Raw genomic sequence first — 54,508 nt, forward strand, 5'->3', positions numbered from 1 at the left:
GACAGATACTCCAATCTCAGCTGTGGAGCTTTGCAGCTCCTTCAGGGTAATCTTTGGTCTCTTTGTTGCCTCTCTGATTAATGCCCTCCTTGCCTGGTCTGTGAGTTTTGGTGGGCGGCCCTCTCTTGGCAGGTTTGTTGTTGTGCCATATTCTTTCCATTTTTTAATAATGGATTTAACGGTGCTCCGTGGTATGTTCAAATTTTCGGATATTGTTTTATAACCCAACCCTGATCTGTACTTCTCCACAACTTTGTCCCTGACCTGTTAGGAGAGCTCCTTGGTCTTCATGGTGCCGCTTGCTTGGTGGTGCCCCTTGCTTAGTGGTGTTGCAGACTCTGGGGCCTTTCAGAACAGGTGTATATATAGTGAGATCATGTGACAGATCATGTGACACTTAAATAAAGTCCACCTGTGTGCAATCTAACTAATTATGTGACTTCTGAAGATAATTGGTTGCAACAGATCTTATTTAGGGGCTTCATAGCAAAGGGGGTGAATACATATGCACGCAGCACTTTTCCGTTTTTTATTTTTTAGAATTTTTTGAAACAAGTTACTTTTTTCATTTCACTTCACCAATTTGGACTACTACAAAACTACATTTAAATTACAGGTTGTAATGCAACAAAATATGAAAAATGCCAAAGGGGATGAATACTTTTGCAAGGCAGTGTACAGTATGTGCTGCATTTAAAATTAGTTTAAAAATGACATTTATATTTATTGTAAGTGACCCTGCATCTCTCTGAGATGACGAAGTCATGATGTAATTGGGAAGGAAGAAAATAATACTTAAAATGTAAGACCCATGCATATACTGTATTGTACAAAATGTGTGACTTAACTTGTGTGACATACTGTAGTCAGTGGTGACTGTGAATGAAAAATGTGTGTCTACACTACATGGCCAAAAGTAAGTGGAACAATTCATTCCAAAATCATGGACATTAATATGGAGTTGGTCCCCCCTTTGGTGCTACAACAGCATCCACTCTTCTGGGAAGACTTCCCACTATATGTTGGAACATTGCTGCGGGGACTTGCTTACATTCAGCCACAAGAGCATTAGTGAGGTCGGGCACTGATGTTGGGCGATTAGGCCTGGCTCGCAGTCTGCGTTCCTATTCATCCCAAAGGTGTTCGATGGGGTTGAGGTCAGGGCTCTGTGCAGGCCAGTCAAGTTCTTCCACACAGATCTTGACAAACAATTTCTGTATGGACCTAGCTTTGTGCATGGCGGGCATCGTCATGCTGAAACAGGAAAGGGCCTTCACCAAACGGTTGCCACAAAGTTGTAAGAACAGAATAATCTAGAATGTCATTGAAAGCTGTAGCGTTAAGATTTCCCTTCACTGGAACTAAGGGTCCTAGCCTGAACTATGAAAAGCAGCCCCAGACCATTATTCCTCCTCCACCAAACTTTACAATTGGCACTATGCATTGGGGCAGGTAGCGTTCTCCTGGCATCCGCCAAACCCAGATTCGTCAGATGGTGAAGCGTGATTCATCACTCCAGAGAACAAGTTTCCACTGCTCCAGAGTCCAATGGCGGCGAGCTTTACACCACTCCAGCCGATGCTTGGCATTGCACATGGTGATCTTAGGCTTGTGTGCAGCTGCTCAGCCATGGAAACCATTCCATGAAGCTCCCGACAAACAGTTATTGTGTTGGCGTTGCTTCCAGAGGCAGTTTGGAACTCAGTAACCAAGGACAGACGATGTTTACGCGCTTCAGCACTCGGCGTTCCCATTCTGTGAGCTTATGTGGCCTACCACTTCGCAGCTAAGCCACTGTTGCTGCTAAATGTTTCCACTTCACAATAACAACACCCACAGTTGACCGGGGAAGCTCTAGCAGGGCAGAAATGTGACAAACTGACTTGTTGGAAAGGTGGCATCCTATGACGGTGCCACGTCAAAAGACACTGAGCTCATCAGAACAAGCCATTCTACTGCCAATGTGTGTCTATGGAGATTGCATGGCTGTGTGCTCGATTTTATACACCTGTCAGCAATGGGTATGGCTGAAATAGCCAAATCCACTAATTTGAAGGGGTGTTCACATATTTTTGGCCACGTAGTGTATGTATTTTTAATGTCTTATCATATTTGTATGGTATTTAAAATAAAACTTGATTGGCTTTGGTAATGTGTACAGTGTGTGTTTGATACGAGTGTGTTAAAAGGGGTATCCCAGGTAGTACATAACATTCTGAGAATCCTATGCTTGGTGAGTGTTGTCCTATGGTTATTTTGCATACAACCTTCCCACAACATTCTGGGAATGGTGCAGGATAGTTGCTTGGCTTTGGAACCTTCTCAGCACATTTAAGGAATTTGACAAAATAACAATTTTCTTGGTGTTTCATTACTTTAACAGAACGTTTCCTAAAAGTTCAAATTAATTAAGTTACAATTAATTGCATTTTTGGTAATGTTCCAGGAATGTTCTCCAACTTGTCTGACATTGGGAATATTCTCAAATAGTTCAGAGAATGTTAAGAAACAACTTTCTTCTGTGGGAATTTCAGTACATCAGCATAACATTTTCTGCAGGTTTCCTCATTCTTCCATTTAAAGTCATGTTCTCAGAACATTAAAACTTTCCATTAAAAACATTAGTAACGTTCAAAGAACGTTCTAAGAAAAACATATACATTCCGTTCTCAGCGTCAACAAAACTCTCTCTATCTTCTATCTTGGTAAGTGTGTTGGCCGCGCCCACTAATTGACCACACCTGATCTTAATGAGTGCATGTTTCCTTTGAAATGGGGTCTGTTTTAATATACAAAACTGTTCATTTTAGTCTGAGTTTAAAAAAAAAACATGGCCTGCTATTTCCATCCATGTGGCACAGTGGACTAAATCCATGTATAGAGAACAGAAGATCATAGGTTTGAATCTCACTGACGCTGTGCCACAATAAAAAAGAAATGTGTTTGCATGATTAATGCCTAAGGAAATGAATTTCCTTGTGTCCTATCTGTGCTTGGAGTTCAAAACAGTTAACCTAAGCTAGCAGTGTTAATACAAGTCTTATTGAAACATTCAGTGAAAGTTAAGGAAATTATTTAAAAAACTCAAAATAACCTATAATTTCCATTCTCAGAATGTTAATAAAACCTCCCAGGAAAACTTTCAGGAAACCATAGTAAAACGTTCTCAGAACCACTCAAAACCTTCAATTTTACTGGTAAGGAAACGTATGGCTTCGTTCCTAGAACCAATGGGAAACCAAAAACGTACGTTCCCACAACTTCCAAGGAACCATATGTGCTAGCTGGGTTGGTTGCATGTCAGGGAGTTTGGCAACAGACTATGGGAACCAGACCAGACTAGCACCATGGTGTGTGATGTGTTCACAACACCTTCTCCAATCACAAAAGAAAGGCAATGAAAACACACACCCCTGCAGTGGAAATGGATCCAGGACCTTTGTCTCAAATTCCTCATACCCGCCATATGTGTTCGGAACAATAAACACACTACATCGAGGTCAATTGCAGAGAGATCTAATTCCCTTCTGGCTTGTGTCTATAGAAACTGCCATCCAGATTTGGTACTCTAAACCAGCTCATTCCTCTGTACAGAAACGTGACCGCATAGCTAAACTGAGTGATAGTATCTTTTGTTTGTGATATTCAAAACAGTTTGGTATATACATACAGAGTAGAGACAGTACTTGAGACAGGAAGGTTGACTTGACTTTTTATCAAGGGTGATATGTTTTCTTAGAGGAGAGGTCACGTCGTTTTGTTTTTACAAGGTTAAATACTGTGAATGTCACTCCAAGGAAAAGCCATTCAATTTCAAGGCTGCACTTCAATCTTACATAAAGTGTCTATCGTCGTACGAAATGTAATTCTCTCTTCCTGCCTTGTGTTGTTCTTAAACCTGGAGCATTCATGAATCCGTCAACAGGTGCTATTATTGGGGGTGAGGAATGGATAGACACACAATTCTCTTGGCATAAATTGTGGTAAAGATACTATGTGTTGCCTGGCCAGGACACTCAAGTCTGAATCTGCAACGTGAAGTCTTAATAATCAGCACGAATTCATCTGAATAAACAACTGGCTGCAGCAACCTTTTGATTTTGATACACATTATGTGGAGCTGGACACGTTCATTCACTAGTTCTCACCTCATGAAAAACAACGGACGGAGTGAAGTAGAAAGGGGCAGTATAAGGGTGGATTTACATGATTAAAATGTGTCTAGTGAAATCTCGCTCTTCAACATCGGCCTTGGATGTGGCGTGGCCAAAGCTACATTCCTGCTTCATGTGTGCACCTATTAGCATACTGTAAATACAATAGAGACAAACAGAGTAAGGATAGCAATTCAAACTGCACAGGTGCCTCTCATCTAAACCATATTGCACAGTTGATTAATGCAATGACTGACAAATGTGTGGATATTTTAAAATCCTGCGTGCAGTTCTAAAGAAATTGCTAACTAGCGTTGCACAACGACTGGAAGTCTATGGGGTATCTGCAAGCACACTAGAAGATACCCATACACTTCCAGTCCTTGTGCTGACGCTAGTTAGCATTGGCTAGGGAAACTACCTCGAACTTCCTTCATACAGGACACAGAGACTTAAAAATGCTTCACCTGACTCTGGGGAAGTAAAGGGTCTCATTGCCAAAATCATGAAGTGTCCCTTTAAAGGTAATTAGGGTAATTATTGGGAAAGGTGGACACCTAGTCAGTTGTACAACTGAATGCACTCAACCCGAGACGTGTCTTCCACATTTAAACCAATCCCTCTGAATCAGAGCTAGTGTGGGAGACGTCGCTTAAAGTGTGATTTAAATCTAAATCTGTCTCTTTACCCAGGTATCTCTTCTTGACCTAGTTTGTGTCGTCAATGTAGCGTAGAGTAAAGAGACCCAAAGACTGCAACCAGCTGTCTACATTCAAAAGTGAGATGTAGCAATAAAACTATTGAAAGTGTATTAGGGCTGCTAGGGGTATGTATATGAGTGCTTATTGAGGTCTCAGCAGTCACCACCACAGAGACAGACAGAGACAGAGAGACAGAGAGAGAGAGAGAGAGAGAGAAAAGACTGTTGCTTTGCCACTCATGTCTGGAGAGAGGGAGTTTAATAGCCCAGCAGGATTACTGTGATTGGGTGTCGGTTCTCCTTTCAGTCAGTTCACAGCAGCAACAGCGTGAGACGATCAGTCTCACAGCATCTTTACATATACAACCAAATCGGGCTGAGGAGGAATAGAATGATGGCTTTCCTGTCAATTTCCTTTTCCTCCGCCACCTGTTCAAACACAGAGGTCTCTCGAGACAGACACCCCATGTTTTAGGAAATATTGTTGATTTCTGTGAAATTAGCCTGTGGAGCTCTGTCTGTTCCTCTCTAAGGAAATGTGGTATAGTACCTCTTCTGCTAGAAGCTATTTGTCAGTGAAGATACACTCCCACCATATGTATTTGGACAGTGAAGATACACTCACACCATACGTATTTGGACAGTGAAGGATGATTTATTTTTTGGGCTCTATACTCCAGCGTTTTGGATTTGAGATCAAATGTTTCATATGAGGCGACAACAGAATGTCGCCTTTTATTCAAGGGTATTTTCATACATATCCGTCTTACCATTTAGAAATTAAAGCCCCCCGTGTGAAGAAGTCAAGTATTTGGACAAAATCACTTATAGTCAAAAGTTTAGTATTTGGTCCCATATTCCTTGCACGCAATGATTACATCAAGCTTGTGACTCTACAAACTCGTTGACTGCATTTGCAGTCTGTTTTGCCTAGTAGTGACTGAATGGTAAATGATGACAGTATAGACCGGCTGTGAGGCTGATTGAGCTGTGTTGTGAATGCTGTAACACATTTGACACACTGCATCTCCCGCTACAAGAAACAGTGCAAAGAAAAAAAAACTGTTGATGAACACATTTAAAACACAGAGAACTGTTGAACAAATAACAAAGACTAGCATTTTCTAAAGAGATAAAAAGGGAACGTTTACAACAGTTGATCATATACTGTAGGTGGTAGACCTTAACAAAAAAGATCACGGCAAGATGCAAACAAATAGTGTCAGACCATGTTAATGCGTTCACAATTGCCAAGATTTTGGAATGTGTGACGCAAGCTAACTTTCTGGAATGAAAAACAGCCTCCCCCCCAGTAATCAGGAGAAGAATCAGGAAACGTAAGTGCTAATCCGAGGACGGCGTTTCACCTTTCAATACTCGATTGCTTGGGTGAGAAAACATCCGATACAACAGCCAATCGCAACTAGCTTCTCAGGACTTGAGTTGTGATGCACTGGTATGGTGTGATGTGTGCATTAAAGCGGCAATCCGCAGTTTGAACAATAACAAAGTGGCACCCCGCCACTGATTTGGTAAACAGCTGAGGGATGGGGCTGGAATAATGTAACCGCTCTCAAAATCCTTGTCAGAGCTTTGGATACAAGGACTGACCATCCATGATATCAAAATTATAGTTGCGGCTATACAGTGTTTGTTTAGATTTACATTGAGTTAAAACAAGCTTATATTTTGGGTTCTGATGGGGTAGGACAACTAAGCTCATAAGTCATTTTCTTCAAGAATCAAAAGGGTATACATTAATTTAAAAGTCTAAAAATGGATGTACCAACTACAGATTGCCCCTTAAATAACACAAGAGCATTTCTCAACTTCCACAGCAAGTGTCTGCTTGCACTGTAGACTATACAGTATTTGTTGAAATCAACACGGTAAATGCACATTCCTTTCATTAAATTCAAGTTCACTTCCCTGTATTTCTTATGTCAATGTTTTCACCAAATAAATACATAAATAAATGCAGGGAGTGAGTTTGGCATATGGCATTGTGACAACACTTGCTGCCAGAGCTGTTATACTGCCAGCCTTACATGATTAGTCAGAGTTTACTACAGTACGCAAAGCAGACACTATTGTTAATGTGAACACAGTACAGGTAATGTAGAGATGATATCAGTGAGAAGTGTTGGCCTGCAGCTCCCAGGAAGACAGGTAACATGATTATAGCCCTACCCCAGGCACCTGGCTCTTCAGTGCCAGAGAGATACAGTGTGGGAATAAGTAAACACAGATTCTACTGAAAAATCTCAACCCTGCAACATGCAATCCCGATCTCTCCCAATACACAACCCAAGCTCTCCCAGCCATACTGTATTATCCAATCAGCAGCTGTAAACCAGGCACAGGAGATCTGAACTATGCCATGATTAGAGAGGAAAAGCTCTCCTCATTTAAAACCCACTTTTCTACAACAATGATAAAGGAGAGGAGATTCAGATGGCTCCATGACTTAATTGAAACTTTACTCCAACATGATCTAATCTTTTATGGGCAGACTGGGACAATGTGATGATGACATTATCCATAATGAGTTCACATCAATTACTGTCTCACTTAGCAACAATAAAACAGTGTTGTTGTCACAGACCTCGGGCGATCAAAACAAAGCCATGCCTCTTTCATGGTGGCTAAGTCCTCTGGCGCTATAAACTTAAGACATAAAATCTTGTGTAACCCTTCATATAAAGTGCCCAAGTTTACTCTAGATGTCATAGCCACCACACGGTCGTCAGTGAAAAATAAAGCCCCAGACGCCACCTTCTGGTGGCTTCTCCTTGCATCTGTCTCCATGGAGGTAGACAAGTCAGAAAAGCTGGAAGAATGGAACTTCCTCATTGTCTAACTACAGAACCGATATAAATAACAGTTAATGACGTGAACCTACTGCTGCATAAAAATACAAGGAATACTTCCACCACAAATCAGATTTATTTGGTCTTATCGTGTACGATACACATGTAATGCAATGCCACCGTCAACAGAAGCAGACCACAGGCTTTAAAACATTCTTATTGCTCTTATGATTATGTACATAGGGGATGATAAGTCATTGAAAACTGTAGGCTAAACCAGGAATAATACATTGGACCTTGTGTACAATTAAAGCAATCTTAGCTCCAGTAAAATACTGTTTACAAGGCTGTCCAAGGGAGATTATACAGTATTTGGAAGAGAGAACGATCCAAATAAAAATGTTGTTACTGACACTTCTGATATAAGCCCTTTAACCAAACAAGACACAATAGGGAAAGGCTGTATCAAACGTAAACAATCGACATAAAACAGGGATAAAGGTATCTTTGTATTGTCAGAATTGGTAGAGCTCGGAAATAGCAATACACTGCAATCAAACGCAATTCATAATGCATAATTACAGGAAAAACATGTCAAAATGTGGAATCTCCACATACAAAAGCAAAAGAGAGAGTAAGCCTAAAAGTTGAATTTCAATGGCTTTCACATGGACGACCAAGAGTCCTCATGGTTCCACAACCTAATAGAAAAGTTCCAAAAGTGTCATTATTGATCTATTCAGAGTTAGCAGTGCTGCTGGTGTCTAGACACTGGTCTACTTCCTGTGTGTGCAGGAGGTCTGGGTTTAAGTTGCGTGTTTCAGCGATGAGACGTTTGACCCCCACCATCCACTGACTGACCTCGTTAACATGGTCCACTATCAGAGCCCGGTGGATCTCATCAGCAGCGTCCCAGTTACAATTCTTCAACTCTGACAGGAGCATAAAGACAGGAGCATCACAGACATGGTTAGGTCATTTGAACATTTGATTGACTCATTTGTTTCATATAAAAATGGTGGGTGACCCATTTAAATCAGAGATGCAAACTGCCGAGGGACCAAAAAGGTGACACTTTTTTTTGCACTGAAACATGCAAAACAAAATCCCTGCTAGGGGGAAATTCAGGTTAACTAATTAAACAACAAACAATATGATCTACATGATCAGTGTCTGTGTGTAAAATAAGTGGTTAATGTGAACCTCACTCACAGCTAAATAAAAATAAAAGAAAGCAATCCAATGTTATTTGTTGCCTAGACTTTACTGCAAATGACACTGAAGTCTTGAGGAAAAAAAACAATTCACTAATATTGCAGTTAGCCATGACAGCCATTCTGCTAACCACGGCCTGCTAGCTATCGAGAGCATATTGGACTGTTAGCTGATCAATCGGCCAGTTTCTCGGACCACTATACTGATTTTGCCAATTGGACTTGGACCCCTCTGCTACTTCGAACCCTACTAATTCCATGACTGGTCTATCGACGTCACCGCACGAGGAGGCAAAAACAGACTTTCCCCCATCGCGACGTCCTTCTAAGGCCTTTATGCTAGCCCCGGCCTGCTAACTGTCTGAATCGCCGTGTCCCCAGCCAGCCCAACCACTCACTGGACCCATACGATCCCTAATATCAATAAGCCTTGTCCATTACTGTCCTGGTTAGTGATTACTGTCAATTTCACTGTAGAGCCTATAGCCCTGCTCAATATACCTTAACCAACCATGTTGTTCCACCTCCCACATATGCGATGACATCACCTGGTTTAAACATCTCTAGAAACGATATCTATCTCATTATTACTCAATGCTTAGGTTTACCTCCAATGTACTCTCTTCCTACCATACCTTTGTCTGTACATTATGCCTTGAATCTATGCTATTGTGCCCAGAAACCTGCTCCCTTTACTTTCTGTTCCGAACGTACTAGACGACCAGTTCTTATAGCCTTTAGCCGTACCCTTATCCCACTCCTCCTCTGTTCCTCTGGTGATGTAGAGGTTAATCCAGGACCTGCAGTGCCTAGCTCCACTCCTATTCCCCAGGTGCTCTCATTTGTTGACTTCTGTAACCGTAATAGCCTTGGTTTCATGCATGTCAACATTAGAAGCCTACTCTCTAAGTTTGCTTTATTCACTGCTTTAGCACATTCTGCCAATCCTGGGCTCCTGGTTTCTCAAAAGGATGTCTTAGCCGTGTCTGAATCCTGGCTTAAGAAAACCACCAAAAACCCTGAAATTTCCAACCTTAACTATAACATTTTCCGCCAAGATAGAACTGCCAAAGGGGGCGGTGTTGCAATCTACTGCAGAGATAGCATGCAGAGTTCTATCTTACTATCCAGATCTGTACCAAAACAATTCAAGATTCTACTTCTAAAAATGCACCTTTCCAGAAACAAGTCTCTCACCGTTGCCGCTTGCTATAGACCACTCTCTGCCCCCAGCTGTGCCCTGGACACCATATGTGAATTGATTGCCCCCCATCCATCTTCTGAGCTCATGCTGCTAGGTGACCTAAACTGGGACATGCTTAACACCTCGGCCATCCTACAATCTAAGCTTGATGCTCTAAATCTCACACAAATGATCTATGAACCTACCAGGTACAACCCCAAATCCGTAAACACGGGCAACCTCATAGATATCATCCTAACTAACTCGCCCTCCAAATACACCTCTGCTGTTTTCAACCAAGATCTCAGCGATCACTGCCTGCATCCGTAATGGGTCTGCGGTCAAACGACCACCCCTCATCACTGTCAAACGCTCCCTAAAACACTTCAGCAAACAGGCCTTTCTAATCGACCTGGCCGGGGTATCCTGGAATGACATTGACCTTATCCCGTCAGTAGAGGATGTCTGGTTATTCTTTAAAAGTGCCTTCCTCACCATCTTAAATAAGCATGCTCCATTCAAAAAAATGTAGAACCAGGAAGAGATATAGCCCTTGGTTCACTCCAGACCTGTCTGCCCTTGACCAGCACAAAAACATCCTGTGGTGTTCTGTATTAGCATCGAATAGCCCCCGTGATATGCAACTTTTCAGGGAAGTTAGGAACCAATATACACAGGCACAAACATCTCCAATGAAAAATTAAATCTAGAATCGGCTTCCTATATCGCAACAAAGCATCCTTCACTCATGCTGCCAAACATACCCTCGTAAAACTGACCATCCTACCGATCTTCGACTTCGGCGATGTCATTTACAAAATAGCCTCCAACACTCTACTCAACAAATTGGATGCAGTCTATCACAGTGCCATCCGTTTTGTCACCAAAGCCCCATATTCTACCCACCACGGCGACCTGTATGCTCTGGCTGGCCCTCGCTTCATACTCGTCGCCAAACCCACTGGCTACAGGTTATCTACAAGTCTCTGCTAGGTAAAGCTCAGCTCACTGGTCACCATAGCAGCACGCGCTCCAGTAGGTATGTCTCACTGGTGTATTATTGATTGTATGTTTGTTTATTCCATGTGTAACTCTGTTGTTGTATGTGTCGAACTGCTTTGCTTTATCGTGGCCAGGTTGCAAATGAGAACTTGTTCTCAACTAGCCTACCTGGTTAAATAAAGGTGAAATATATATATTTTTTTAAAGTACACAAGGCTACGTATGTGCAAAAAAAACGTTTACTGAGTAAATTTTTTTTTTTACTAATCCCCCTAAAAATCACACACTCACACGCTGTCAAGTTCAACACAACAAAAACAATCCATTTGGGCTACACTGCACAGTATTACATTGTACACTTTCTGCAGAATACACCTGGCATACCCCTTTTCATACACTATTGAAAAAGTGAGAAAGAGGGAAAGTGTGTGGTGTTCCTTTCAACGCCATAGTGGCATCCAGTTTAAGCCAAGCCCAGCGACACTCGATCCCTGAATCCACTTGTTTAACAAGCAATGCCTCATTTTCACATAATTCTCTCATTCTGAAAATTAACCACATACTATAGAGGGAAAAACATTAGTTCACAGATAGCTAGTTAACTTTTTACACAGATTGCCAGGGTCCAGTAAGCAACTAACACGTTATAACTTGAGGAACGGCAAGGAGTCTTATACCAGTTAATACTATAATGAATTGGTTCGGTTACTAACGTTAGCTCATCTGATGTTGTAACGTTAGCTAGCTAACGTTAGCTGTCTGACTTTATTAGCCAGTTCATTTCCACAACATAAACTCAATTATTTGATCAGTTAGTAAGTCGTCTTATTTTGCTCAACATTTCTCTGGCCAGCTAACGGAGAATTCGATCCAGCTAGCAAGATACTTAACAATGTTAATACTTGTTCCACCACACTTTCTCCCTCATTTCAAACTTTCCAAATGCCGGTTGATTTTCAGTTACAGCTCATGAAGTACACTTCATCACCTTCTCACCCCCGTCTCCGTGGTCAGGCTTCTCATCTACCTCTTCGTTATCGTTCAGGGGACGCGCTGCTGTAAGATAACGGGAAAGCTGATGCTGTGACTAGCAAATGGGTTGTCTCTTCTCTCTTCAGTCACGTGCTGCATTCTGTTATGTGAACGATGGGCTGAGCTTTGGATACAGTCAGTATTGCTCCAAACGCGCATTACCCTATTGCATACAGCCAGTAGCGATCCAAAGCCCCCCCCCAAAAAAAAAACTTTTGTCATCGGATCTACACAAATCACGTAGGTCACTAGTTTGCATCCCTGATTTATTTTTCATCAGTAGAAATATGACCTCATCTATCAAACTACACAGGATCTCCTACCTTGCACCAGTCCATTCATTCTTCTCCTAACAGGAAGTGACAGCTTCCCAGACTTCCACATGTCCTCAAAGAGCTTCAGACGCTTCGCCACATTATTACACACCTGTTTCTGCAAGGGGCACAAGTAAAACATTCAGCAATTTGGTTAGCAATGCAGTGAGTGTCATTTCAAACAGTGCACTGCACCAAAACAGAGTTATATACAACATGCTTTTTGTAAATGGTTTGTCAACTGTGGCTGGGAATTAGAGCTATAGAAATCATTCTTACTTTGACTGAGTGTCTACAAGCTGTCAGTGCCCAGTTGAGAAGAGCGACTACATCGTCGACATCTGGCTCACTTTCTGATTGGCTACTGGCAGAGTCTGTGTGCTCTACCACAGGGAAAGGTGGTGGAGGTGTGGCCATCATCATCAGCCCACCAAGAGGAGGGGCTGCGACAGGACATGGACGAGGGGGTGTGTTCATACTACATGGAGGAGGGGCCAGTGGGTTGGTAGGAGGAGTCATTGGAGCTGTTAGGGAAGGAAAATCTCCGGGGACAGGACCTGTGGATAAATAGAACGAGGATGATTCATTATCTGCTCTGACAGTCTGGGTAAAGTACTGTCATCAGAAAGACAATCTCACACCCCTTGAGTAAACATCAAAAGTACTAAGGTACTCAAAAGATCAATGAATTTAAAACATGTTCAAGGCACAACATCCAATTCTCTGCCAAAGCCTAGAACGTACAAGGGGATCCTGTGAGTTGAGGTGGGGGCACTCTCTTGTTGAGAGGGGTCCTCTTGGGACCCCCTTGTGCTGCTGTCTGCAAACCATAGGAAAACTGTGGAGGGTCATTCCAGCCCCGCTCCTGATTACCTTAACAAAGGCAGAGAGGGTTTTATTTTAGAAGACCTACCATTTACTAACTACTCGTTAGCAGCTAGCACACACACAGTTGAAGTCAGAAGTTTACACACACCTTACCCAAATACGTTTAAACTCAGTTTCACAATTCCTGACATGTAATCCTAGTAAAAATTCCCTGTCTTAGGTCAGTTAGGATCACCACTTTATTTTAAGAATGTGAAATATCAGAATAATAGTAGAGGGAATGATTTATTTCAGTTATTATTTCTTTCATCACATTCCCAGTGGGTCAGAAGTTTACATACACTCAATTAGTATTTGGTAGCATTGCCTTTAAATTGCTTAACTTGGGTCAAACGTTTCAGGTAGCCTTCCACAAGCTTCCCACAATAAGTTGGGTGAATTTTGGCCCATTCCTCCTGACAGAGCTGGGGTAACTGAGTCAGGTTCATGTGCCTCCTTGCTCACGCACATCAGATCAGAGGACATTTCTCCAAAAAGTACAATCTTTGTCCCCATGTGCAATTGCAAACCGTAGTCTGGCTTTTTTTTATGGCGGTTTTGGAGCAGTGGCTTCTTCCTTGCTGAGCGGCCTTTCAGGTTATGTCAATATAGGACTCGTTTCACTGTGGATATAGATACTTTTGTACCCTTTTCCTCCAGCATCTTCACAAGGCCCTTTGCTGTTGCTCTGGGATTGATTTGCACTTTTCGCACCAAAGTATGTTCATCTCTAGGAGACGGAACGCGTCTCCTTCCTGAGCGGTATGACGACTGCGTGGTCCCATGGTGTTTATACTTGCGTACCAATTGTACAGATGAACGTGGTGTGCAGGCGGTACGTGCAGGCATTTGAAAATTGCTCCCAAGGATGAACCAGACTTGTGGAGGTCTACTTTTGTTTTCTGAGGTCTTGGCTGATTTCTTTTGATTTTCCCATGATGTCAATTAAAGAGACACTGAGTTTGAAGGTAGGCCTTGAAATACATCCACAGGTACACCTCCAATTGACTAAAATCAGAAGCTTCTAAAGCCATGACATCATTTTCTGGATTTTTCCAAGCTGTTTAAAGGCACAGTCATCTTAGTGTATGTAAACTTCTGACCCACTGGAATTGTGATACAGTGAATTATAAGTGAAATAATCTGTCTGTAAACAATTGTTTGAAAAATTATTTGTGTCATGCACAAAGTAGATGTCCTAACCGACTTGCCAAAACTATAGTTTGTTAACAAGACATTGGTGGAGTGGTTGAAAAACGAGTTTTAATGACTCCAACCTAAGTGTGTGTAAACTTCCGACTTCAACTGAACATGACGGTACTGACAGGTCAACAAAACTGATTATGTTCATAATCATGATCAACATCATGTGATAACGTTACCTGTAGTCACGCTCAAATTAGATGTCATAAAGCAGTGGGGAAATAACTCAAGTGAAGAGGTAGTATAAAGTCTATGCAAACGCATCTTCAAGATGTTTTGACAACTTTGTTAGCAAGATAGCAATGTAGTTTGATAGTTACTGCTAGCTAGCTTGTCTTCATACTAGCCTGCATTATCACCCTAGCAGTTGCAGTAAACTGATGTCTATCGTTAGCGAACTTTTATCGCTAAATAAACAAAGTCGAACTATTCAATTGGACAGAACATACCTGGTTTAATGTAAAGGTCCTCCGCCTCCATGGCTTCTTCTCTTCTTCCATATACAACAAATAAACCTGTTTTCCGGGACACGTGGACAGGATGTTGAACATTGACATTACGCATGTCCGGTTGGTCAATAGAATAGAATGGAATATAATGGAGGAAATTGGTTCATTTTTCTGGTCTAGTAAACAGTGGATGACTTAATGTAGAGCAAAGTGCCCAGATTCTGGGTAATGAGACTAGACTTCATGTTGAAATAAAAGGCTCTTTCTTTGTAAAAGAGGAGTTGAAGTTGAACTTTGATAAACATAACACACAAAAAACAGAGAACAGGATTTCCAAGCAATTTATTATTCCAGCATAGACCACCAGTGTGGACCTAGTGAGGTACAACTGCGCGAAATAATCACAATAGTTTGCATTTACATGACATCCTATTTTCAATTTTTGCTAAAATATTGCAAATATATATATAGACATATGTATTTACTAGTAGTATAAATAGCAAAAACCCAAAAAAATCTCAAGGTGCTACATTAGCAATTTTATGACATTACCTCTCCCAAGTTCCCCTGGATAAAATGGATATCACTTCTCCACCCATGTTATTTTATGCCAAAGCTCCAACTTTTCATTCTTCCAACTTTGACATGAACCTTCCACTAATATGGAGACCTGAGTTGTTTTCTCATATAATACCTATTTAGAATGGGGGAAGAGGAGCTGTTGCATATCGGTAATATATAGTATGACCTCTCTGAAGCGCCATTCCTTTTATGTGCCCAAGTGTTTCACAGCATACAGTGGGCCTACTGTCGCAAATGACTCTGAAAATCAGCATGCAATAAACCAAGTGCCTTTCTGTATTTTGGGGGAATCACAAAAGTGATATCAATTCAGTGTTTTGGTGTTTTCTCAAGTGAAAATGCTGTTTAGCATGTCCTCCAATAGGAACAACATAACACGGGCTTTCAGTGGTGGGGACTGGTTGCATTTAGAGTTTAGTCATTGACTTGATTTCTAAGTGTTTTCAGTTTTACTAGTGAGAGTCAGTCTTTTTTTTCCATTTCCAATAGCATGGAAAGTACCATTTCATTCCCAAGCGTGTGCGAAAGCATGCAGTGCTTCTGTAGAGCTTCAGGGGACTGCCTACATACCTTTCTAAATTTTTTTTTTTTTTTTTTACACTTTTATGCTTTTTGTGCTGCATGTACTAACACAAACCTTTTTCAGAACAGAACTAAAACACCTTCTCTTTCACTCTAATGTGAAGACCACTGTGGCACTGGCGCCACTCCTGAATCCTCCTTAAAGCGATTCTTTCTGAGTATGCTGCATCAAAATTGTACCAAAGCCCAGATCAGATTGGACTTCATTTGCTGTTGACAAACTGGGGTCTTGGATGTTCATCGGTCTGATTCTCGATTTTGCCACATCTAATTTGAATAATGGAGGAATATATAGTGTGATATCTTCTCTCCCATCTTTATGATGCCTAATCTCACATTTGAAATCTATTTGGTGTCAACTGTCAGAGGGACTATAGGCTATAAGTTGACACACTTATATGAATATATCTGAAGTTAAAGATCCCTTTACATTTATTAGAAAGAACAGTATAAGTATTTAACACAACCTACCTAGCTACATTGATTGTACAAGAATGAGGTCACTGTTACATTTTGCTGATGTTCCATATCAGAAAACTATATTAAAGAGTAGTCAATTACTGCACCATATTTTTTGCTACTGTATGTTTCACTTAGAACCAGGGAGCCATTGTTGTGTATTTGATGGTATTTTGCAATAAAAGTACAAGTCAAGATCCTAATGACTTAAACTCTTCCTTGACAAGAAAGGTGTGGAATGTGAGAGTACAGCACCTCAATGTTCTTTTCTAAATCTGTACCACAAACCAGCCTAGTTGAGATATGTTGTACACCCAAAGAAACACAGTAGAAGCAGAAATGCAGCACGTTTGTTTTGTTTAAGATAATGGTCATCCCTGCCTGGTCAAATAGAAACTCAGCTGGCCTTCAATCTTCACATTCTAATGGCTGGTTATACATCTGTTATACATTCTACCCTTCCACTAAAACTGATTTGCCGTACCTCCCTTTACCCAAGTCCCCTTCCCTCACTCGCTCTCTCACTTGCTCCCTCCCGCCTCCCTCCCTATCTGGTTGTTATGGTGTGGAAACTGCTGACTGTTTATTTCTGAAAGTCTCAAAAAACGCCAGCATGCCCTTTTTGGCTGTGGAGGAGCCAGTCATGGGTGGGGACAGTCCTTGGTGAAGGGGAGCTGGGAAAGTGAAGCCGTCCATGGAGTTGGCCCTCTTCACCTTGGAACCCGCCTGCCACATTTTGGACCTGGGTGGTGGAGTCTGGGCCACCAAGCACTTCTGGTACTGGACCTGCAGGGGGCACAATGGAGCCATGTTAAGCAGTGACCTTAGTTTCTCTTTCATTTTAGAAATATACCATACATGACTCATGGCTCTAGTACATTCTCTACCAGTACCTACTAATTCCATTAAAATATTCATCATTCAGCCATGATAGCATGTATAAATTCAAGTATTTTTCATGCTAGCTTCACCTCTGCGTCTACAGAAGCCATTTTGTACATTAGTTCTCCAGCCCTGTGTTTCATCCCTCAGGGTGACCCCTTAGTCACTCACCATGCACGCAGCCTGCACAGCCTCAGAGATGATCCCTGCGTCTGGCTCACACCAGAAAACATGACACTCAAACCGCTGTGTCCCGCCGTCCACTATCACTGCAAAGGTGTGTGTGTCATGGCCCACACCCAGAAAGGTCAGGTAACGCACTTGACATTCCCAGAAGGGATCATCTCCATCCTGAAAGAGAAATCCCAGAGAAGGTAAGAGAGAGAAAGGGAGAGAGAGAGAGAAAGAGAAAGAAAGTGAAAGAAGGAGAGAGAGAGAGAGAGAGAGAGAGAAAGGGACAAAGGGAGAGACAAAGGGAGAGAGAGTGTAAGAGAGAGAGAGAGAGAATCGGGTAGACAGAGAAATGTAATAATTTCATTGGTTGGTCTGACCACTGCATTTACAGGTTTCCTGAGCACTCCTCACCTCTCCTTTCCAGAGTGAAAGCACAGTGTCAGAGATGTGGATGACGATGGGCTCCCACTCGTCACTGTCTGAGGTGTTCATGATGCTCTCTATGGCCCGGTTCAGCACCTCCATACCTGCCAGAGGATCTCACATAAAGCCCCTTAATAAAGCTGCCTCAGTAACAGCACAGTGACTTCTAAAGGTACTGCAAAACCAAGGTTACGGTTAGATCACCTGTTTTGAGAGGAAATGCTCCTCGAGTCAACTCTTCTTCATTGTACCACACAGTATGATCAAACGACCTTCCAGTGATTGCGAACCTATGCGATCATCACCTCGGGTGTGTAATCTCCAATGACGACTAATGGCTTGTCATCATTAATAAGAAAACCTCTTTGGTAGCTACAATCTGCCTTTATTGCCTTGCAGAAAGCCTTTAGTCAACTGAAATTGGTACTTAATGCAGGTAAAACCAAGCATATGTTGTTTTCCAAAACGCTTAAAAATGTATCTGATGATTTATGCATATATACATTGGATGGTGCCCACATTGATCGTGGGCCGCCTTTTAAATATCTGGGCATCTTGATGTTTAAGACTTAAAATGGGCTTCCTTTATAGGAATAGACCATGCCTTTCGTTAAATAGCAGAAAGCAAATCATTCAGTCGACATTCATACCGGTTATAGACTATGGCGATATTGTCTATATGCATGCAGCTGCCACTGTATTGAAGCCATTGAACGCAGTTTATTACAGGCAACAGGTTCAGTACACATTACTGCTTTCTGTATCAGAAAGTAGTCTGGCCCTCTTAGAAGTCTCATAGATCGTTGCGTTGCACTCTTTTTGCATATAAAGCCCTCTTGCACAAACTTCTGCAGTGCCTTACTTCATTATTAAGCTACAGACGTACGAGCTACCAGACCCGGTATCAGGGATGGCTAACTCTGGGGATCCCTTCTATCTCCACTGAGTTAGGCTAATCTGCTTTTAGTTTTATTTTGCACCTTACTTGTGGAATAATCTCCAAAACAAATGAAAAGGTTAAATAAAAACCTTAGCGGACCATAACATCTCAGACATAAAGCATCTGGGACTGGGCGTTTATGTCAGTTAGTCAGCTGATCCAGCTAACAACACCTTGGCGGACGCTACCGTTTTGGACCCTGTAATCAATAATCAATTTTCTGAAAGAGTGCCGTGCTAGATACTGCGAGACGACGCCTCGCCTGGGGACAGCCAACTACGCAGTGAACCTGAGCGTTAGCTAGCCACGAAACGTGACTCGCCGTATTGGCTGAGGATAAAGAGACGATGTCCTCTGTCTCGGTATCCAGCCCCAATTTTAAACATGCCTGTGACTCCTGGCTGCTGTCTAATCCTCTATATCTGGTGATGAGATATTACAGGTCCTGTTCCCCTGTTGACTCTCAGGGTTGTTATAGGAAAGGGAACATTGGCTCATTTTCTTATCTAGTTCAATAGATGACAAGTTTGATGGTATTTCGCCAGTTTAATAAATCAATAGGATGAGATTAGAAGACAGTAAACCTACCCATCGCCCTGGAGACAGGCAGGTTTCCGATGTACTGCACCTCAAACTTCTGCACCCTTTTCCTCATTGCATCCAGGAAGTCCACTGCAGCAAAAATACGAATAAAATGTATCATATATGGAGTTTACCATCCGTATAAACTACACATTGCTCCAGTCAGAAAAATCCCTACAAATTGTAACTGATGGGTTTCTGCGGGCTCTGAGCACAGCCAGGCTACAGTACCTTGACGTGGCAGGTCCACAGGGGAGATGTTCTCCATGGTGAGGGAGCGTGCCATAGATGGGCTTCTAGTCGTCTTCTCTGCCATGATCTGAATACACACACAGACACATCATTCACACTGGCTCACTCTAGAATGAACCTAAACTACTACGGTGGGCTAAAAGGGATGTTCAACCACTTCCTATGCTGGAAACCTTTGGTTACCTTTGAGCACATTTCATGCAAAGCTGTGGCGATGGTTTTTGCTGGGGCGTTACAGCGAAACACATGGCACTTCAGCATACAGGTGTCTTTGTCACTGGCCACAAAGGCAAAGTCTCTGTAAACGGTACAGAACACAAAAGCAAAGATTAACACAGAAAACGGGCATCTATATGTCTGGTTTGTGGGGAAGTTAATTGACTTCACAATTTATCTGGTGATCTGGTACTGTGTGTATGACAAGATAATAGCATTAGCATGAACGGAATGGAATTCAAAGCCATATTGAATACACGTGACACATCAAACTATTGCTTCTTCTGCACAACTACTGTACCGCATGACCTCGTTGGTCCACTGAACTAAAACCAATGGTACACCAGCCAGCATCACGTTGGTTTGATAAAAATGCACAATCATCAAACGACTAAGCAACTGAGCACTGAAGACAGCACAGGCTCTCGCAACATTGATGCTATCAGTTCCATTCTGGCTCAACACATTGTGACCTCAGGCTGTGTCCCTCAGCAGCTGATAGGAGCAGGCCGTGTCAGATGTCAGGTCTATAAATACCAGTGATGCATATGGACAGACGTTGTTCTCAGGACTTTAAGGAACAGGGACATGGAATACGTCGCCCTGTCACCAATTTCTAATATCAGAAAAGGGACAAGAGATTCACGATCTCTTCTACACTATAATCACATATCAGAGCAAAGTTACTCCACTGACATTGTAATGTAAACTATCTGACAAGTAGTTTGTTCATAAAGAACTGTTCTGTGTGCCATGTGCAGTTGCTAATTGGGGAAAAGTTCAGTGGTTGCAGTTTGATGGCTTTATGTGGCTTTACGTGTGTAATTCTCTCTACAACATCCTTAGTGAGTTTTGAAATGATCTTGAAATGATCTTGAGCAACAGTGCTGTTTTATAGTCCACAACTCTGGTGCACCAGAATATGCCGATGCCTGGGAAAATGAACTAAGAGACCTGCAGCTTTTTAATTATTGAGGGAAAAGAGGGATCTTCCCTTTGGCATCGAAGGTGGGCCCACAAACGGTAGGGTGGGATCTTTCCTCTCTATTAAATCTCAGGGAACCACTCAAACAGATTGGTAGTCAGTGCAGGCCACTATGTCCTCTGATCTTGTCTACACAGCATCTCGCCACCACCTCACAAAAAAAGAGTGAATCTGCCTGTCTTCATCTGAGGCCGTGTGTGTATACAATACTCTGTATTCTGACCAGGGTGGAATGACAGCTATTTTCTGACAGACGTAGCCAGCCCTAGCCTTTTGGGGGCCTTAAGCAAGATTTGGTTGCGGGGCCTCCCCACCTAGCAGGGAAAACCTTTTAGAGGCCCCCCGCTTGACAGTGGAGAGAACATTTGCCATTTTAAAGTAAATTTCGTGCAATTCTACACAGTTCGCCATGGGGAGTAGAGAAAATGTTGCAGTTTTAAAGTAAGCTTTCATGCAATTCTACTCATTTTGCCATTGGGCAGAGATAATTTTGTAGTTTTACAGCTAATTTCTTGCAATTATACCCATTTTACCATGGGGTGGAGAGCACAGAAGGTTGGTGGCACCTTCATTGGGGAGAATGGGCTTGTGGTAATGACTGGGGCCAAATTAGTAGTATTGCTATCAAATACATGGTTTCCAGGTGTTTGATGCCATTCCATTTGCTCCGTTCTGGCCATTATTATGATCCGTTCTTCCCTCCGCAGCCTCCAGAGTGGAGAGACATTTTTGCAGTTTTAAAGCAAATTTCCTGCAATTCTACAAATGTTACTAAGACTGATATGTCATGTTAATAACACAGTGAGGAAAAAAAGTATTTGATCCCCTGCTGATTTTGTACATTTACCCACTGACAAAGAAATGATCAGTCTATAATTTTAATGGTAGGTTTATTTGAACAGTGAGAGACAGAATAACAACAAAAAAATCCAGAAAAACGCATGTCAAAAATGTTATAAATTGATTTGCATTTTAATGAGGGAAATAAGTATTTGACCCCTCTGCAAAACATGACTTTGTACTTGGTGGCAAAACCCTTGTTGGCAATCACAGAGGTCAGACGTTTCTTGTAGTTGACCACCAGGTTTGCACACATCTCAGGAGGGATTTTGTCCCACTCCTCTTTGCAGATCTTCTCCAAGTCATTAAGGTTTCGAGGCTGACGTTTGGCAACTTGAATCTTCAGCTCCCTCCACAGATTTTCTATGGGATTAAGGTCTGGAGACTGGCTAGGCCACTCCAGGACCTTAATGTGCTTCTTCTTGAGCCACTTCTTTGTTGCCTTGGCTGTGTGTTTTGGGTCATTGTCATGCTGGAATACCCATCCACGACCCATTTTCAATGCCCTGGCTGAGGGAAGGAGGTTCTCACCCAAGATTTGACGGTACATGGCCCCGTCCATCTTCCCTTTGATGCGGTGAAGTTGTCCTGTCCCCTTAGCAGAAAAACACCCCCAAAGCATAATGTTTCCACCTCCATGTTTGACGGTGAGGATGGTGTTCTTGGGGTCATAGGCAGCATTCCTCCTCCTACTTATTTCCCTCATTAAAATGCAAATCAATTTATAACATTTTTGACATGCGTTTTTCTGGATTTTTTTGTTGTTATTCTGTCTCTCACTGTTCAAATAAACCTACCATTAAAATTATTGACTGATCATTTCTTTGTCAGTGGGCAAACGTACAAAATCAGCAGGGGATCAAATACTTTTTTCCCACACTGTAGCTGAGTGAGAGTAACTAACACAATCAATAGGGGCCCCCTGGAGGTCAGGGCCCCTGGGCACATGCCCTGCACGCCCGATCAGTATTCGGCCATGATTACTACAAGTTTAGATAGCTGGCTAGACTAACATACCAATAAAAAAATAGTTAGCTGATATGGCTAATTGAGTGACTGTCAGTGACTGACATAAGAGAAAAACTGCTGATGCACAAAGAAATTTCGAAATTGCACCTTGTGAATTCTACTATTCTAACTCGGAACAGTAATTTGAGAGTGGGGGCCCTTAGTGACCGCTTATGTCGCTTATGCTTGGAGCCGATCCTGCATAATCCACGTTTTTCGTTTGGGTGTAATACAGTAAAAGCGAGGAGTAGAGTGCCTTCAGAAAGTACTCACACCCCTTTACTTTCCCCCCCAATAAATGTTGTTACAGCCTGAATTTAAAATGTATTAAATTATGATTTTGTGTCACTGGCCTACACACAATAATATAATGTCAAAGTGAAATTATATGTTTTAGAAATATTTACAAATTCATTTAATGTTAAAAGCTGAAATGTCTCGAGTCAATAAGTATTCAACCCCTTTGTTATTGCACGCTTAAATAAGTTCAGGAGTAAAAATGTGCTTAACAAGTCACATAATAAGTTGCATGGACTCACTCTGTGTGCAAGAATAATGTATAGCTTCTTAAGGACTCTTTTTTTTCATTTTCGCCTAAAATGACATACACAAATTGAACTGCCTGTAGCTCAGGACCTGAAGCAAGGATATGCATATTCTTGATACCATTTGAAAGGAAACACCCCCTATGGGGGCGATCCCATAGAAGTTAACATTCTTTTTTTAATGACTACCTCATCTCTGTACCCCACACATACAATTATCTGTAAGGTCCCTCAGTCAAGCAGTTAATTTCAAACACAGATTCAACCACAAAGATCAGAGAGTTTTTCCAATGCCTCGCAAAGAAGGGCACCTATTGGTAGATCGGTAAAAATAAAAAAGCAGACATTTAATATCCCTTGGAGCATGGTGAAGTTATTAATTACACTTTGGATGGTGAATCAATACAAACAGTTACTAGAAAGATAGTAACTAACGTCCTGCCTAATTCAGTTGCCGGAGAGGAAGGAAACTGCTCAGGGATTTCACCATGAGGCCAATGGTGACTTTAAAACAATTACATAGCCTAATGGCTGTGATAGGAGAACACTGAGGACGGATCAACAAATTGTAGTTACTCCACAATACTAACCTAAATGACCGAGTGAAAAGAAGGAAGCCTGTACAGAATAAAAATATTCCAATACATGCATCCTGTTTGCAATAAGGCATCAAAGTAAAACTACAAAAAACTGGGCAAAGAAATGAACTTAATGTCCTGAATACAAAGCGTTATGTTTGGGCCAAATCCAACAAAACACATTACTGAGTACCACTCTTCATATTTTCAAGCATGGTGGTGGCTGCATCATGTTATGGGTATGCTTGTCATCGGCAAGGACTAGGGAGAGCTAAGCACGGGCAAAATCCTAGAGGAAAACCTGGTTCAGTCTGCTTTCCAACAGACACTGGGAGACAAATTCACCTTTCAGCAGGACAATAACCTAAAATACAAGGCCAAATCTATACCAAGACGACATTGAATGTTCCGGAGTGGCATAGTTACATTATTGACTTAAATCGGCTTGAAAATCTATGGCAAGAATTGAAAATGGCTCTTCAACAATGAACTTGACAGTTTGAAGAATTTTTAAAAGAGTAATATGCAAATATTGTACAATCCAGATGAGCAAAGCTCTTAGAGACTTACCCAGAAAGACTCACACCAAAAGTGATTCTAACATGTGTGTTAGAAGGGGTGTGAATACTTATGTTAATTAGATATTTCTCTATTTCATTTTCAGTAAATTTGTAAAAACATGTTTTCACTTTGTCATTATGGGGTATTGCGTGTAGATGGGTGAGAACAAATATATATTTAATCCATTTTGAATTCAGGCTGTAACACAACAAAATGTGGAATAAGGCAAGGGGAATACTTTCTGAAGGCGCTGTATATGGGGAGTATTTGTCACAAAGGTGCGACTTTGCAGTTTAACTCAGGCTGGCACAGTTGAAAGGAGTGCGACTTGGCAGAGGCTCAGGGGAGCTGATCAATTGGACACGACCCAGCAATCTCTCCTGGTCCATTCGTCTAAAAAAAAGGCCCATTCAACTGTAGTAGAAAACCTGTAAGATGAATTTACACATTGATGCGTCCTCCACTTGGCTCTCAAAGGAATGCAATCACTATGGCTTCTAATTGATTCAAATTGATTAATTGATTAAAATGCAGTTCGAGCTGAATTTACCTCAGGTAGATATACCATTATGAATCTCACTTTATAGATCAATCATCAGCAGTAATCATTTGGCAAGACAAGAGTCTGGGATAGCGCTGAGTGGGCATTTGTTGTGAGACAAGGACAGAACAGCACATTGCGTAAGAAACAAGGGTCACTACAAGTCGAGAAGGAAATGGACTGGGGGTCCTTTGAACATGCATGAGAAACAGGGCAGGCATTCACATACAGTACATTAGACGGCGGCAGAAGCACGTTACATTATCGATGAGACACTAGAGCATGACTACAGAAACTACACAGAACCTACCGAGACACCAAGCGTTCACTTGAGAACATGATGCAAGCTGTCAAAGTCACAAATGGCACGTCAGTAGAAAATGAGTTGACCAAGAAGAGAGTGATTACCTGTCTCTGTTTTCATGAGTGGCAGTTAAAAAAAGAAAGAAAGTGAATTATTACAACTACTTCAAATATGAGACAAATCTGTTGCATTGGTTTACAACTATGATCATAACACAATATAGCCTACTGTGTGTAAAAATGTTGCACCTATATATTGACTTATTTTCAGTAGTTTCAGTCTTGGATTTTTCAAATCCTTAGTATTTTCTATCATTGTCACGTTTCTTCCTCGGGGCTATTCCATTCTACTTAGATGTAGTTCTACTGACATCAGATCAATGCCTGAATGTTCTCCACCAAGAGCGTAGACGAAAATATAGTTGCCCTCAAATCCACTCAACATGAGCTCCCAGTGTATTACAATAGGCCATAAACATCTGTGACCCAGAAGAACTAACCTTACCCAAGGCTGTATAGCCCATATAAAAACAATATCATCTAAATCATTGACTTTCTTCACTCAATGGAATATTTCCATATCATCAAGTATACGCAATAACAAAAACTTTAAACAGTCTTTCCTGAACTAACAACCCAAGAGCATTGCGCTTAGTTGGTCAGTTCACCATATTATACCGTATTTCAAAATGTAACTACAGATATATTCATCTCTCGTAGACAGGATGGAACGTGTAGGATAATGAGCAGCACTAGTTCCGTTGTTTGGGTTTTCGTCACTGATTATTTGTACATATCGGGACGGGGGAACTTGGTGAAATGATCTACGGCTGAGAGTTTACTCTTGCGAGGGAGGAGACTTCGTAAAAACCGGAACTCCCAATTTCTAACACCTATGGACCCAGAAATAAATCACACAGCTGACCAAATGATGTGATATTTTCCTTCTGGGTTAACCGAGATGACATTATATAAACACTGACCATAAGAAAGAGAGGGGGAGAGAGGACTGGGGGTATTTGCCCATACGATCCCCAGGTTGGCCCACCTGCCGTTGTTGCATCCCACGCCCCACACACGGATGTTGATGATAGGCTGGCAGTGGATAAGGCTGCGGTCCACTGGGTCCATCAGGCTAAGGGTGTCCTTCTTCAGCACCATCATCATGTCCTGGCCCTGGGAGAGACAGAGACGACCGGGTGGGGGGGGCTTCAGTGGGACTGCTTTATGGTGGCAGTAAGGGTAATCTGGCCTGCAAACTGCAAGCTCACATGTACTGGACCAAACACAAGGTCGTATGAGGTACCGAGGGTTCTCAAGGCTACTAATGATTTCATTTAAAGGAGTAATGCACAATAAACAATTGCACAATGAGCCATGTACTGCTTGCCAAAATAGACCAAACTAAAACAAAACCTAATAAACAATAATGTTACTGTATTCTACTTCACCACCCACCATTACTCCCTCACCCCCCTCTCATCCCCCCCTCATCCCCCCCTCCCGCCTCCTCTTACCTCTCCCCAGGCGCCTAGTGCATCGCGGCCCTCAGCCTTGCTGCTGGACAGCTGCTGGATGCAGTTATTGACAGCCAGACTGCTCTTCCCCGGGGTCAGCTCCTCCTCTGGGATCTCCACCCAGCCCAGGGAGCGCACCGCAAAACACTGACCAAGACAACCACACCACACCACGCCAACAGGGCCCAGGAGGCAGCGGAGAGGAGTGGATGGTAGAGGTGAGGAGGAGGCAGAAAGAAAAGGGAATAAGCAGAGAGTGTAAGAGAGAGATGTGCATGGATACGCAGTGTTTTTCGATCATGTACAGTATAAAAGGTTAAGTGTCTTCAGCATCTACAGTATATCAACACGATGCATCCACGAAATGCATTAAGCGACTTTCGATCAGTACTGCTCCTCACTGTGACTTCAAAGATAACTCTCAAATCCTTTTAGTGGACATGGTCTATGAACTCCTCTAAGAGCTGCCTAGCCTGGGCCAAAAAACAACTATCGACCAGGGCTTACATAAAAAAAGGTGTCCTCTTTTAACCCTCAACGAATACATGACGGCAAATACTGTTAGAGTTCTGATTCAGCTAGAATATATGAAAGAAAACGTTTTACAATAAGGTGACAGAAATGGAAAAATCTGGTTTTATGGATGTTATTGGTCAGAACATGCAGTTCTGCAGAAGGAGGGATTTGGACATCGTAGCCCACTCTACCTTGGAGTCAGGATCCATGTTGGTGCAGAAATAATCGTCCTGCCAGGAGATCCTGTGGGAGATTAGCAGAACAGTCAAATGACATGAAGGATTACCACCACGACAGCACAAATGACACGGTAGCCTTTTCTGCATCCCTCACTGCTGCCCTGGATGATGCGGTGTGGAATATTGTGTTATATGTCACCACCTAGTCCTTTGATTATCTGTTTGTGTTTGACTTTGAAAGTAAAGCCCTTGCCTGCCACTGATGGAAACAGCTGTTGAGTGAGCAGCGGATGATTAAAAACAAACAGAGAGCTGGTTTGATCACCTCATGCGGACTGACTCAGAGGTGGAGTTCTCATTAGACCTCTGATGCAGCTGACTGGAGACAATCACAAGGGCTGCTATTCCTGCAACCAGGAGGCCACTGAGTCAAGACTCTTCCCTCCCTTTCCATTGCAGTCTTTGGTGAAGCAGAGCAGGATATGATTATGTCCATTATAAGACCTATGGATTTCTTGATGCTATGCTCAGTGAGCTGAGTTTCACTATTCTCCACAACCTCTGCCCATACAGAATGTTAAGCTCCCATGTGTCAAATGCATCCTGATTCTACACATCGCCACTGCAGCAGAGACTGTTTATTGGCGGATTCAACAACCTCTACATGTTACAGGACACAGTGCGCCTCAAGGGGCTGCCAGAATAACTCCTGATAATTGAATTGTTGAGTGCTTTTACCCTTAATGGTAAAAGCAAGGCAGCCATATGTAATGTTAAAGAACTTATGAACAACCATATGACCAAACAGGTTGTACTTTGCTTTATGCTAAAGAAACCTTAGAATACTGGTTTGTGTGACAGATGGTTAAGACTTATCTTCAGGCACTATATTGGACCGATTTTTTTTCCCGTAATTGCCTGTATGTATTCAGATTATGGTACAAAGGCTGGACTGTAACGATATGACGTAGTTTTGTGCAGAACTAGGACCTTAAATGGTTGTCCCATCTGCACATGGCACTTCAAAGAACTTATCCATTCCCGATAAGGCAGGCGTACAGATCTGGCCTCTGCTCAGAACACAGAGAATGGAATAATGGGTAGTGTTCCGGGAGGCATAGGGATATGTGGTCTGCCACATTCCCGGGCCAGTGAAGCCATCATGAGCCCTTTTGCCATCAAACAGATTCAAAGAGAGAGAATACATCCCATGCACTAACCCTCTCATTTGATTACACAACCAATGTATTTGATTTCAAAGAGCTCCCTAAGCATCCGGATATGCAGGTGATACTAATGTACCTCATCGACCCATTAACCTTGTAGAATAACTTTGGCACAGAGTTTAATTGTGTAGTACTCAATACTCTACCATGGATGGCCTGAACGAGTTTGTAACAAGGCTACAGTGCTTGTGAAGGTGAATGAGTGTTGGTGTGGGTCTGCAGAGGATTTTGAAGGAGTACCTGTCATTTACGGAGGCCACTGGGCTCTCTGTCAGCCTTGCCCTTGATCCACGTCTGCCACCAGCCTCCAGGCTCTGGAAAATAGGACATGAGACATTATTAGAAGTGTGATCCTTTCCTCTCTGATGAAACCACATTCAGTATAAAGCAGCCAAATTCAAACAGCAGGACTGAACTGTGTTTTGAAATTGAAACCCTAACATTGAGGTCCGTGGCAGTGATGCCATTGACGGCGCTCTGGTCCTCCTCATTGCTGTAGGATGGGTGCTGCCATTGTGTGGTGCCTGTAGGCACGTGCCAGTAGTAGGTGCCAGTGCTGTCCCGGATGGTGCGCCACCCTGACGGCAGGTCAGTGTCCAGATCAAGACTCGGGTCATTCCAGATGTTGTCTGAAGAACACAGAACAGGCAGGGGTCACAACGATGAGAGGCGAAAGTAAGTAAGCTTAATGAATAAGTACCCATGACCAATATTACAGTGCATTTGGTGTCATATGAATTAAGTGATGAGGACGATAATAGTTTCAGATCTATATTTCATTATGTTCATAATGGTAACTGGATGTAGCATAAACACAGCTCTGAGGTCCATCGTATCCAGGGGGCTGCATCCCATAGGCATCCAGCGTTAGCCTCACCCAGTCTAAAGCCACACGGCTGACCTTACTCTCCACAGCCCTGCCACACAAGACTGGCAGAGGAAAGCAAAACAGATCCTCATGAGATCATCTGGCAACATGCTAATTCTGCCAAATGCCAGATCGGAATTCAGAGCAGTCCCTCTGCATCACAGCTGGCTAGCAAAGCTACAGTGTCTGAGGCTCGACTCCTTTGTTTTCTCCTAACACTGAATGTGATGGAACAGCTTCGAGTTCGGAAAGGGCAAATGATTATGTAACGCACTCTCGAAATTACAAATTCTGCACATTAACTCAATGTGCTTAGCTCGAAGGGAGAGCGAGCCGAATAGAGTGGTGGTAAAAAAAAAATTAGAAGAGAGAGAGAGAAAGCAAGAAATGGGTCAGTAGTGACACGAGGGCTTTGTCCCAAATGGTACCCTATTCCCTATGTAGTGCACTACTTTTGACCAGGCCACATAGGGAACAGGGTGTAATTTGGGAGACAGCCGAGGTCACCTGGGCACGGGTGTCTCTTTCACAGCAGAGTGCCACAGTGGCTATGTTACCCTCAACCTGGCGGCACAGAATGAAAATAGAGAGGCTAAATCAAGCATGCAAAAAGCACTTATGCCAATTTTTCTTTATTTAATTCTGGTCTGTCATTTGTGTGTGCGTGACCCAAATGAATTTGACATGATTTCATGCCTTGTACATCTCATCCCCATTCATCTGGCTTTTTAACCCTGGTCACCCCTGTGTCTGGCAATGAAAAACAACACCACGCATCCCTGGGATAAATAGCATGAGAAGATTATACCCAGGAACAGATCAGCTGAACCCAGCTACAGGGAGAGAAAATCAATAGGAGACAGCAGTGTTAGAGAGAGATGGAGGCAGAACTCTTCAGTCTCCGTGGATGCTTCTATAGGCGGGCGGGCGGGCCTCCTGGGCTTGGATGACACTACTATTCAATACATTTCACAGTCTGATTGACGGGTCAGTGCACCATCTTTGGGGCGTGATGAAGCTGTGTGAAGAATTAGAACTCATCCCAACCCTGAGGACGAGGCCTCCAGAGGAGACAATTTGGCACAGAGTTCTCCTACTGTAGCCTCCCTTCTCCCATTATTGATATTATAACCAGTGATTAATACAGGGGAGGGATTCTAAGAACTAGCATCTGTGGGACATAGTAATGTATGACAGTTTGAAAGAAATTGATATTTTCTGCTTTAAAAATGGAATGGTTAAGTATACTTGTCACAAACAACTACTGTATATCACAATGGCTGTCACTGGTCATACCAGACTAGTGTAGAGCCTTACTCCCAATTATACTCCTTGAGATCAGGACAAAGGCTCTGAGTCTATGTGATGTAGCCTAGTCCTAATCCTTGTTGCAAAGGTGGGAGACAGCTCCTAATGCTGGGTTCTTACCGTTTCCCTGGGTTCTTACTTCTATGCTGGGTTTTTACTCCTACAGTGGGTTTGTAGTTTAAGTCAAAGCTATTTGGTATTACATAACCTGACACCAGGGCTGATGATGGGTAATCCTCATATCACAAGACCTCAATATGAAAGCCAAAACATAGCGAATCATCGTCTTCCATGTAACTGACCCCATTCACCAAGATAGTGGCACGAATCCTCTCCTAGGTAGCAACATCGTACCACTCAGACTGCCAACTGTTCAGAGTGAATGTCCAGTCCTTTTGGGATCTATGGAAGACTATGAGAGACTATGAGCGTTCCAATAGCTCCAATCATGAACCGATCAAACATTCTTCTGTTTCCCCATCGGCAGCAGCAAAGCCTTCTGCTGGCAGGCCATAAGCAATGACCGCCCAAATGACTTTTTAAGTATTTTAGGCTGACTAGTTCTTATGCTGTCAGCATCGTGTGATGAAGCACAGTTGGAGACAGCCACTAAAAGAAAAAAGCTTGGTGAAATGGGAAAATCTATCATGCACAGTCTCCACTGTAAAATGATTTCCAATAACAGATTAAATGTGCCGTGCAATTCCTATGGTAAGCGAATAGTATTGATGTAACTATTTTGATGTTGACACAGTGCACAACATAGCCCCTGTTTACAGTTTGCATGGATCTGTAATGGGGCATTTCTATGTAAAAGGACCCCATGAGCACTGACATGTGAAGCTCAAATCTCGTGTCAAATGAAAGCTACAAGTCTATATCTTTGAGAAATGAAGTCATATATACATTTTTCAAAAATGTTCTATCCTAAATATTAAGAATAAGCAAAGGCTTTGATTTCTGGTCAAACAGATGGAAAAGGGATATTGGAAAACGTCTACCAGAAAATATCTTAAAAGATATGATAAATACATTTATATTTAGTTTTGGATAAATGATTTGCTTTCTTTAAGTTTAAGAAAGATTGCCTAGTGTCTTGTCATTCTGTTACAAAAATAAAAACACATCTCATTTCCCTTCTTCATGAGGAAGGAGGATAAGGGAAGTTCATGAGGAAGGAGGATAAGGGAAGTTCATGAGGAAGGAGGATAAGGGAAGTTCATGAGGAAGGAGGATAAGAGAAGTTCATGAGGAAGGAGGATAAGGGAAGTTCAGAAGTAACAAGGTAGACCTAGTACTGTTATGTTCAGCTCACAACTGAATTATTTATCTTTCTGGTGGGCAAAGCAAGTGAGGTCTCTCTCTCTCTTTCCATTTACTGTAACCAGCATCCACTGAGCACCGACAAACTCTAGGTGTTCATGGACATTGAAAAGTAGTTATTTGATATTCCACAGATGTTTTTTTGGTACGGTCCGGACAGGCTTTCATTTCAATGTTCACGGATGTTGATTTTTGGTCTGGTTCAATTTGTCCCAAACAGACGTCCAGGACTGGTTCCGATTTGGTCCAGCCAGGACCAAATCATAGACGTCCACGTTCGACAAGTTTGGAGAGCACAGTACATCAGAGCACATAAGTGTAGAACACAATACAGTAAAGTTTTAAAAAGTTGAGTAGAGTACAGTACAGTCCTGTACAATAGAATAGAGTTCAGTAGAGTACACAGAGCACACTAGAGTTAAGTACACTATAAAGTACTGTACTCTTCTGTACTATATCCTACTATTCTGTACTGTACAGAACTATACTCCACTGTAGTTTGCTGTAGTGTGCTGTTCTGTTACCATCATTCTGATACCGGGTGTAAACCCACTTCACTTATTGTAATTCAATAAACAAAACAGATTTTTTCAAGTCAAGGTATCATGTGTCACGAACCGGCTCAAAGTCCGTATCAAAAAGGGAGACAACGTGGAGATTAGGAATAACAAAAATATATTTATTAACTGAGGGAATGTAAATAAAAAAAATTATTTATATATTTATTTCACCTTTATTTAACCAGGTAGGCAAGTTAAGAACAAGTTCTCATTTACAATTGCGACCTGGCCAAGATAAAGCAAGCAGTTTGACACATACAACAACACAGATTTACACATGGAGTAAAACAAACATACAGTCAATAACATAGCAGAAAAATAAGTCTATATACAAAGTGAGCAAATGAAGTGAGATAAGTGAGGTAAAGGCAAAAAAGGCCATGGTGGCGAAGTAAATACAATATAGCAAGTAAAACACTGGAATGGCAGATTTGCAGTGGAAGAAAGTGCAAAGTAGAAATAGAAATAATGGGGTGCAAAGGAGCAAAATAAATAAGTAAATCAATAAATACAGTAGGGGAAGAGGTACAGTGAGGTAAAAAAGTATTTGATCCCCTGCTGATTTTGTACGTTTGCCCACTGACAAAGAAATGATCAGTCTATAATTTTAATGGTAGGTTTATTTGAACAGTGAGAGACAGAATAACAAAAAAAAAATCCTGAAAAACGCATGTCAAAAATGTTATAAAATGATTTGCATTTTAATGAGGGAAATAAGTATTTGAAACCTCTGCAAAAAATGACTTAGTACTTGGTGGCAAAACCCTTGTTGGCAATCACAGAGGTCAGACGTTTCTTGTAGTTGGCCACCAGGTTTGCACACATCTCTGGAGGGATTTTGTCCCACTCCTCTTTGCAGATCTTCTCCAAGTCATTAAGGTTTCGAGGCTGACGTTTGGCAACTCGAACCTTTAGCTCCCTCCACAGATTTTCTATGGAATTAATGTGCTTCTTCTTGAGCCACTCTTTTGTTGCCTTGGCCGTGTGTTTTGGGTCATTGTCATGCTGGAATACCCATCCACGACCCATTTTCAATGGCTGAGGGAAGGAGGTTCTCACCCAAGATTTGACGGTACATGGCCCCGTCCATCGTCCCTTTGATGCGGTGAAGTTGACCTGTCCCCTTAGCAGAAAAACACCCCCAAAGCATAATGTTTCCACCTCCATGTTTGACGGTGGGGATGGTGTTCTTGGGGTCATAGGCAGCATTCCTCCTCCTCCAAACACGGCGAGTTGAGTTGATGCCAAAGAGCTCCATTTTGGTCTCATCTGACCACAACACTTTCACCCAGTTGTTCATTGGCAAACTTCAGACGGGCATGTATATGTGCTTTCTTGAGCAGGGGGACCTTGCGGGCGCTGCAGGATTTCAGTCCTTCACGGCGTAGTGTGTTACCAATTGTTTTCTTGGTGACTATGGTCCCAGCTGCCTTGAGATCATTGACAAGATCCTCCCGTGTAGTTCTGGGCTGGTTCCTCACCTTTCTTATGATCATTGCAACTCCACGAGGTGAGATCTTGCATGGAGCCCCAGGCCGAGGGAGATTGACAGTTCTTTTGTGTTTCTTCCATTTGCGAATAATCGCACCAACTGTTGTCAGCTTCTCACCAAGCTGCTTGGCGATGGTCGTGTAGCCCATTCCAGCCTTGTGTAGGTCTACAATCTTATCCCTGACATCCTTGGAGAGCTCTTTGGTCTTGGCAATGGTGGAGAGTTTGGAATCTGATTGATTGATTGCTTCTGTGGACAGGTGTATTTTATACAGGTAACAAACTGAGATTAGGAGCACTCCCTTTAAGAGTGTGCTCCTAATCTCAGCTCGTTACCTGTATAAAAGACACCTGGGAGCCAGAAATCTTTCTGATTGAGAGGGGGTCAAATACTTATTTCCCTCATTAAAATGCAAATCATTTTCTAACATTTTTGACATGCGTTTTTCTGGATTTTTTTGTTGTTATTCTGTCTCTCACTGTTCAAATAAACCTACCATTAAAATTATAGACTGATCATTTCTTTGTCAGTGGGCAAACGTATAAAATCAGCAGGGGATCAAATACTTTTTTCCCTCACTGTAGTTGTTTGGGCTAAATTAAAGATGGGCTATGTACAGGTGCGGTAATCTGTGAGCTGCTCTGACAGCTGGTGCTTAAAGCTAGTAATTAACAATGGTGTGTGTAGTCAGTAATCAGTAGTGTAAATGAGTGGTTGCGTGCATAAATGTGATAATGAGGGGTGATGAAAGGTGCCAAACCAAACAAACAAAACAGCCACAAAAATGCCACAACCAAACTCTATCAGTGTGTCTGCATGGAGAGTCTCCTCAACGAATGGGGAAGAGGTGTATTTATCCCGGGACAGACCCGAGTCCAGGTGTGTCCCATTTCACTGACAACCCTCCCGGCTCCGCCCACCGACAAGGACCCCGGAACACCATACCAGTCACACAAACAAAATACTGCCCTGGATCCTAATAGAAGACCCAGCCTGCATCCCAAATCCCAGCCAACCTCATCCTCTCCAGACCTCAGCAACCTTTGCGCACAGGAAGCAACCTTTAAGAGGGAAGAAGAAAACGAGACCAGAAGGGAACAGACAGGAGCGATAGAACAGGAAAATACCAAACATAAAATAACAGGGGTCAGTCACGTGGACATTCAGGAACAGGGCGCACGAGAGCTCTCGTCAGCAACGACATCATCAGTCCCCCTGATGTGCCGCACATTGAGATGGAATGCTAAATGCTAATAAACACCATCTCATTATCCTCTGGTTAGGACACATCATGGTCCTCAAGAAGGTGAGAGAGTTGGTCGGTGTAGACCACAATACGTACTACTCCCGACCCGACATACACCTCAAAGTGTTGTAACGCCCATATGAGCGCTAGCGCTTCTTTTTACATGACCGAATAGTTGAACTGATAATGGTTCAACTTTTTGGAAAAGAAACTAACAGGCCTCTCAACCCCAGACACATCTGCTTGCAGCAAAACTTCACCTGCCCCCACATGACTAGCATCCACCTGCAAGGTAAATGACAAATCCACACGAGGAGCAGCCAGCACCGGAGTTGAGGTAAGCAACCTCTTTGCATCTTCAAAAGCCTGTTGACAACGAAAAGACCAGACGTAAACAGCCTTCGCTTTCAACAAATCCGTCAAGGGAGCGACCACAGTAGAGAAGTTCCTACAAAAACTATGGTAATAACCAATCATTCCCAAGAAACGCATCGGTTCCTTTTTAGTAGTTGTTGGTGGAAAAGCATCAATAGCTACCACCTTAGCCAGATAAACAGCACACCCGGACAGACCGGAAACAACCCTGTTCATAAGTCACTGAAAAGTGGCAGGTGCATTACGCAGGCCAAACTCATAACCGAATACAAGTACAGACCAGAGGGTGTAATAAAGGCAGAGAATTCACGTGCCCTACTCGTCAGTGGCACCTGCCAATAGTCCTTTAACAGGTCAAATTTGCTCACAAACTTTGCTGCTCCGACTTGATCAATGCAGTCCTCCATCCGAGGAAGAGGAAATTAATCTGGCTTAGTGACACCATTTACCTTACGGTAGTCCGTACAAAATCTGTTTGTCCCATCCGGTTTACTGACCAAGATACAGGGAGGAGCCCAACTGGAGAAAGAAGGCTCTGCTATATCACTCTCCAGCATGTACCTGACCAGAGTATCCAGACAACGCAGTTTCTCTGAAGAAACTCTATAGAACCGATGACGAATGGGGTCAGCATCCCCAACGTCAATATCGTGTTCTATTAAGTTTGTACGTGTAGATGTATCAGAAAACAAACCTGGAAATCTCTGAATCAGACCGACCATCTCTTCCCGCCCATCAACAGGTAGATGAGAGAGAAGGCTGTCTAAAACATCCAGTGTCTCTGAATTTTTCTACCCTGCAGTATGCAATCGTCGGAACCAGGAACATCTTCCTCCCCATGCACGGACCTAGCATGACAAGAACCCAGTGAAATAACGGTATCGGCCAAAAGAACAGGTTTACCGTCCTCTGTAGACTCCCACTGTTCAGCCTCAGAGGGTTTTAACAGATTTACATGGCACAGTTGGTGTGCTTTTCGCCGTTCTGGAGTGGCAACTAGATAGTTTTGCTCAGTGCATTGGCACACAACTGTATATGGACCTTGAAACTTGGCTTGAAAAGGAGAACCAACAATTGGCAGCAGAGCAAGAACCTAAAGTGACGAGGCTCAGTTTGCCAATCAAATATGCAGTTCATCCACTCCTGTGAAGATGATGGCTTCTCTTTAGCCATTTCACCAGCGGCGTACAGGCGTCGCCGGAAATCACACACATAAGATAACAGGGACTGAGGGGGCTCGGGAGACTTCCAGTCATCCTGGAGAACTGATAGAAGTCCAAGTACCTTGTTTGGACATAGGGTGCTATGTCCAAACAAGGTAATTTGGACTGAAACCCGTGCTCTCCCGTGAAACCTCCCTAGCGGCTAACAGTAACCAAGGCAACCCCTCCTCCCAATCCTTATCCATCTCAGTACAATAAGCTCTCAACAAAGACTTAAGTGTTTGATGGAAACGTTCCAGCTCTCTTTGACTCTGCGCATGCTAGGGGCTAGACAAATTGTGTTTAATATGGAGCTGTTGGAGAACCTGACCAAACAGATTAGAGGTGAAATTAGATCCTTGATCACTCTGAATGACCTTAGGGATTCCAAATAGTGAGATAAACTGAGTCAAAGCTTTTAGCACAGACTTAGTCGTGATAGACCGGAGAGGATAGGCAGCAGTCGTGATAGACCGGAGAGGATAGGCAGCAGTCGTGATAGACCGGAGAGGATAGGCAACAGTCGTGATAGACCGGAGAGGATAGGCAGCAGTCGTGATAGACCGGAGAGGATAGGCAGCAGTCGTGATAGACCGGAGAGGATGGTCTGACGCATCACAGTGAACAGGTAACTACCACCCTTTTTAGAACGAGGCAGAGGACCAACACAGTCAATAATCAGATACTTAAAAGGTCGGCTGAGTACAGGAATTGGAAACAGTGGTACCGGCTTAATAGCTTGATTAGGTTTACCAGTTAATTGACAGGTGTGACAAGTGTTGATGAACTCAGAAACATCCCTCTTTAACCTAGGCCAAAATAAATGTCTTAATATGCAATTGTAGGTTTTCCTCACACCCATATGTCCAGCAACATCGTTGTGGTTAGTTGTCAACACCAACTCACTAAGCTTAACTGGTACAACAACCTGACTAATAGCCTCCCCCACAAAACAACTACCATGAGACACCCACTTCCTCATCAGGACATCCTCTCTGAGAAAATAGCCATGGGCGACATCTCCCAACTGTTCCACAGGCACGCAACTCTTCCAATGTGTAGTCAGTCCGTTGCTCCTTGATTAGATTAGAGCGGGGTAGAGATAACGGGATAACAGGGAAAGTAGTGACAGATTTCTTTGTGCCATTCTCGTTAGCCGGCGCAGTGACCAGGTCGCCACGGCTCATAGAACGAGTCACTGCACACACAGACAACACCCCTGGGAAACTCTGCGCACTCTCATCAGGAATCCCTACAAATTATGGCTTAGCTGAAACCACTTGAGATGGAAACACGACAGGCCATACACGCTCACCAGCCAAGTTATTCCCAAGGGTAACGTCGATACCCTCAATAGGCAACGAAGGACGCACCCCCACAACAACCTCCCCTTTCACCAGTCCACAATCCAACATCAGTTTATGCAATGGAACTGACAGAGTGTTCAAACCTATTCCCCTAATTAGAACACTATTCCCCGAATCTGTCTCAGCAGAGAAGGGTAACACAGACTCCAACACAAACGACTCAGAGGCACCTGTGTCTCTCAGGATCTTCACTGGTACTAGGTCGTTACTTCCTAACATAGACACAAAACCCACCGTAATGAAAGGTAAATAGTCTGGGTCAATATGGACTTTCACATGCCCCTGGGCATGAGACAGTGTGTCAGGAGTGAACTGATGTGGGACAGGCGCTGCTAACGCCATAGGCTTAGATTTAACATAAGCACTGCATTTACCCTTAGCCCTGAGAACCGGACAGTTGTTTTTCCAATGACCTGAACCTTGACAGTAGTGACACTCTTGACCAAAGTCAGCTTTACCACAGGAGTCAGGCTCAACCCTATTCGAATGAAACTCTGCCCGTGAACCAGAGTATCTCAGTGAGCGAGGCCCAAATTTCTCCGAACGGCCCCACTCACTCCGAATACGGGGCTCTTCAAAGACACTTTTGTGAGTCAAAACAGACACGTCTGCCAAAACCGCAGCTTTAGCGACAGTCTTTAATTTTAATTCGCTAATGTAAGTGGCTATACGATCAGGGATTGTGTCCTTAAATTGCTCTAACATAGTCAGATCACACAGCCCTTGGAAAGTCATAACTGCAGAGGCGGAACACCATCGGTTAAACTGTGAAGATAACTCTCGCGCAAACTCAACATGAGTTTGTTGATCCTCCCTTTTTAAAGTTCTAAATCGTTGGTGGTAAGCCTCAGGAACCAATTCGTAAATCTGTAACACAGCCATTTTAACCTTATCATAACTGACACTGTCGGCTACACTAAGATCTGAATATGCTTCCTGCGCTTTACCAGTCAGCACACACTGCAACATTAAAGTGCGGTCAGAATCAGGCCAACTCCTAGCGTCAGCAACACGCTCAAACAGCGAAAAAAATGTCTCAGGGTCCTTCTCATTACATTTTGGCAACAACCGTAAGTTCCCAACAATATCAAATGTGTCTGGGGCATGACCAAAAGAGGAGCGACCCCCTAGGTAAATCTGGGTCACCTTCCCAGAGCAAGCTTTCCTCCCCTAACCAACCAATTTTAGCACGCTCCAAATCCTGTTTAAATGCCAATTATTTTTCATACTTTACACGATCACGCTCTAGCTTCTCACGATCATGCTTTAGCTTCTCACGATCATGCTCTAGCTTCTCACGATCATGCTCTAGCTTCTCACGATCATGCTCTAGCTTCAACAGAATCAGTTCTTTCTGCTGTTCAAAAAGAAGACTAGTAGGGCTAACAGATGGAGCAGCCATTGTTACGAAACAGGGAGACAGTGAGTGCTTGGCAGAGGCTGCTCCAGTGGTAACTTCAAGAATACCCCTCTCCATCAGATTGGCCTTCAATATCAACCTAACAGAATTGGACATGTATCACTAATTTCAACCTTGTAGTGTTCAGCAATCTTCAACAGCTGTTCTTTAGTACATAATTCTAACAGTTCCTCTGATGGAAAGCAAATGAACTCGTCTACATAAGACGCCATAGTCACAAGTAAATACAAAAAAAAATCTTGCTCTTCCCCTCTGCTGAGCACACCAGACCACAAGAGAAATGACAATCACACCGGGCACCACAGAAGAGAGATGAGATATATGAAGCTTCCCCAAAACCTACAATAACTCAACCCTAGTCTTCGTGTGGACTTGCAGTGGGTAATTACGCACTGTAGCTTGCTGGCAAAAATATATATATATATATTTTTGTTTTTAAACACCCAGCAAGCTGGCAGATTCCCCCAAGTCACGGATGTGCCGCCGAGACAACTGCTCAGTCCACGGACACCACACAAAAATAACAAACAAAATAACCATGCCCAACGTATTCCAAAGTGAAACACGTCACTAAGCCTAACAGGGGAAAAAGGCTATAGCTCCGGGTAGCAAGTGTCACTACCCTACCCAAATCTCCCACTGAGGTACACAGCCAATTGTACTCACCTCAGACCGATGTCCCAACAGCGAGTAGAGCAAGAGTCTCCAGCCTCGGCAGGGGCCTGGAAACTAACCAATATACTCTCTCCAACGCAGCACACAACCAATTATCCACCGCAGTGGCAAGTTTACCAAACAAACAAAGGCAACCAACACTGGGCGTACCAAACATTATAACTCAAAAGCTGTAACAAAAGATGCACACAAAGCACCTACAGAGTTCTCAAACATTAACTCCACATTTTCTCCCAAACACAACAGACATACTAATATGCCCAACGACACTAGTATTAGTCCTTCATAATGCAACAAAGTGCTATATGCCAAAATGTCTAGGAACCAACCTTATGATCCCGGACAAGCCCCCACTTGTCACGAACCGGCTCAAAGTCCGTAACAAAAAGGGAGACAACGTGGAGATTAGGAATAACAAAAATATATTTATTAACTGAGGTAATGTAAATACAATTAACAATGGTGTGTGTAATCAGTAGTGTAAGTGGTTGCATGCATAAACGTGACAATGAGGGGTGTTTAAAGGTGCCAAAGCAAACAAACAAAACGGCCACAAGCAAACTCTATCAGTGTGTCTGCATGGAGAGAGTCTCCTTAATGAATGGGGAAGAGGTGTATTTATCCCGGGACAGACCCGAGTCCAGGTGTGTCCCATTTCGCTGAGATGCCTCCCGGCTCCGCCCACCAACATCCTATTAAGGAAAAACAAGAGCAATGAGAAAAAAAATCGTCACACGTCATAGCTGACACCCCATTCTTTCCGCTGACATCTTGGAATCTTAATCTGGAGTGTAAGGACAGACGCTGGAGACGAGAAGCAGGTACAGGGAGTGAACATTTAATGAAACACGGACATGAAACAGAACACGGACAGGGGAAACGTAAACAACATTAATGCTGACGCGGGGAACCAACGGAGGAACAGACAGATATAGACGGGACAATCAACAATGTGAAGAAGTCCAGGTGAGTCCAATGAACGCTGATGCGCGTAATGATGGTGACAGGTGTGCGTAATGAAGGGCAGCAGACGTAACAGTACCCCCCCCCAGGGGCATCACCTGGCATCCCACCTGGGCGAGCCTGACGGGCTGGCCGAAGCATCGGCGATGGACAAGCCAGCTGAGGCGTAGGAGACTGACGAGCCGGCAGAGGCGAGGGAGCCCGACGAGCCGGCAGAGGCGTGGGAGCCCGAAGAGCCGGCAGAGGCGTGGGAGCCCGAAGAGCCGGCAGAGGCGTGGGAGCCCGAAGAGCCGGCAGAGGCGTGGGAGCCCGAAGAGCCGGCAAAGGCGTGGGAGCCCGAAGAGCCGGCAAAGGCGTGGGAGCGAAGAGCCGGCAGAGGCATGGGAGCCCGAAGAGCCCGAAGAGCCGGCAGAGGCGTGGGAGCCCGAAGAGCCGGCAGAGGCGTGGGAGCCCAAAGAGCCAGCAGAGGCATGGGAGCCCGAAGAGCCCAAAGAGCCAGCAGAGGCGTGGGAGCCCGACGAGCCGGCTGAGGCGTGAGAGCCCGACGAGCCGGCTGAGGCGTGAGAGCCCGACGAGCCGGCTGAGGCATGATGTGGGATGGGCGCCTGCCAAGCCAACCGAGGCAATAATGATGGTGACAGGTGTGCGTAATGAAGGGCAGCAGACGTAACAGTACCCCCCCCCCCCCGGGGCATCACCTGGCATCCCACCTGGGCGAGCCTGACGGGCTGGCCGAAGCATTGGCGATGGACAAGCCGGCTGAGGCGTAGGAGACTGACGAGCCGGCAGAGTCGAGGGAGCCCAACGAGCCGGCAGAGGCGTGGGAGCCCGAAGAGCCGGCAGAGGCGTGGGAGCCCGAAGAGCCGGCAGAGGCGTGGGAGCCCGAAGAGCCGGCAGAGGTGTGGGAGCCCGAAGAGCCGGCAGAGGCGTGGGAGCCCGAAGAGCCGGCAGAGGCGTGGGAGCCCGAAGAACCGGCAGAGGCATGGGAGCCCGAAGAGCCCGAAGAGCCCGAAGAGCCGGCAGAGGCGTGGGAGCCCGAAGAGCTGGCAGAGGCGTGGGAGCCCGAAGAGCTGGCAGAGGCGTGGGAGCCCGAAGAGCCGGCAGAGGCATGGGAGCCCGAAGAGCCCAAAGAGCCGGCAGAGGCGTGGGAGCCCGACGAGCCGGCTGAGGCGTGAGAGCCCGACGAGCCGGCTGAGGCATGATGTGGGATGGGCGCCTGCCAAGCCAACCGAGGCAATAAAACCTCTCGAGCCAGCAAAGGTGTGGAAGCTTTAGATATAGATGGGGCAATCAACAAAGTGAAGGAGTCCAGGTGAGTTCAATGAGCGCTGATGCTCGTAATGATGGTGACAGGTGTGTGTAATGAAGGGCAGCCTGGCACGCTCGAGCGCCAGAGAGGGAGAGCGGGAGCATGGTGACACGGAGAAGATATAGAGAGCAATAATAGTAGATTTTTAGGCACAGGGAGATTTTACTGAAATTATTTTTCCCAACTTTGCATCTGCACAGTTCTTCCAGTAAATGTGTTTTTGTGTAAAATGTTCAGTGTAAATTGTTAAAAGTAGTCCTTTTGCATAGAGTTGGATGGTTTGTTAAACTTTGAAATCAACGTTTTTAGTTTGGAATACAATTCAAAGTGAAAAATCTGAGTCTCAGCACCAATGGCTTTCCTGACTCAAGAGGGCTTTCTATTGAATAGTGGAGTTCATGAAGTCCGTGAAGTATTAGTGTATTGTCTCAACACCAATGGCTTTCCTGACTCAAGAGGGCTTTCTATTGAATAGTGGAGTTCATGAAGTCCGTGAAGTATTAGTGTATTAGTGTATTAATATATGTCATCACCATGCTATTTTGAACCAGTTCCTGTCTATTATCATAAATAATCCTCTCTATATCATGGCTTTTCTTCTACCTAAATATTTAATGGTCTGATGTAAGTGTAGCCTCCATTATGACTTCCATTGTAGTACTAGGCTTCTGTCCATGGATTGTACTGACCTGTAAGGTGAAAACGTGTATGTTTTCCAATCGCACAGAAGGTAAGCTACACATGCATTTCTTGCCGTTTTACATAGCGTTGGGAGTAGAGAGCAGAATGCAGACTAGTGAAAGTGTGCCATACAGCAGTGAATCTCCAGGAGAGTGTTAGTGAATTATTGATGGATCCCAGAGTCTGCACTGCGTGATCAGTCCCTATAGCAACTCCTGCTGTAAACCAGCTGATCCAATGGGCTAACAGGGGAACAGACATTCGCGTGATATTGTTGTGTGTGCCGCTGTGCATGTGCATTAGATTGATGCATGTGCTGGAATGTGACTGCTATTCCTGTGACAGGCAGAAATGAGCTAGTCCACCATGCGGTATCAGCCATAGCTTTGTCAGAGTTGCCTTTACTCATTGGTGCCAGTCTGCACTTGAGAGGTGTTCCCAAGTATTTTGTTACATTGATTTTGGCAGGCTTTATTTAATTATGGTCCCCGTTCAAATAACTCAAGTCTCCATTGTGACTAAGTGGACATAGGGACGCGGTGTTTCTATGGGGAGGAGTACAATACAGTCCTCGCCCCCCTTGTTATTGTCACTGATGGGTGGCTATCGACTCTACTCTAGATACAGACACACACTTGAGTCTCTCAACACACGTTTGGACTGAGCCTGTTACCAAAGCACTCCAAAATGGCCAATCAAGACAGAGCCGTAGATTGCGCTCCCTACGAGGCTGTAAACAGCTGTAATTGAGCAGTCATGATGGCAGTGATTGCAGTCGGGTAGCTCTCTCTGCCCAGAACTGCCCCTTACACTAGAGAATGGGGAACGAGAAACTGGGACAGCAAATGGAATATTGAGGCATAATGGGATTTAGAAATGAGAGCTATGGTTAAAAATAGAGAAACAATGTAGAATATGTTTATAACAATGTAAAACACCTGTGCTGTAGACTAGAGCCAAAGAGAAAGTGAGACAAGAAATTACATTATGCAGAGAGAATTAAGTAGAGACTATAAATAACAGTAATATAATAAACTGTAGAAAAGGAAAGAGAGAGGGCGGTAGGGAGAGAGACAGACACAGAGAGAGAGAGAGAGAGAGAGACAGACAGAGAGACAGAGAGACAGAGAGACAGAGAGACAGAGAGACAGAGAGACAGACAGACAGACAGACAGACAGACAGACAGACAGACAGACAGACAGACAGACAGACAGAGAGAGACAGAGAGAGACAGACGGAGAGAGAGAGAGAGAGACAGACGGAGAGAGAGAGAGACAGACAGAGAGAGACAGACACAGAGAGAGAGAGAGAGAGACAGAGAGACAGAGAGACAGAGAGACAGAGAGACAGACAGACAGACAGACAGACAAACAGAGAGAGACAGACGGAGAGAGAGAGAGAGAGAGAGAGAGAGAGAGCGGAGGGAGAGAGAGAGACAGAGAGAGAGAGAGAGAGAGAGGGTGGGGGGAGAGAGACAGAGAGAGAGAGAGGGTGGGGGGAGAGAGAGACTACAGTACATCTGGAGGAGAGAGAGTAATCCCAGTGGTGCGTCTGTGCAAGGTCAGAGCTGGGCTCTATCTGCCAGAGGGATTATGGGCCAGAGTGGATCACAACTTCAATCTGGGATTCAGCTCTCAATCCGGGAGCAGGACGGCTATATCCTTTTCTACCAGCCATGACACGCATCCCTTGACTAGTCGTAGATCTGAAGCCTATGTGCGAACCCAACCCAAACATGGATGGCATGACAACGAACGTCAGATCAATTCATTCAAAACACATACTGTACAGATATGGGACCAGTTTTATGTTCCGCAGGGTGCTATGAAGACTCCCTTCCCACCCTAACCCCCTCCAACCCTGCAGGATAATGTGTATACGATGCTAACATTAGACAATACAGTTTTCCAATAAACTACAGACACACAGTGTCCCTGTTAACATGTATCATGCCCAGCATAAGGATGACGCTCTCTCTACATGTCTATTTCTCTCCCTCCGCCTCTTTTGAGGGGAATTATTTTGGGAGCAATGACGTACACAGTCAAGGCAGATGCTTTGTTTGAGGAACCTGTGGTGTTTGGGCTTATGAATGAGGGAAAAGTTGATAGCAAAAAAAAGTACAACAAAGGGACAAGCCTTCTATAGCCTCCTGAGAGGATATTAAGTGTTGTTGCTCAACAATATGCATCGAACTTGACATTTAATTCATCATTACTACAATACTATACTGTAGAATAAATCATTGATGGTAATATCAACATTTTAGTCAACAAATGTATAATTGACTCTCCATTGACTCTGCTCTCCTTTGTGCTTACAACTAAACATTGTGCCTGCTGCCTACTGTGCTATGCATTACCCTCCATAATAAAAACCAGCCACTCCTAACACCAGGAGAGCAACAGTTACCAAGACAACACCAAGTCACATGGCAACCCACACAGTCACCAAGGTGAACAACACATCCTGTCCTCTGTCAATAAGAGCTCTGGGCTTGTTTTTGCTTACTGTGTGTGGGGAGAGAGGAACACTCAATTGAACACAAAAAATGAAACTACCCTCATCTAAACAATCATACAAACACATTCTCTATTTATAAATGATGGCATGATATTGATGGTATTGATTTCAATACCACAAAATCCAAGAATTACATATAGATCAGCGGCAAACATACGATGTACAGAAGTTTAACCAGCCATGCAATGGAGAGTGGAATTCATGTCGGCCCTCAGGGAACACAGAGTGCAAGGGCAAACTGTAAAACAAAAAATTGTCCGGAGGGACTCACAAGTAGAGGTCGACCGATTAATCGGAAGGGCCGATTAATTAGGGACAATTTCAAGTTTTCATAACAATCGGTAATCGGCATTTTTGGACACCGATCATGGCTGATTACATTGCACTCCACGAGGAGACTGCGTGGCAGGCTGACTACCTGTTATGCGAGTGCAGCAAGGAGCCAAGGTAAATTGCTAGCTAGCATTAAACGTATTTTAGAAAAAACAATCAATCTTAACATAATCACTAGTTAACTACACATGGTTGATGATATTACTAGTTTATCTAGCTTGTACTTATATAATCGATGCGGTGCCTGTTAATTTATCATTGAATCATAGCCTACTTCGCCAAACGGGTGATTTAACAAGCACATTCGTGAAAAAAGCACTGTCGTTGCACCAATGTGTACCTAACCATAAACATCAACGCCTTTCTTAAAATCAATACACAAGTATATATTTTTAAACCTGCATATTTAGTTAATATTGCATGCTAACTCTAATTTCTTTTAACTAGGGAAATTGTGTCACTTCTCTTGCGTTCTGTGCAACAGAGTCAGGGTATATGCAGCAGTTTGGGCCGCCTGGCTCGTTACGAACTGTGTGAAGACCATTTCTTCCTAACAAAGACAGCCAACTTCGCCAAACGGGGGATGATTTAACAAAAGCGCATTTGCGAAAAAAGCACAATCGTTGCACGAATGTACCTAACCATAAACATCAATGCCTTTCTTAAAATCAATACACAGAAGTATATTTTTTTAAACATGCATATTTAGTTGAAAAAATTCAGGTTAGCAGGCAATATTAAACTAGGGAAATTGTGTCACTTCTCTTGCGTTCATTGCACGCAGAGTCAGGGTATATGCAACAGTTTGGGCCGCCTGGCTCGTTGCGAACTAATTTGCCAGAATTTTACATAATTATGACATAACATTGAAGATTGTGCAATGTAACAGGAATATTTAGACTTATGGATCCCACCCGTTAGATTAAATACGAAACGGTTCTGTATTTCACTGAAAGAATAAACGTTTTGTTTTCGAGATGATAGTTTCCGGATTTGACCATATTAATGACCTAAGGCTCGTATTTCTGTGTGTTATTACATTATAATTAAGTCTATGATTTGATAGAGCAGTCTGACTGAGTGGTGGTAGGCAGCAGCAGGCTCGTAAGCATTCATTCAAACAGCACTTTACCGCGTTTGCCAGCAGCTCTTCGCAATGCTTCAAGCATTGAGGTGTTTATGACTTCAAGCCTATAAACTCCCGAGATTAGGCTGGCAATACTAAAGTGCCTATTAGAACATCCAATAGTCAAAGGTATATGAAATACAAATGGTATAGAGAAATAGTCCTATAATAACTACAACCTAAAACTTCTTACCTGGGAATATTGAAGACTCATGTTAAAAGGAACCACCAGCTTTCATATGTTCTCATGTTCTGAGCAAGGAACTTAAACGTTAGCTTTTTTACATGGCACATATTGCACTTTTACTTTCTTCTCCAACACTTTGTTTCTGCATTATTTAAACCAAATTGAACATGTTTCATTATTTATTTGAGACTAAATTGATTTTATTGATGTATTATATTAAGTTAAAATAAAAGTGTTCACTGTTCATTCAGTATCGTTGTAATTGTCATTATTACAAATATATATATAAAAATCGGCAGATTAATCGGTACCGGCTTTTTTTTGGGGGGTCCTCCAATAATCGGTATCGGCGTTGAAAAATCATAATCGGTCGACATCTAGGGTGTAATGATCCCATAATGATGTGTGAGCAAGAACACCTAGTAACACTGTGATATATGAAACTGTTCAGAAGCAAGACAGATACATCACTGCTTGTGAAATCCCCACCATCGCCATTATTATCATGAAAGGGAAAGTTCACCCAAATTACAAAATGACATATTGGTTGATTTACCCTGTAAGCAGTCTATGGACAAGGTATGACAGCAATCCATGTTTTGGTTTAGTTTCCCCGGCACTGTTTCCAAATGCTAACGTTTTAGCATTTGTGGAACAAATCCCAGTCAAGTCATGGTACCGATATTAGCACTTCTCGCGCATCATGTTCAAATCATCTATAAGTTACTTTGTTTGAGCTGCACAATAAATGTTAAATACTTTGGGATGATTTGGAAATGATGTGCAAAAAATGCTATTGACTTGAATTGGATTTGTGCCATGGCTTGAATAGAGAGAAATAGTAATGTTTTTTTTTTGTAGGCACTAACTCTGCCGTGATTCGTTTGACAAAGCCTATGGGGAAATGAATGCCGTTTTTGGATAAATCCCGAAAATAAGGTATGTGGTAAACACAGGCATAGGAGATCTTATTCTTTTGGTCTATGAGACAATCTTCATCAGCAAACATCACATTTTGTGAATTTTGAAGCATTTATGTATTTGTTTTAAAAAAGCTCATAAAGGACATAAAGGCTTCATAATTCCTAAAGGTCAGGTTAACTGACTGATATTATCTCATAAAACAAAATGTACAAGATCTCCTAAGCCTGTGTTAACCTCAGACCTTATTTTCGGTGTTCATCCCTAAACCCTATTCTTTCTCATTAATTTTCCCCATAGGGATGGCTGAACGAACTAGAGGTAACTAATTTCCGGGTTTTAGGACTACAAGCCGGCAACCTCTATTGGATTTGTGCCACAAATGCTACAACGCTAGCATTTGGAAACAGTGCCAGGGAAACTAAACCAAAGCATTGTCTGCTGTAGACTGCTAACAGGGTAATGAAACTAATGCTATTTTGCAATTTGGGTGAACTATCCTTTTAATACAAAGCTAAATACAAAAAAATCCACAGATCAAAATGTTCTTTGTCTAATGGAAGTACGCTAGTCCACTACCTGAACTCTCAACAAACACACAATCGCCCAACTCAATCTTAATAACCCTTCAAACTTTCCGACAGGTAGCCTAGCAGTTAGAGCGCTGGGACAGTAACAGAAAGGTCGCTAGTTCGAATCCCCGCGCTGACAAGGTGAAGAAAAAAAAACACCTTTATATTGCACACGTGCATAATACACACTTTTACATGTGTGAAACAAGACAAATATAAGCACCCACCATGTATTACCAGTTTCACTCTACAAAGTGTGTGGGACAGAATGCCTGGCCGGCCCTAGATGACACAGCACCTGTAGTTGAGCCTGTCTACCAGTGAAAATCAGATAATGAGCTCACACCTGCAGGCCAGTACCTACTGTACTCACTACTCCTCGGGCCGGCCGTCTCCTCTCCCTCTGAGGAACAAGGGATGAGGAGAGAAAAAGGTCCGGAGGAGCCCAGGACAGTGTGTGTTAGTGTGTTTACTCACCGTCATAATTGACTATGATGATGGCGAGCATGTAATCCTTCCCCAGCATGCTGATAGGTGTTCCTTCCTTCCTGGCCACCTGGCTTAGCTGCACCACATTCCAGTCCAAAATGTCCTGATGCCACCAGGACAACTCTTCCCCGCACACTCGTTACAACTGCACACAGTGCCAAGCATCAAGGGACACACTCACATGCCAAGAGGATTAAAAATATTCACTCTTTCTTTCTCTGTCTGACTCTCTGTGCAAGCCCCGCCCGGGAACTCTCTGAGTAAAAAATAATCAATCCCTTCTCCCTCCTTCTTGATGATCTGTCTCTCTCTATCCTGCGTCTCTATCTCTTTATCTGTGCTGTAGGGATGCTGTTTGTTACACTGCTACTGCCTTTCCTTTCGCTCTCTTTGTATTGCGCTCAGTGATGCCTGCAGCTTCCGCCACTCCCCCTCCTCTTTCTCCCCACCCCTTACCTCTCTTTCTCACAGGCTCGAGCTTTTCTATCGCTCTTCCTCTTTCTCTCCCTCCCTCTCTGGTTGTCCCCTGGCTCTCGGTGCCTTAAGGGCTGCTAAGGCAGAGAAAAGGTACTAAGGACAAAGGCACAGGCAGACCAGCAATCAGACCCAAAAAGCATGCTTTTTCTAGAAGAAATACATTACTACAGTTATATAGAGGCCAACAAAAGGACAATAATACAAAAATCTAAACAAACATGCTTTCTCGAAGAGTGAATGCGACTGGTGTAGCCTATCGAGTATTTGTGTAGTGAGGGAGTCGTAATAGGATTCAATTCAACTTGAGATGGGATGCCTCTCTGTGTAAAAGGGGTGTCTCAGGAAGATTAGAGAGATACATCTGCCCCTCACAAAGAACCTGCATCTGCCAAGCCCTACTCTTAAAAATATATGAGAAGGGACACTTTGAGAGTGCTTTTCATAGCAATGCCAGAATACAGGATGATATACTGTACATCTAAACTTTCCTGATGGCTGCATCAGTACGCTGTGGTGTTTTATAGGGAGGAAGGGTGTTTTATAGGGAGGAAGGGTGTTCTATAGGGAGGAAGGGTGTTCTATAGGGAGGAAGGGTGTTTTATAGGGAGGAAGGTTGTTCTATAGGGAGGAAGGGTGTTCTATAGGGAGGAAGGGTGTTCTATAGGGAGGAAGGGTGTTCTATAGGGAGGAAGGGTGTTTTATAGGGAGGAAGGGTGTTCTATAGGGAGGAAGGGTGTTCTATAGGGAGGAAGGGTGTTCGATAGGGAGGAAGGGTGTTCGATAGGGAGGAAGGGTGTTCGATAGGGAGGAAGGGTGTTCGATAGGGAGGAAGGTTGTTCTATAGGGAGGAAGGGTGTTCGATAGGGAGGAAGGGTGTTCGATAGGGAGGAAGGGTGTTCGATAGGGAGGAAGGTTGTTCTATAGGGAGGAAGGGTGTTCGATAGGGAGGGTGTTCTATAGGGAGGAAGGGTGTTCTATAGGTAGGAAGGGTGTTCTATAGGTAGGAAGGGTGTTCTATAGGGAGGAAGGGTGTTCTATAGGGAGGAAGGGTGTTTTATAGGGAGGAAGGGTGTTCTATAGGGAGGAAGGGTGTTCTATAGGGAGGAAGGTTGTTCTATAGGGAGGAAGGGTGTTCTATAGGGAGGAAGGGTGTTCTATAGGGAGGAAGGGTGTTCGATAGGGAGGAAGGGTGTTCTATAGGGAGGAAGGGTGTTCGATAGGGAGGAAGGGTGTTCTATAGGGAGGAAGGGTGTTCTATAGGGAGGAAGGGTGTTCTATAGGGAGGAAGGGTGTTCTATAGGGAGGAAGGGTGTTCTATAGGGAGGAAGGGTGTTCTATAGGGAGGAAGGGTGTTCTATAGGGAGGAAGGGTGTTTTATAGGGAGGAAGGGTGTTCTATAAGGAGGAAGGGTGTTCTATAGGGAGGAAGGGTGTTCTATAGGGAGGAAGGTTGTTCTATAGGGAGGAAGGGTGTTCTATAGGGAGGAAGGGTGTTCTATAGGGAGGAAGGGTGTTCTATAGGCAGGCTTCCTTGAAGGCAAAATCTGTTGCTGCAGCTTTTCTAAACCCATCACTTTTCCCTAGATGCAATGTTGTGTAATTGTGGTGTAGTTGTGTGTAGCTCAGTTGGTTTGATTCCCACAGGAGACCAGTATGAAAATGTATGCACTCACTACTATAAGTTGCTCTGGATAAGAGTGTTTGCTAAATGATGTAAGTTTAACTGCCAGATTAATTATCCTTATCACAGTACAACCAGAGGTTTCAACAGAGCAAAAGTTAAAGGCAATGTAAGATAGAGAGCCTGTGACCGCATCTGTCATATGGCCAGTACTATCCACAGACAATCTACCTCCCAGCTGCATATTCATTAATCAAATGGCCATACCTGTTGTATTCAGTGTGACAAATAACATTTGATTTGACATAGCCTAATAATGTGCCCTCTTGAGCATTCTTATATGGAAATTGCTTGGAAAACATGACTGGCATTGGCATCACATGGTCTGTAGCCTCCACTTCGGTTGCCGTGGCATCACCCAGTCCGCGTGTGGAATTACAACCCCTCTTGATGTACAAAGCTCCTCTGGTGGCATCAGGCAGAGCCATGTATTTGGGCTAACTCTTAGAATTTGGAATATTGTTGTACTTCTTGACATTCAGTTTCATAGCATTATGCAAATGTAAACCCATGTAATCCTCCCAAAAGGCTGTCCGATTACAATTACTAATTGTTTCAAATCAGTTTATTTTACTTGCGAATACTGCAAACTAACTTTACGCCTGCCGTGTCCTGTAACTGTACTGGCCTCAATTCCAATTCTAATCATGTAATCAATAAATAATAATGCTAGTAGCTAGATTTCAAAAATGAATTGACAATGCCACATTGTAAAGAATGCATATAACAGCTATGCAGTCCAGAAAGTAAGCTGAGTAAAAACAGTCGGCACACCGCACAAGACTTTTAGTCACACATATTTTAGCAGGGAAGAAAATCGAGCCCAGTCATAAATCAGTACCACCAACATTGATTCAAAGACATGGCGGACGACAAGGTTAGTGCCGTAAACTTTAGCCTACGGAAAGTAAAAAATCCGAGCTTTTATTCGCGGTTGTAGCAGTAGCTTATTAGCTAGTTTTAGGTATATTCGGTGTAGCTGACGTTATGTGTAGATAGTCGACTGACCGTTATTTAGCTTGCTAGCTTTCTGTTTTTGCTAAGAAACTGTCAAACTAGCCCAGCTACGCGAGCTAGCTAACGTTTACTAAACATTATATTCATGTAGCAACCTGACCTGCTGGGCCATCGGTGACTGATACAGTCTATATAAGCTAGCAATTGTGCTGGATATGATTGTGAGAATGTAGACTGGAAACACAATGCTCATATGCCATATTGTTTTAACCGGTAGAATACACATGTTCCTTGACTGAGCTACGGATAGAACGAGCAGACCGGTGTTTCACCAGATGTATAAATCAGAAGCATCCGGTTGCAATTGCGACAACCCACCAAATATGTTGAGGAGACGAGGGAGTATGGAGCGAGATGGAACTGGACCGACATTCCCCTGGTTTTCTCATCGAAGAAAAGCCCGAGCTCAATATAGTTTCGAGCTCAATATAGTTTTCTGTTCGAAAAACTACAAACTGTTACGAACAGAATGCACAGGTGTTTGTAGACGTGACCGTTTGCCAAAGTTTCAAAAAATGTGCGTTGTTTACAAGTAGTGAAGGGGGCTAATTGAGTTACGGCGCACAGAGAAGGCGTTCACTAACTGTTATATGCAAATAATGCTTAATCGCGCCAATAAAATCTCTCTAGCTCGTGTTTGGCTCTGCCCACCTCCTTGCTGGTTCGGCCTACTATGCCTCATTTGCTCCCGTTGAAAACGACACAGATGAAATATCTTCGTTTTTACATATCTTTGTCTGAGCGGTCAAAGCTGTGCACACCAGTCCAGAGTAATCAATAGTCGATCAAGATGTTAAGTTCATTCATGCATTAGTATCGGCGAAGAATGGATTTCGTATACAATATAATGGGACTCGGTAAGAGGAAGAATTTGGATGGAATATTTGATTGTTTTGGGACACACATTTTGGGCTAAAGAATCACTTGAGTGTAGATCTAGCTTAGATATCAAATTGTATTTGTCACTTGGGCCAAATACAGTGAGATGCTTACTTACAAGCTCTTAACCAACAATGCAGTTTTTTTTAAATAGCTAAAAAAAAAAAGAATAAGAAATAGAAGTAACAAACAATTACAATAAACATTACATGTAGGTAGAGGAATTAAAGTGACTATGTAACTTATAGATAATAACAGAGAGTAGCAGCAGCTAGGCACTCAGGCACAGGAGGTTGGTGGCACCTTAATTGGGGAGGACGGACTCATGTTTTATGTGTCAATAACTTGCCTTGCTTGCAGTCCTAAATTGACTTTTGACATGTATTACTACCCTTTGAGACAGCTAAAGGATCTGGCAGAGCTCAAGGACCAGCTAGAGGATATTCAGCACCGTGTGGAAAAGGAAGTACATGCTGGGATCCCACAGGTGAGCAGTCAGATGTCCGACACACAAACCAGGGTTTCCAAAAATGTGGCGCCATACATTTGACCGGCAGCACTTTCATTTACTGGACGTTTAAGAAATTTACCAGACCCATATGCATTGGATGCTTAACCTGATTATGTCGTCCACACGCAGTGCTCAGAATGACTGAAATCACATTTAGATGATGGTAGGCCTGATTCATTTTAAC

At 43.3% G+C, this 54,508-nt stretch overlaps 3 protein-coding genes across 5 annotated transcripts in view; 1 reads left to right on the forward strand and 2 right to left on the reverse strand.

Moving 5' to 3' along the window:
* Positions 1–7,778: 7,778 nt before the first annotated feature.
* On the reverse strand, positions 7,779–15,031 carry LOC115154892 (steroid receptor RNA activator 1). 2 transcript variants are annotated; one of them, XM_029701583.1, is made up of 5 exons: positions 14,929–15,031; positions 13,154–13,282; positions 12,689–12,966; positions 12,419–12,527; positions 7,779–8,596 (listed from the first exon to the last, which is right to left on the reverse strand). In XM_029701583.1, exons 1-5 carry the CDS (start codon positions 14,957–14,959, stop codon positions 8,400–8,402), a joined length of 744 nt encoding a protein of 247 aa, XP_029557443.1. In that variant the 5' UTR covers positions 14,960–15,031; the 3' UTR covers positions 7,779–8,399. The 2 variants fall into 2 exon arrangements, with proteins under 2 accessions (XP_029557443.1, XP_029557444.1); XM_029701584.1 differs by lacking the exon at positions 13,154–13,282 and having other exon boundaries at positions 14,929–14,988.
* Positions 15,032–15,254: 223 nt separating this feature from the next.
* On the reverse strand, positions 15,255–50,190 carry LOC115154891 (amyloid-beta A4 precursor protein-binding family B member 3). Of its 2 annotated transcripts, XM_029701580.1 has the most exons (13): positions 49,749–50,190; positions 29,261–29,448; positions 29,060–29,133; positions 27,606–27,657; positions 26,899–27,045; positions 26,430–26,557; positions 25,487–25,492; positions 19,988–20,102; positions 19,784–19,871; positions 19,559–19,642; positions 18,019–18,134; positions 17,605–17,784; positions 15,255–17,337 (listed from the first exon to the last, which is right to left on the reverse strand). In XM_029701580.1, the coding sequence occupies exons 1-13, from the start codon at positions 49,795–49,797 to the stop codon at positions 17,110–17,112; spliced, it is 1,455 nt and encodes a 484-aa protein (XP_029557440.1). In that variant the 5' UTR covers positions 49,798–50,190; the 3' UTR covers positions 15,255–17,109. The 2 variants fall into 2 exon arrangements, with proteins under 2 accessions (XP_029557440.1, XP_029557442.1); XM_029701582.1 differs by lacking the exon at positions 25,487–25,492.
* Positions 50,191–52,682: 2,492 nt separating this feature from the next.
* The window catches only part of LOC115154893 (SLC35A4 upstream open reading frame protein), a 3,331-nt gene continuing 1,505 nt past the window's right edge, over positions 52,683–54,508 (forward strand). Inside the window, exons 1-2 of the mRNA XM_029701585.1 lie at positions 52,683–52,794; positions 54,217–54,300. Of these exons, the coding sequence (XP_029557445.1) occupies positions 52,780–52,794; positions 54,217–54,300 (99 nt within the window). The 5' untranslated portion in view covers positions 52,683–52,779. The remainder of the gene's footprint in view (positions 52,795–54,216; positions 54,301–54,508) is intronic.

The sequence above is a fragment of the Salmo trutta genome, chromosome 19 (assembly GCF_901001165.1).
Source record: "Salmo trutta chromosome 19, fSalTru1.1, whole genome shotgun sequence".
Taxonomy (NCBI): Eukaryota; Metazoa; Chordata; class Actinopteri; order Salmoniformes; family Salmonidae; genus Salmo; species Salmo trutta.

Excerpts from the sequence above, each read along its gene's own strand:
- LOC115154891 (XM_029701580.1), bottom strand. The coding sequence starts at position 49,797 with ATGCTGGGGAAGGATTACATGCTCGCCATCATCATAGTCAATTATGAC. Across the intron at positions 29,134-29,260 it reads TCACTGCCACGGACCTCAAT|AGCCTGGAGGCTGGTGGCAG; the intron begins GTTAGGGTTTCA and ends CCTATTTTCCAG. Across the intron at positions 17,785-18,018 it reads TTTCACTCTGGAAAGGAGAG|GATGGAGATGATCCCTTCTG; the intron begins GTGAGGAGTGCT and ends TTTCTCTTTCAG.
- LOC115154892 (XM_029701583.1), bottom strand. The coding sequence starts at position 14,959 with ATGGAGGCGGAGGACCTTTACATTAAACCAG. Across the intron at positions 12,967-13,153 it reads TCAACTCACAGGATCCCCTT|GTCCTGTCCCCGGAGATTTT; the intron begins GTACGTTCTAGG and ends ATTTATCCACAG. Across the intron at positions 12,528-12,688 it reads CTTGTAGACACTCAGTCAAA|AAACAGGTGTGTAATAATGT; the intron begins GTAAGAATGATT and ends TGCCCCTTGCAG.